The sequence below is a fragment of the Sminthopsis crassicaudata genome, chromosome 5 (assembly GCF_048593235.1).
Source record: "Sminthopsis crassicaudata isolate SCR6 chromosome 5, ASM4859323v1, whole genome shotgun sequence".
Taxonomy (NCBI): Eukaryota; Metazoa; Chordata; class Mammalia; order Dasyuromorphia; family Dasyuridae; genus Sminthopsis; species Sminthopsis crassicaudata.
The window spans coordinates 184,066,073-184,138,161 of record NC_133621.1 but is presented as its reverse complement, the minus strand read 5'-3'; the positions used below and the strand labels follow the sequence as shown (position 1 = coordinate 184,138,161).

At 35.1% G+C, this 72,089-nt stretch overlaps 3 protein-coding genes across 12 annotated transcripts; 1 reads left to right on the top strand and 2 right to left on the bottom strand.

Moving 5' to 3' along the window:
- Positions 1-25,957: 25,957 nt before the first annotated feature.
- Positions 25,958-51,000, bottom strand: WBP11 (WW domain binding protein 11). Of its 5 annotated transcripts, XM_074266697.1 has the most exons (14): positions 49,821-49,980; positions 49,078-49,133; positions 45,734-45,805; positions 42,971-43,080; positions 42,319-42,350; positions 41,291-41,384; positions 40,517-40,713; positions 39,330-39,463; positions 38,342-38,541; positions 33,394-33,585; positions 32,603-32,704; positions 31,835-32,134; positions 31,179-31,361; positions 25,958-27,050 (listed from the first exon to the last, which is right to left on the bottom strand). In XM_074266697.1, exons 4-14 carry the CDS (start codon positions 43,032-43,034, stop codon positions 26,617-26,619), a joined length of 1,932 nt encoding a protein of 643 aa, XP_074122798.1. In that variant the 5' UTR covers positions 43,035-43,080; positions 45,734-45,805; positions 49,078-49,133; positions 49,821-49,980; the 3' UTR covers positions 25,958-26,616. The 5 variants fall into 5 exon arrangements, with proteins under 5 accessions (XP_074122798.1, XP_074122795.1, XP_074122796.1 ...); XM_074266694.1 differs by lacking the exons at positions 45,734-45,805; positions 49,078-49,133 and adding an exon at positions 50,920-51,000 and having other exon boundaries at positions 49,821-50,044; XM_074266695.1 differs by lacking the exon at positions 49,078-49,133 and having other exon boundaries at positions 49,821-50,009.
- Positions 51,001-51,494: 494 nt separating this feature from the next.
- On the top strand, positions 51,495-59,172 carry C5H12orf60 (chromosome 5 C12orf60 homolog). 6 transcript variants are annotated; one of them, XR_012482139.1, is made up of 3 exons: positions 51,495-51,756; positions 52,113-52,387; positions 52,491-53,086. XR_012482139.1 is itself a non-coding variant. In XM_074266699.1 (3 exons), exon 3 carries the CDS (start codon positions 57,616-57,618, stop codon positions 58,879-58,881), a length of 1,266 nt encoding a protein of 421 aa, XP_074122800.1. In that variant the 5' UTR covers positions 51,495-51,756; positions 52,113-52,162; positions 57,592-57,615; the 3' UTR covers positions 58,882-59,172. The 6 variants fall into 6 exon arrangements, 5 of the variants coding, with proteins under 5 accessions (XP_074122800.1, XP_074122804.1, XP_074122803.1 ...); XM_074266699.1 differs by lacking the exon at positions 52,491-53,086 and adding an exon at positions 57,592-59,172 and having other exon boundaries at positions 52,113-52,162; XM_074266703.1 differs by lacking the exon at positions 52,491-53,086 and adding an exon at positions 57,532-59,172 and having other exon boundaries at positions 52,113-52,210.
- Positions 53,121-55,559, bottom strand: SMCO3 (single-pass membrane protein with coiled-coil domains 3). Its single transcript, XM_074266704.1, has 2 exons — positions 55,497-55,559; positions 53,121-53,814 (listed from the first exon to the last, which is right to left on the bottom strand). The coding sequence occupies exon 2, from the start codon at positions 53,796-53,798 to the stop codon at positions 53,121-53,123; it is 678 nt and encodes a 225-aa protein (XP_074122805.1). The 5' UTR covers positions 53,799-53,814; positions 55,497-55,559.
- Positions 59,173-72,089: the final 12,917 nt, after the last annotated feature.

Genomic DNA, 72,089 nt, shown 5'->3' with positions numbered 1-72,089 from the left:
TTTACTTATATGAGATTTTGTCAGGAAGAAAGAAAAAATTGCACCTGAGCACGAATCAGACACACATCCATACTTTAAATATCTACCAGATATCTTGGTTCATTGAATATGTTATCTGCAAGGCTGGATAACCACAGTTCACAACAATTTACAACCTTCCCATATCCACATTCACAATTGAATTTCAGTCATTTTCAAGTTCCATACTTATTGTGTATTTTCATGTATGATAGCACCTCTGGATAGAAGAAGGCTCCTCCACATCTGTGACCCACTACCTATATCCACTTTCCATCCAGTGTTCTCCCTAAGTTGATGCTGTTCCAAGTCTGCCCTGTCATCAGCAACCACCAACTTTGTCAGCATAGCTCTAGCCAAGTGCAGCCAAAAGTCAGGGATACTGCCACTATTTGTTATAGTATTTACATATTTTAGCCATTTACTATGTATAAAATTATACTGCTGTTTTTATTAGGTTCCTATCCTTTTTATGTGTCTCTGATGAAGCTTTTGATTGTTGTACCTCTGAGCCCATTTCCCCCATAAACTCCGTAGTTTTTATTGCATGATTTTTTGCATACTACAGAGTTTTGGGGGAACCAACTATATCATATTATAGCAGAACTGACTGTCTTAGCTGTGTATCCCTCAGAAATTAATTTAATTTCTTATTGCTCCAGGCATCTCTATAAGACTTTAATCAATTGATGAATTGTTGAGCTTCATTAGGAGGGAAGAAGCATTTCTATACCAAGAGTAGTTATTCTGACGGATGAATAATTTAATGAATGAATCATTTATTAAGAGCTTATTAGGTGCAAAGCATTATACCTTGGATGCAAATAAAAAAGTAAGTTTCCAAGGAGTCCCATTCTAGCAGGAGAGACAACACATAAAAGATGCATATTAGATGGAAAAGTCCCATGATTGTTGGAGTTTAGCTTCAAAAGAGATAACTGTCTTTACTTTCAGGTCATTATTGGTTTCTAATACTAAACATTCTTTTCTGAATTTTTCACAAATGTGCTTAAGGTATCTATGGGAATAGTCATTAGTTTGCATCTACACAGAGGTAGAAATGATGAAAACACACATTCCAAAGGAAAAAAAAAGCAGGTAGGTGGTGTAATACTGGGGCTGGAATCATGAAGATCTGAGTTAAAATCTGGCAGCAGACATTTACTAGCTGAGTGACCACAGGCAAGTCAGCCTTTTTACCTCAGTCATCTTCATTTATGAAAGGGGATGAATAGCACCTACTTCCTGAGGTTGATGTGAAAACAAAATCAGATAATTTCTGTAAAGTGCTTTGCAAAAACTGTTGTTATTAAGGAAAAAAATATGCAAGGTGCTGTCCAGACACTGGAAGTACAAAATCATAAACAGAATTTTCCTTGAAGAGTTTTTTTTTTTTTTTTGATGAGGCAATTGGGGTTAAGTGACTTGCCCCGGGTCACACAGCTACCTTGAAGAGGTATTTATTCTAATGAGTGGGATTTCTCTAGTCTGGACATATATGAACACATTTCAAACATCTACTAGCTAACATCTACCAATAAATAAATCTTTACCATTCACTGGAGGTATTTTACATATCCAAGTTATCTAAAAATCATTATCATTATCATCTCCATTTTATTTTTTAGCTGAAAAATTATTTTAATATTATAAACAAATATATTAAATAATATGACAGTTACATATAAACATTTTACATATGATGAACTTAAATAATCAACATGAGTAATAAGAGTAGATAAATATTAAAAAATTACAAAAGCAATCTCAGAGTAAAAATTTAAATATGTAAAAGAGGATCTTAAGAATATAATAAATGCAATAAGAATAGAGAAATTGAAGAGGAATTTTAAGTTAAGACCATAATAAAGTTACAGCCAATATATCATACTTATAGTAAGGCAATTTTGCCGATAACTAGAAAAAGAGGAGAATTATACTTGTGTATATGTGTACTACTGACAAGATGAAGCACGAGTTAAAAGTTTACTAACAAATTTTCTCAGGTTGAACCTCTAATAGTTTAAAAATAAGCAAATTAGTACTTAAGCACTTTCTCTTGTTTGATAGTTGTTCCTTTCTGCTTATATGGTTCTGCTATGACCAAGTCTTTTGAGTTTCTTGATATCAGAGGGAAAAACCCTATAATTTTCCTCCCAAAACTGAAAGTGAATAGTAAATACAGAACAAGAGGAAACTGGGTAAAAACTAAGTCCTGGTCTCTCATTAATTGAATAAAATAATTGCAGTAATCTCACATTCTGCCTCAGTTCCCTCATTTATAAAATGAAAAAAATCTGACTGGGATGATTTCTAAGTTCCTTCCAGTTCAATAATTCTATGATTCTTCCAGATAGTGTGTGTGTGTGTGTGTGTGTGTGTGTGTGTGTGTGTGTGTGTGTGTTGAGGAAGATAAGGGACTTTTGACCCTGAATGAATCCAAATATGTGACCTAAGACAAATGGATGAAAAATATTTATGAGATACTTGGTTATCAATTCTTTAAGCAGCGTTTTGAGATGACATTTCATAAAAAGATGTTAGTTTCCATGACATCCTGTCATCCCCATTTTATAAATGAAGAAATTTAGCAAGCAGAAGTCGTGTGACTTATTCATGATCACACAACTGATATTTTGATTTAAACTCATACATTTCATGCAATGGCTTTTTTCTTACCAGATTTTTACACAATGCACACCCACATATATAAATAATGTAAACATGTTCTAAGCTATATCAATATATCTATACACACATTGTTATAAATATATACATGTACATATATAGTGTATATATGTATGTATATATAGTCACACACAATATATATTATAAGTGTGTATATGTATTATTATATACATGTAATATTTTATATAACACAGTGCTAGGCACTGTCCTAAGCACTTTGCAATTATTGTCTCATTTAATCCTCACAATAACCTTGGAAGGTAGGTGTTATTATTCCCTTTTTACAGATGAAGAATCAGAGGCAAACACAGATAAGTGACTTGCCAAGATTATATAGGTATCTGAGGGCTAATCTGAACTCCAGTCCTAGCATTTACATGTACTTATCACATCTACTGATAGATAAGCTCCTTAAGGGCAGGGACTCTCATTTTTAAATTTTTATATTTGTAGCTCTGACTCTTTAGCAGTGGTTGGCACATAATAAGCAGAACTTGTTACTATGAAATACTGAATTACTATGAAAAAGAATCATTTGTTATCTTATACAAGACAATATATCTTGACAGAAATATTGACTGATGCTTAGCTCTTGATAAAAAAATATACATTATTGTAGAAACTCATTGACAGGTACAAATTGGTAGTAAATATGAGATGGTAAAGATTCTATGAGCTACAAATGAGGGGATATAAGTTCTATATCTAACACTTTCTGTCTATGTGACCTTGGATCATACACACAACCTCCCTGGACTTCAGTTTTCTCATTTGTAACATAAGGGATTTGGAATAGTTGCCTCCTGATGTCTGTCTCAATCTAAGAACCTAAATGTTATGTTTTTTTCTGATTATAGAAATATGAAGACATTGGCTGAATTTGATAATTTGTCTTCTCCCTTAAGAATCCATTTATTATGTGCACCAAAAACTCATTCCACCAGGATTCTCCTCCTATGATATCTTATGGCTGCAATTCATAAATCACTGTTCTCAGAAGAATCAAAATTTTAGAGAACTAAAGGGTAATTATGGAAAACACGAATGCACGTGTAAGTAGGCTTAGAGTAGGCAGAGCTATTAAATACCAACCAGCAGAAATGTAATTGAGAAAAAGTTAACAAAATATATAAAAATACAATAGAATCTAGATAGAATATATGATTTTCTGTGGAGATCCTAATGTATGGTTTAGTTGCTCCCATTTCTATTTGAGAGTTAGTAACATAAAACTACATGATGCACACATAGGAAGTTGGATAAAAATTTTCCTCAAAGATATATATGTAATAGGAGTTAGGCTAGTCATGTCGTTAAAGTTAGGAATAACAGTTGGACAGTCCGAGTGCTATATGGACATTCTTCTGCACACTGATAACTACTCAATGGAGAATTGATGACATAGACAAGAAAGATAGCTAGATTATGATCTACACTGATGCTGGCTGAAGTATTGGGTTCACCAACAAAGATTTAAGGTAGGATATTTTAGGAGCAGCCTGGACAATTGCATTTTCTGAGCCAAGTTAGGTAGACAAATGAAAACTAGGAGTGGAATTGGGAAGAGCTAAGGAAAGACCCAAAAGATATCAAGAAAGGATAGAAAGATAATGTAGAAATCGGAAGTAGTGGCTAAGGGAAAGCAGACCCAGAATCAGAAAATTCAGGGTACATGAATCCAGAGTTCAGTTTCTGGTAAAAAAAAAAAAAATTGTAAGAAGGACCCAAAAGCAAAATGGAGTATCGTGCCAAAGAAATTTAAGGTGACTTGGTAGGGAAAATGAAAAAGTTCCTTCAAAACAACAAAAAAAATAGGGTTAAAGATCATAATTAGGTCTTTAACTAAAAGGTGGAAAAATAGACAGAAGAAATTTAAGGGACTTATTGAAGAGTCAGCAAGCAAGTGGACAAGCAAGCATTCATTAACACTAAGTCTTTGAGTCCTTAGCCACAAAAAGACTGTAAATCATTGTCCTTATTTTTGTTTAGAATCAGGTTGGGGTTAAGACTCAAACTCAAATAATTAAACATATTACCATACTCTATATAGTCCTTGGACTTTAGGAGTAAAATTTTAATGAGGGAGAGGCTACAGAGGAGTAGAAATGAGAGAGAGCATGTGCAAATAAGAGTAGAAAGAGGGTAGAAAGTGAAAAGAGGTGATTATTCTTTCATTTATTTTATACCCATTATTAATAAGCACCACTATGTACAGAGCATAGTACTAGATGTGTTCAAATTCCTGTTCTTATTCAGACAGTACAGGCTTAAGATCCAAACTCAAATAACTAAATGCATCATATGAAAACAATATGAGAAAGTGGCAAAACAAAATTACGTAGTTTCCATTTTATTGGTCATTAGCGGCTCTAAGACTAAGGAATATTTCATGCAGGAGGCAGTATTTGAATTGGAGTTTAAAGGATAGATTGAAAATTGGCATGTGAAGGAAAGTCTTTGGTGTAAGTGAGAGTTATCAGCAGGGACACATCATCTGACAGGAAGAAAAGACTAGACAAACTCTGCTAAAGTCTAGATATTTTATTTCATGAAACATTAATTCATGAAAATTATTATTTTTAATCTCTTGTGCCCTGTTTTATCAGACAGAGGGCAAAAAATACTGGCTTTGGAATCAGAGAGCCTGGATTAAAAATCCCACCTTTGATTTTTCCTAGTTAGCAAGAGGGCATAGGGCATAGAGGGCTGGATATGAATCAGGAAGATCTGTCTTTGAATCCTACCTAAGACCCACCAGGATATGTGTGACCCTGGGCAACACACTGACCCTCTTAGCCTCCAATTCATCATGGATGAAATGGAGTCATCTTCCTGAGTATAACACTTGTGTCAGATACTTATTAGCTGTGTGACCCTCACCAAATCATTTAATCTTTTTTGCCTCAGTTTCCTCATCTGAAAAATGGGGATAATAATAGTATTTATCTCCCAGATTATCATGAGGATCAAATATGATATCTTTAAAGTAATAGAGACACTATGTAAATGTTAACTACCTTATTATTATTGTATTTAGCCATACCAACTCCATCCTACAGTTGTAAAGTTGATTTTTTGAATTCAGGTGAAAGAAAAAGATTCTCTCACACCCTATGTATATATTTTACTTTGGATTTGATTTTATGTAATTGTTGCCATGGATATTTTACAAAGCTTCTCTAAGAATGAAGTATCATAAATAGCTATATATTTGGACTTGAAAGTGGGATGAGAATGAATTATCTCTTTCCTTCATGAATCTTAGTGAATCCAATTTCATTGAATTCCATGAATTAGGGAAAAGTGTTCATTTATTTAAATGTTCTATTTAACAATCTAAGAATAATCTAGTTTGGTCAACATATTTTTTAAAAAAGTACATAGAATTATTTAAGCTGAAGCTATTTGCAAAATAAAATTTCTCCATTCATTTTACTTACCAGCTTCTGTGGACTGCCAAAATAGGGTGGCCATAAGCAGTAGAAAGAGATCATAATATTTAGCTGGCTTGTCTAGCAGCATCATGGACCTTCTGCTCTGTTTAATCGTTGAGTAAAATCTTTTTTAAACTCAGCTAAGTGAGCACCAGGGATTTTGAGGAGCATTTTAACCACCCATGGATTAAAATCTAATCAGAATTACTGAGTGAAAGAACAGTACCTGACCATATGATCTTATCATTGCTTCTAAAATATATTTTTTTAATCTATAAACCATTTGACTGGTGCAACATATTCCATGGAATCCTGCCAAAATTCCCTCAGTAGAATTTAATGAGAAAAATGGTTCTCACTTTTGGATGAGATTTTATTAAGGAATATCACAAGTAACTTACAGTCAGAAATAAAAGAAGAGATGGCACATTGTTAATATTAAAAGAGTAAGAAAAGTGGAGGGCCCAACTAAATTGGACATAAGGAGCTCTATGGGTCACATATTGATTTAAAATGCATATTATCTGCATTCAGAAAAAGAACTATGGAAATTGAATGTAAATCAATGCAGGCTATATTCACTTATTTTTTTCTGGTTTTTTTTTCTCCATTTTTTTTCCCCTTTTACTCTGATTTTTCTCTCCCAATATGATTCATAAAGCAATGTGTATTAAAAATAGACTAATTAAAAAAACCAAAAACATTTAGAAAAAAATACATATTAACATTATGTTCTATTGTGCTTTTGTTTTGTTAAGTATTTCTCCATTACATTGTAATTTGGGCTGTTGGAAAGGTATTTGAGACCAAATGTTTGCAGAGTATCAAAATATCCAGGTCTACAGTTTGGTAAAACAGTTAAATTGTATTTACTTCTTGGGCATTTTAAGATAGCAAAAACTTTTATATTAGAATGAATGTCAGTCACTGGTTTTCTATATTGACTAATGGAAATAGTATTGTTGTAACATTCATTTATAAGTAAAGCTAATGGTTTTTGGTAAATAAATAGAGATTGATAAAGACAAATCCTAAACTAAAAATCCTAAAACCAAAAACTAAAAAAAACAAAACGGGGCTCCATTTTTCCTAGGATTAAGAATTCAGTCTGATATTATGCATAAAAACACATTTAATAAGTAATTTTCAATTTTCTTCTTTTAAGAAGATAGTTCTCTATTAATGATCTTGAATACTTTAATTTTTTTTTCCTCAGAAAGAGAAGGGAAAGAAGATAATCCCATAGAATGGGTTTGGACTATATTTCATGTCACTCTAGAAATGAGAAATTTTCAAATATTGAAGATGATTTTTATCTTAACAATTCTTTAAAATCTTGGTATGATCAAAATGCCAAGAACCTCCTTATTTATTTTTATAGAAGTTATACAAGTCTGATTCTTTCTTATTGATATATACAAACTATGTCTCTTCAATGGAAAATCATTATTACTGTAAATGAAATGTGCTAATGTAACTATGACCCTTTTTACAGTAAAAGTAGAAAGCACATCAAATCACAGTATGTACTAGTTAATTGTCATGAGAGTCAACTATTCCGGGTTCTGTTCTCAGAAAACCACTCCTGTTTTCAGATGTACTTTGAGGAGGCACTGATTAAGAAACATGATTGTAGCAACTTACCTTAGCTTAATCCTGACATTTCATCAACCTCAAAGGTCACAAACTGCCATTTTTATGTCATCTTATACATTTAGGTTTTTTGGTTTTTTTTTTTTTTTGGTAAGTAACAAGTACCACTCTGCAGAAGTTTTCACTTAGTATTTCTGTAAAATAGAATAAGTACAAAGAAAATTAAATCCAAGTCAATTCTGACAGACCAAACATCTCTAAGCTTTCCCAAGACTCTTTTAGTGCTGTGATATAGTGATATACTTAGCAAAGATGTAAGATCCATTTTTTCCTGCTCTACATGCCTACTCTGAAAACTACTGAAAAACTATTTTGGTTTATTGCAGATATGTAAGAGAAAGGAGAATTCCATACCATTGCCCTTGTACTCATGGTGGTTGTTAACTTTTGTGTTTCATCCTGGGTCCAACCCAAGATCCCAAGATATGTCCCACAATGGAATGTTTACTTGTGTAATGCACATCCTTTCATTCTAGATATCAACCTCAGCTTAACACTACTCTATCTATACAATATCATCACTTGGCTACTGTCATTCTAAAAATGAAAATTAAAAAAAATAACCTTTTGAATGGCTTAGAACTGAAGAGGGCCATTAAATAAACATAGATTTTTCTAATAAATCTAAATTAGCAAACTGTACTAAGAATTCTAATCAAGAATAGATACTCTATTAATTGAATGATAGTGTATGTGTATTTGGGAACATGCTTATTTATTTTGTAACTACTGATGAAAAAGCAAAAACATTCATTTAAAATTATTAAGCATTATTCAAACCTTTGCCAGACAGCTGGATAAAATTGGTATTTCTATTACAATTATATATTAATTTTCTTTTTTGGTTTTATTTCTAAATACATGCAAAGACAGTTGTCAACATTCATTTTTGTAAAACTTAAGTGTTCCAAATTTTTCTCCCTCCTTCCCTTCCTTTCTTCCCTCTCTCCAAGACAGCAGACAATCTAATATAAGTTATATATGTGCAATGCTTTAAAAAATATTTCTATAGTGTCATGGTGTGCTTTTTTTTTCAAGCCAAAAGAGAAAAAAAACCATGAGAATGAAAAAAACCAAACAACAACATGAAAGTACTAATCTTCAATTCACATCCAGTCTCCATAGTTCTCTCTCCAGATATGGATGGTATTTTACATCCCAAGTCTATTGGAATTGTCTTGAAATACCACATTGTTGAAAAGCGCCAAATCCATCACAACTGATCATCACATAACCTTGTGTTACTGCGTACAATGTTCTCTTGGTTCTGCTCATTTCACTCAACATCAGTTCATGTAAGTCTTGGCAGGTTTTTCTGAAACCAGCCTGCTCATCATTTCTTATAGAATAGTTAAATTAAAATTCTTAAAGCAATATCTTACCATAGCACTTATGGATCAATACTTTCAAATTGTAGGATTAACTATAATACTAACCCTCATCCCAATATACATTTCTTATTCTTTGATATGGTCTGTATTGCTCCTTGACTTTTAAACATTCTTTTCTCTAAAGTATACTCCTATTCTTGATCCTCTATTGAATGATGGTGATACCAGAATTATTGTTCAGATAAAGCTAACAAAGAAAATTGTGAAGTGGTGAAACTTTAAGGAAACTATTGTAATTTTGCTTGAAATTCATTTGTCTATATCACAATATATAGCCTATGTAGCAGGGATCTTTAAACGTGGGTTCTTGAATTATTTAAACATTTTTATAACTTTATTTTAATATAACTGGTTTCCTTTGCACTCTTATACATTTATTTTAGTATTTAAAAATAATATTCTAAGATTTCACTAACTTACCAAAGGAGTGCATGATTTGGTTTTCTTGGAATGGTTTGCATTTCCTTTTCCAGATCATTTTTTGCAGATGAGGAACTGAGGCAAATAGGGCTAGGTGACTTGTCCAGTGTCCCACGGCTGTTAAGTGTCTAAGTCTATATTTGATTTCGGAAATATGAGTCTTTCTGACTTTAGGCTTGACACTCTATCCACTGCTCCACCTAGCTAAGGCTCCTTTGTACATGTACACACATTTTATCTATAGATGTATATGTATACCCGGGTATACATGTTTGTGAGTATGTAGGTATATATGTATGTGTATTTTAGCTAGGAGGCCTTTCTGGCATTCTTTAAATCAAAAACAGTAGGTGGATATCTCCTCTGTCTATGTCCAAATTCATTTTAGGGCTCAGGAATGGAATAACAAAATTATCACATTCCCTCCAGTTGCTGAGAAGCATACAGAAAACATTTATTTAACTTTTATTTTCATTTTTGCCTAATTTGGAAAAGTATATTCCATAGTATCAGATGGCACCTAGTATAATTTAATCAAGTAATGCATGTGTTCCACCATATATCTTCATCTGTACATGGAAATCTCTTTGTCCTTTCCATCTATATTACCTTTTCATCAAAGACTAATAATCATGTAAAATTACTGAATATACTAATTCAACCTTATACATATCATTTGTTCATACTGTTTTAGAAGAAGTTTTCAGATCAGTTTCATGTATTTGATAAACACAATTTATAATAGGTAATAGAAAATTTATATGTTTGCAAATGATAGCCTTTTTATATCATATCTCTAAAAATGGAAAAGGTTCCATAAAGCATTTTAAAAAGTGGCTTTTAAGGGATCTTAGGCTTATTTTTTAATAACTTCATAACTGAAGAGACTCTACATCAGAGAGGAGAACAGCAACTTTTATGCAAGATAAATATGTCCATTAAGTCTAGAAACTGCAAAACCATACAATTTCAAGTGTTATAATATGCTGTAGGCCAAGTGTGATCAAAAGGTATTGCTATCTTCCAAGCAGTTGAGTGAGACAACATATAGATGTAGAGTTGGGATGTAAGAGGGCAGGGATGGAATTCATTTATAGGAAGCAAGATAAACTAAGCCTGGTGAATTTTTTTTTAAATGGGTTTAAAAGCTTTTTTAAAAGCTTAATTTAACCTTTAAAGGAGCTGATTATCTTGGATAATGCAAAGTCAGACAAAACAATCTGAGAATAATGCCCTTTCTTTTAATCTCCTTTTTGAAGTTTTTTTTTTTTTTTTTTTTATTGTGATCACATCATTAAATTTGGTTCTGTGCTCTTTTCATCAGGATGGATATAGTCTCACCATTCCTTCAAAAGAGTCTTCACTAGTTTCTCATGCAATCATTTAAGAGGATTAGGACAAATTGAGAACAATGACAGTGACTTCCCTGGAGTGATATGAGAAAGTGAAAGTAATTCTTTTGATAACCTTGATCAAAAATGACTTGAGAGTAGGTCAAAGTTCCATCCATTGTTGGAGAGCTCCATAGCCAAAGCAGTCCTATTGCAGAAGTATTTTGTCTATTTGAAGTGGGAGAAAGAGTACTAAGAAGTGCAGAAATGAACCATGATGATAGTAGGAAAACATTATTCACAGCTTGTATTTTACCCCTCACCATCAATTGTCAACTAGAGTATAGAAAAAAGCCACCAATTTGGTATCTGTACTTCTAGACTTTCCCTCCATTTTCAACATAGTTGTTAAATCATTGTTCCTAAGATTCAGATCTCACAATGTCACTGTGTTTTACAAAACTTCACTGGCTTCTTAGACCTCTAGGACAAAAGCACATTCTTCACTGGTATTTAAAAACCAAGCTTCTCCTTAAACCCACATTTCCTAAATAAGAAACTGAAGTCATCAAGAAGAAAAGTTACTTGCTGTAAGTCACACAGGTAGTGAGGAAGTCCAGCATTCAAAACCAAGGTCTTAAACTCGGTATTCAGTTTTTTTCACTGTACTATGTCATAGCTACCTTTGTTGACAAATCACAACTACAAAAGATGCAGGGGGCAGCAATTCATTGAAGGTCATTTTGTATTTTTATCAGTTTTGTGTGTCATTATGGGCAACAATTTATAGATCTCATACCCTAGTTGCATGGACTATTCTTGAAGCCTTTCTAGATTTATAAAACATGACAAAGATTATGATCTACTAGCACGACCTCTTCAGAACTTCATATAATAACATACCTAATAATAAATTAATAATATAATTAATAATGATAGAACTTAATATAAAGAGACATAATTTAGAGTTTAAAACTCTGTCCTGCTTAATATTTTAAAATCAGTGGTTTAGGTAAAGACAAAAAGAGAACATGCTTGAATTTTGTGGATGGTACAAAAGTGTTAGTAATATTTGATGCATTATTAAAATGGGAATCCCAAAAAACTTCAACAGGCCAAAATAAGGGACAGAATCCAACGAGATGAAGGTTAATAGAAATAATTATATTTAGATTAAAAAAAATCAAATGACAAGTAGAATCATAGCAAGGCATTAATATGGTTTGGTTGAATTCAAGTTTCGTATGAGTCAATAGTGTGATATAGGTGAGTAATATGAAGTTAAGTATCATTTATAAATGTATAGTTCAGAACAAGGTAGGTCCCATTGTGCACTGTGTTGCTTATTCCACATTTAGAATTGCATATTTAATCACTAAGCTTCACCTAAGAGGGATATTGACACAGTATCTTTTATATTAAAAAAAAAAGAGTATCCTACCACAAAAATTTTATTCTATTCTAACTCTTTTGAATCTTGTTGATATATCAGGGATGATCTTTGATGGCAAAGGCTAATGACTGGAACAAATTCAATTAAGTGCTGGCTTTGCAGTGGGTCATCAGCTGTTCACAGTGTCCCAGGAACAAAGAACATAGTACAATCAGTGTTAAGCTGGACTAGAACACTGTTGATCATGAAGAACTAATTAACATTTTTCTTTTAAAAAAATAATAGCGATAGATTTGTTAAGGAATCAAACAATCAACAACCTTTATTGTAATTTTTTTTAAAGCACTGAAAGAAATGTAAGGAAATTAATCTTCCTTCCTATAATCAGCATTAGAGCAAAAATCAAGAGAAATAACTTTTATCCTACACTTATGAAAGAAGAAATGGTTGCTTTAACATTTCAATTGGCAAAGCATTTGTTCTGTATCCAGTAGTTTTTTTTTTCCTCCTTCAAGGCTGTCACTGTCAAAATCACTATTTTCCTCTTCTCATAATAGGAAAAAGACATGTTACACGGTGATCTCTGCAGAGGAATGTAGGACAATAGGAGATATCACAAAAAAATTGTAGGCCCATGGATTGTGTTGGGAAATTAATAAAGTATAAAAGAACAATGGATGGGATAAAGTTCTTTTGATACTCCCCCCTCCCCCCAACCCTTCATCTCTCCAAACTGATCCATTAGTGACCAGGCCTAGAATTTGCCTAACTAGGATAAGATCATGAGATCATAAACTTCAGAGCTGAAAAGACTTCAGAGATCACCTAATGATATAATACTCTTCTCAAAATCATTTCACCAGTTAACAAAAAGTAGCTTTTATAAAGGGATATTTACTAAGAAAACCTCTAAAACCAGCATCTACTCTCAGATAGGAGAAAGTATGCTCAGACTTACAATGGTTGCTATAAACATTCCTCCCATCAAATTCACTTTTAGGTGTGAGATAGTTAATGGACAAGTTATTCCCTTGCTTGTTGGACACAGCATCTCAGGAGCTGGGTAGCTTCACTTCTGGGATCAGTCCCTTAGGTCACAACGCAAGGCTGGCTCCTCTGCCATTTAGGAGAAGAGATGAGGTGTCCCCTATTCACAGCTAGGGAAGTGCTCCCTTACTCAGTCTTATAGTGTTTCTCTTTCCTCATTTGAAAGTACCCAAGGAGACTGAACCTTCACCTGTTGCTATCTCCTACACACATTCACTTCCAGCTCACCTAATAAGTAGAGTTTTTATCAGCCTGACAGTAAGTTGACAAGAAACAGAAGATACCATTACATGCTCTGAGTGTGTAGGAAAAAGGCTGCCCTTCTCTCATGCACTCTCAGAAGCAAGCTCTCCATGTTTCCCCAGGGGTTGGTACCAGGTAGATACTAGTCAGTCAGTTAAGTTCTTACTGAATGTCAGGCATATAAGCACTGGTGATACAAAACAAGGCAAAAACACAATCCCTGCCCCAAAGGAGTTTACATCACAATGGGAGAGATGACAAAACCAACTATGTGCAAACAATATATACAATGTAAATGGGAAATGATTTCAGAGGGAAGGTACGACGGGGCATGCTTCAGGGACTGGTAATGTTTTAGAAAGTCCCTTTCTCCATTACATTAGTTTCCTTGAACTCTTCTGGATTTTAATTGCCAAGGAAATATTAGAGGAAAATATTCCTCTTGCACAGAAGTCTTTGTTTTTTAAAGCACAAACCATGAAGAAGAGTAATTTAACCCAAAGGAATGAATCATTAACTGTTTTATTTTCAAAATATTCCTACTTTAAACATTATTTCAAAACCAAATTCTCATTTACACACAAATTAAGGGAACTAAAAAGTAAACATTCAAAAATGGATCTAGAAAGCCCATGTCAATAGTAAATGATGACCTTATTAAAACATGGACTTTGGGGATATAGAGTAGCACTGTGGAATGTCCAGGCAGAGGACCTGGGGTAAAAGCTTATCCCTAATATTTAGTGTCCATATAACCTTGGACAAGATACTTATGCTCCATTAACATCACTCCTTCATCTGTAGGTCTGACTAACATCTGACTCTATGATCCTTTGAAATATGTAAAGTACTCTAGGAACAATTATGCTGGAAAGAACACTAGATGGGGATTTTTCAAACCAACTTGTATGGCTAACTAGCTTACTCAAAACTGAGTAAAACATGTCATTTTTCTGAACCTCAGTTTCCACATTTGCAACATGAGCATCTTAGAGAGCTGGTTTCCAACATTAATTTTTTTTTAACTAATAAAGCTCTAGGATTGGCACCATGATGTTTTCACTCAATAATATGATTTGGGATTAAATTATTATTCTATCATTAACTCTCTGGGTGATCCTGAGCAACAAACTTCATCTTCTTGAGCTTATGTAAAATGGAAATGATAATACTTTCATTACCTACCTTGCTGTGAGGAAATTACTTTACAAACCAGAAAGTACAATAACAATGAAATTATTATTACAGATGTAAGGAATAATGGTAGTGACAGTCCTGATTATGATAATAGCTAAGTATATGCAGAGATAAATAAAAGGGAACAAAATGATGCTACTGAGGTAACACATGCTTTTTTTTTTTTTTTTTTCTTTTTTTGAGGCAATTGGGGTTAAGTGATTTATTTGACCAGGGTCACACAGCTAGGAAGTATTAAATATCTGAGGCAAGATTTGAACTCAGTTCCTCCTACTCCAGGGCTGGTAATCTATCCACTGCGCCACTAACTGCCTCTAGTACACACACTTTTAAGGAATGTCATTTTCATAGATAAAATTTTTTATCAGTTTTGAAACTTAGTAATTTACTTTTATGGATAGTGATTCTTGATGTCAGTAAACAAGTTATAACTACTACTGGAAGGCTAGGTATTGTAGTGGATAGCATTCAGGATTCAGGACAAACCTGAGTCCAAATCTTACCTCAGACACTACCTCTGCGACTTTTCCAAGGTCAACTTTTCTGGGCCTTAATTTCCTCATGTATAAAATGAGAATAATAGCAGCACATATTTCATAGGATTGTTGTGAAGGTTAAGAGAGTTAACAGATGTAAAGCACTGGGAAGAGCTTAAAGCATTATATAAATGCTAACATTATTACTAATATGTTCAGTACAGTTTTCTTAATTTTATCTAAAAATTTGACTAAAAATGCTTTAGTTTTCTAAAAAATTATTTTTCCTCTCTAACCTACCTCAAAAAACAAAAACAACAACAAAAAATCTCTCCAATCCTGAACATTTCTGATTTGACATCTGTAGGAACTACAAAATAATTTAATTAACCTCTGAGTCATTCTTGTATATATGCATGTTGGGACCTTGCTCATATAGTAAATATAAAGAACAAAATAAGCTTTCCCCCCCATAACAAAAGACTCCTAGAAATTAAATAAATTCATCAGCTTATGAAAATCAGTCAAAAGACTGCAGTTAAGTTTTTTGGTTTTTTTTGAAATACTGAAATGGTCAAGTTACAAAGATGTTTCATCTATAAGCATTGTCTTCTGGAGGACAGTTTCTGACCATTTGTTTTTATCTGTCCAAGCAAGGGCAGAGTAATGTTACATGTGGGGAATATAATGTTCTCTGTAAATCAGTGAGAATATTAGTTGGAAAGAAAACAAATTGCTTCTTGGTAGTGGGAAGATTTATAAACATTACCATCTTGGTCATCTTTAATTTGTATCTTAGTAAAACAAAAAAGGAACTGCAAAATTTTAAGCCTGTAAATTAAATAGGACAGGTGGTCCTTGTTTTAAGTCAGCATGTCATAATCTCCTACATCATGCATAGAGTGGACATCCTCCTTTCTTCCATTTCAGAGTTTCCCTAGCCTCATAGAATCAGAATTGCAGAATCTGAGAGATAAAAAAACCATCAGAACCCATATAGTTAAACTCATGCCTGAAAGGAACCCCTCATAGATATGTGTGTTAAGATATTTGTTTGAAGGTCTTCAAGAAGGGGAACCCCCCAATCTTAAGGGGAGCTATTCTACTGTTTGACATTTCTAATCACTCACTAATTCTAGTTCTCCCTTCTGGGGCTAAAAATATAATGGCTCCTCCTGGTATGTTTGTGGAGTTGATTTTTTTTGTACTCAAGTTCAAAGCTTTATGTTTGTCCCTGATGAATTTAGCCCAATGCTTCAGAACATCAAGGCTCTTTTGGATTTGACTCTGTCATCTAGAATGGTAACTATCCCTTCTTCGTGTCACCTGCAAATTGGTTAAGTGTTATAAGCAATGGCTGCAATACCAGTACATCTCAAATCAGGTTCAATTTGGGGAAGAAATGAGGTAGTCAAATCATTAAACATTTAAGAGAGGAAGGAATTTACTTTGCCCAAATACAGCCAGATTTCTAAACAACAGGCCTACAGGATACCATGATTTAGTGATCTTATGAATCTATCAAATCCAAGAGGCCCAGACTCCACATGGCTGGGGCTTTTTATTGGCTTTATACAATGGAAAATGTGTTAGGGAAACCTAGCAACTTGCTTGATGGGCAGGATGGGGAAAGGAAGCAGAAAGGAAGAGGAACTAGAGAGGGTGCTAAGAAACCTGGGATTGAAGAAAAGTGTGTATGTAGGAAGCTGTGGTCAAGAAATCCAGGGCTATAAAGAGGAAGAAAATAGTGGTCTTATAACAATAAGCATAGCCATCTATGCATTTCTCCAAGACATTGAGAAAAATGTTTAACCCTGAATTAAGAACAGCTCCCTAGTGGTGTTCTATTGGAGACCTCCTAACCTATGTCGACAGTGATTTATTGAGTCAAGTTATCCAACCTTTTATATTATCAGCTAAATCATCTCTCTCCATCTTCTCAATAAGAACAGTATGAAATTCTTTATTAAAAGCTTTACTAAAATCATAGTGAACTATAAAATGCTATAATGGTATAGTATTTCATGTGCCCCTCTCACAGGAGTTTTCCCTGATCACTCTGTTAGCAATTTCAGCATTCACAAATTATTGTGAACATATTAATCTATTTACACATTGTATCCCTTCAATGGAAGGGAGATTCCTTGTAGAAAGCTAAGGATTTTAATTTTTTCCCGGGGGGAGGGACCACAATTTCCCAGACATCTTTCCCTTCCAAAAACACTCCTCCAAAAATGCAGGAAAACAAACAAAACAATAATAATGTAAGTTCTCTGATGTCAGAGATTGTTTTCATTTTGTCTAGCATAGTGCTTTACACATAATGAGAATTTAATGAACATCTGGATTAAATTGGTTTGGTTTTCAGAAAAGCCACATAAGATATCACGAGATAGGATCTTTGCTTTCCTCAGTTACTAAATTTTTGTTTTAGTCTTGTCAAATTAAAGCAAATCACTAACAATATTTCCAAATTCCCTAGTTTTAAAAGGGGGAGGATCATATCTCTAACCATCCTCTCAACTATAATATTAATAGTGTGAAGAAAGTTGATAGCAGTTAGACACCATTGCTTAAATTTGACTGCTGGATGCCAACCTTTCAAAATCTTTCTCCTATTCTCTAAGTATGATGTCCCCCCATCCTTACCAAGTCTCTCCTAATCATTCATCTCTGTTAGAGACTTCTTGTGGATGCCATTTAATTTTTCCCTCTGAAGGATGGCACTCTTCCTTTTGCTAATTTGGTCATTACAGGCTATTTTCCAGGCCATCAGTGGTAGCTGGTAATATGTAGCTATAAGATTTAATCTATACTTGGAACCAACAGGCTAAAACCCAAAATCTTTCTGAGGATAGAGTTTCAAGATTTGGGGTCATTCAATCAATAAACATTTATTAAGCATCTATTATGTGCCAGGCACTGAGGATACAAGGAAAAGCAAAAGACAATTCCTTTTCTCAAAAAACACACAGTCTAATGGAATAGATAACATGAAAATAACTATATACAAACAGGCTATTTACAAGATAAATTAGACGAAGTTAACAGAGTGAAGGTATTAGCAATTGGGAGTTATGCTCTCTGCAGTAGAATTTGAATACTTGGCAATTTATTTTGGGAAAAGACCTCAGTGTCCAGTACCTTATCATGCCAGATAATCTTTGAAATCTTCCTAAAATAATTCAAGTGGAAGCAGTTTAGTTTCCTGGCATGGCATTGGTATACTGTCCAGGTGTCATAGTTATGCAACAATGAGATCAGCACAATGGTTCTACAGATCTTTAGTTTGGTGGTCAGTTTAATAACTTTTCTCTCCACACTTTCTCTCCAATTTTAAAATTTGTGATTTATGGTTTATATCAGCATAATGTAGTTTCTCTGTTTATTCCTAGCTTTTTGAATGTTTGTTTTTGCTTTTTTGGATAACATAATTACATCACCTACTTTTAAAAATTCAATTATGCACAGTGATTTTTTTTTTATTCTCTCTGTTTTAAGAAACAGATTACAAAGTTTTGCTTTCCTAGCCAATCTGTCACTTTTCCTTTTATTATTTAACTCCTTCACATGTAAATATAGTACATCCTAGCATATTAGGTTTATATTTTCCTCTATAATAGTTTTTTTCCTTCAAGTTACTTTTCTCCTCTCACCACCAAAATGAGATCTCCCCTTCTCTTTCTTTATCCCCTCTCTATAAGTATACATTCCCTTCTTCTCCTTTTTTACTAATTTTGTTCATTAGTTTTTACAATTTCATTTCCTATCCTGTCTATGCTTGACCCTTACTTTCTGGTTCATGACTCCTATAATTACTTAGAATCTATTTTCCATATTCCTTATGGAATCAAAACTTCTAAAATATCCATTCAAGGTTCTCCTTTCTAGGCATTTTTCCTGTCTTCACCTTGTTGAGCTTGCCCTACAGATTCCTCTTTTCCATTGCGCCTCACTGCCAGGATAATGCCTATTCATGCAGGTGATGGAGATTGCATTCCCCCCTGATAGAACACATCTCTCCCCAAAACTACCACATTCTTGATTATGCAGTCCATCACTAATCTACATGATCCCCCCTCCCCTTACCTTTTTTACTTATATGCCTCAAAATCACCTCCCAGGGTCAATACCTTCCCATTGCCTCAGGCACCTTTTCCCACCCTGCCCACCAAGCAAGTTGCTAGGTTTCTCTAACACAATTTCCATTGTATAGAGCCAATAAAAAGCCCCAGCCAGGGATTTGATAGATGCATAAGATCACTTAAATCATGGTATCCTGTAGGCTGTTGTTTAGATATCTGGCTGTGTTTGGGCAAAGTAAACTTCTTCCTCTCTTAAATGTTTAATGACTCGGCTACCTCATTTCTTCCCCAAATTGAACCTGATTTGAGATGTACTGGTGTTGTAGCCATTGCCTTTAACACAAGGCATGGTAATTGGTTAGTTGTCCCTTTCAAAGAGGACCAAAATGACATCATTATATTAGTGTCAAATTATAGTGCATCTGACCATGGTTAATCAGACCAATATGAGCTATTCTATACCACAGTTTAGATACAAATCGTCCATATGAATATTTTGGGTGGCTTCTCTAAATTTGTACATCTCATGCTTCTTTTGAGCTACTTCAATTCTGCTTTCCTAATAGAAAACAGTATTTCCCTCGATGAGGACATGCCATGCCATGCTAAGTCCTGTGACATTGTCATAAATTAATTCTAAAGTATTCCTGATCATCATGTGAATGCTTTCTTTGGGTACATTGTTGGTAAAACAGCCTTTTAAGTAAGTATAGATTTAGCATTGGAATAATGTAGCCAGTCCATTGGAGTTATGCTCTCTGCTGTAGAATTTGAATCCTTGGCAATTTATTTTGGGAAGACCTCAATGTCCAGTACCTTATCATGCCAGATAATCTTTGAAATCTTCCTAAGATAATGCAAATGGAAGCAATTTAGTTTCCTGGCATGGCACTGGTATACTGTCCAGGTGTCAGTTATACAACAATGAGATCAGTACAATGGTTCTATAGATCTTCAGTTTGGTGGTCAGTATAATACCTTTTCTCTCTCACACTTTCTTTTGGAGGCTCCCAAACACTGAGTTAGCTGTGGTAATGTATGTGTCAATATTATTATTAATTTATACATAATCCTGGAAAACATCCTACCAAAGTAAGTGAATTTATCCACAGTAGTCAAAGCTCCATTTGCTATAATTGATAATTCCACATATGGGTGGCATAGTGTTGGCTGATGGAGTGTGATGTTGTGTTTCTCTAGATCGTAATCGTTTTCTTGGGGCAGGTTTCTTGGGGAGCTTCTGGAGGCAGCCTTAGTTTCAATTCAGTTCAATAATCCGAAAATGCAATGAGGAGTTAAAGTCCAGATCCTCTATTGTGTCCTTCAAAATCCTGAATCTTTTTCTGTGACCTGGTTAGCTTTAGTAGAAGCCTATCTCTCTTCTTGGCTCCTGAGAGCTCTTCTCAGAATGTCTCCAGCCAGCACGAAGGTAGGTGTGGGAATTAATCAGACTCTGCCTCCAAGAGAGTGGGCTTGTGGGTACTCCCTGAGCTTGTGGGAGCTCCTTAAAAGTATGCTCTCTTAAAGGTGTGAATCTCATGGAATTCTAGTAAATACATTACTGAACTAGAGAATTGTTAAGTACCATGCTAAATTAGATAATTATATCCATTCTAGTCCTAACAATGGAGCACCTATTTTTTTTTAATGTTAAGTCAAAAGTAGTCCAAACAACAGAGAATCTATTCATACTTTGTTGCATCTCAGTTTTAGAGATTGCATTGAGTGCACAATCATCTGCAAATGAAAAAAAAATCGTGTACGAACTCTCCATTTTAGCCTTGGTTTGTAGCCCTTTAAAGTTGAATAATTTATCTTAGTGTGTTAGATTCCATGTTCATTCTCATTTAAAGAATCTGACAACAACATTGCTGAAGACATCATGGGAATAAGCATATGGCCCTGTTTCACTCCACTGGGAAGTGTGAGAACATTGTTCATTATCCAAAACCTGGGCAAGCATGCCATTATGACATTGATTGATGAATGAAATTACATTGCTGATGAACTTCTCTAGGCAACCAGATTCTGACATAATTTTCCTTAATCCCTCATGACTGACAGAGGCATTAATCAGATTGACATACAGATCTTTGTTCTGCTTCTCCTAGGCATTTCTTCTAGAACTGTGAGCAGAAAACACCCCATCGACCGTTTTTTAGCTCTTTCTGAAGCCCACTGGTTCTCAGATAGATGACCGTCTTCTATGTGAAAGATCAGCCTATTTGGGAGGACTCTGGCAACAATCTTGTTAGCAATAACAAAGAGAAAGACTTGCCTGTGATTGTTATAGGACAATCCATTTCCTTTATCTTTAGAGATGGACAGTGGAAGCACTGATCTTAAACTCAAGGGGGAATAACTTCTTGCCATATTACCTGCAAAGTTTCAGTCAGTTTTTGTATGAGTAATAGACTCCTCCCCGCCTCCCCAACCCGAACACATCTTCTCAATCTTAGCTGGAATGGAATCCCCACCAGGTACTTTGGAGAGTAGTTTAACAGGATCTTCTTCAGCTGAACGTTTGGCTAGAGAGGTACTGACTTCAAGCTGAGTTAAGGTCAGTGACTAGTGTTGAGAACACTATCAAAGTGTTCAGCCCATTTCTCCAGGACCATGTTTTTATCCTTAGTCCATGTGGCCCCTTCAGTGCTGAATTGATGAGGTATACCCCATGTCTTTAGTCCATAAAGAGCATTCAGGGCATCGTAAAAGTGCTTTGAATTGTAACTATCAGCATAAAACTGAATTTCATCTGCCTAATTACTGAGTCAAGAATCTGTCTCTCTATGCTTTGCTTGTACTTTACTTTTGATGGAGTTAAATGCTGCCTTCTTAGAGGTGCATGAACTATCCTACTGGTAAACCTGTGTTCTAATTTTTCATTTAGCAGCTTCTGGATTTTTCTATCATTTTCATCAAACCGATTTTGATGTTTGTGAGTGTTCTGATTCATATGAGTAAATGCAGTTGCTGCCCTTTACTTTTCTATTCCTGCTCAGAGAAGTGCTTGAATCAGCTGATATTAAGTCTTCTGGGAGTCATCTTGTCTTTGGGTTGCTGCTTTTGTTAAATTCAAATAGCTTGGAGAGGATGTCTACGATCTAGAGAGGATAGGTACTCTGCACTACACATAGTCACATCTTGCCTGTCTCTTTTCCTTATGACATATTAAATGCCAATGTTTGTAGTAAGGATGCGTCCACAAAGTTTTACTGCATTTAGGAAAATGGAATATAGTGTTGGGAGAAGGTCATGAAATGCCTATGTCTTCAATTGTAAGTGACAATTGCTCTTGCAGTTTCCAACTCCATTCCTCCCAAGGACTTCTTGATATGTCTGGTAGTCTGAGCTTAGTCTAGCATTAAAGTCACCCCGAATTATAAGCCTGTCTTTATTTGGAAGATGGAGGATGAGAATCTCTAGGTTTTGCTAATTTTTTTTTTTCTTTGATCTCATTGGGTTGGCCATGGAGGAAGCATAGAAACTGATGATAGTGGCCAGGCATTTTCCTGAAAGTAGCAATCACATTGTCAAGAGCCAGCAGTTCACTCCTTTTGGTGGGCATACAAGTTTGTTGATTAGTTTTGATTACCAAACCTACAACCAGTTTCATAGCTCTCCCTTTCACTATGGCCTTTCCAGAAAAAAAAAACAAAAACAAAAAAAACAAAAACAAAAACAAAAAACAAAAAAACAACTACATATCTAGCTCTGACTTTAGTAAACTGGCCTTCAATCATCAACCTTATTTCACTCGGGGCTATTTAGATGTAATACTTGCTGGATTTTGTGTTGTCCATAAATGTACTCAGATTCTATGATACTGATGGTATGTAGAATCATCTTTGTAGTTTTAGTACATTTTTTTGGTGTTTCAAACACAGGGTGGGATTTCTGCCTGTTGTGGCAAAGAGGCCATGGTGGGGTAATGAGACAATTTTTAAGGCATCTTTTGTAGCCCTTCCTTATACTAAGAGGTAAACAGGGAGACTGCTCAAACACCTAGAAGGCTGCAGAAATCCACTGTTTCCAGTGATAAAATGACCCTATGGCCTGGGCTGTCTGTGAACAGAGTTGTGATTATAACATCTAGAATATATGCACTTGCTGCTTTGTCAGTTGCCTGTTACCACAGGTCTTTGAGACTGGTTAAAAATGGCAAAATGGTATGGGTGATCTCTTTTGACTTGTTTATAAATTAGATTAAGGAAGAATAACTAGTTTTTTCAAGCACCAAATTCCCCAAATAAACCCAGTATGAGGTCCTCATCTCCCTTCACAGAACATATCTTCAACTCCAAAGCATTCATCACAGAACATTCTGTGGCTGCTGATATTTTAAGCCTGTGGCATTTCTGTTGTCTGGAGTATTCAAAAAGTAAATGATTTCTTTATATCTGGTGTTCTTTCTAGGAATATTCCCAATGCTTATTATTGAATGTTTTTTCATTTATAGTGAAGCTCAGATTTGTAAAGGTCATATTAGCCTGCATCCTGAGCTCTTCTCTTTGAAACACATTATTCCATTCCCTCCTGCATTTTCTGGTTTGTATAGAATAGTTGTGTTATTCATATTTCCTTTCCTTTGTATTTGAAGGTCTTTCTGATTGTTTATAGAAATTGTTTCAGAATTGAATTGATACATTGAATGGTTTTATTTAACCACTTTATGACTTGGACATTTTAGCCTTAGATTTTCTTCTAGAAGCAATCTATGAATCAATCCTTTTAATTGGTATTTTATTTTGTATTCATAAATTCTGGGAGATTCTCAGACTATTTTCTACATCATGACTAAGATTTCTTGCTTTGCCATGTTGTTCTGGGAGATCTGTGATCCTTAGGGTGTATCCTCTTTAGAGACAAATATGTTTTGTTTGGGTAGAGAGCTTCCAAAGCTATTGGGTTTTTGTTTTTGCTCCTTATCTTTTGGATTATCCTTCACTTTTGTGTATCTGCATTTCCAATCTATTGTCCCATCTTTTCTTTGGTTTACAAATACTCACCACCACAAAAATCTACCTTTTCTGTTTTCCCTATTATTTTTGCTATAAATTTAGATTCTCATTTCTCTTTTTAACTATTCAGAATAATGTGGGCCCTCTGTCTTATCAAGTGTCTTTGTTTTACAGTATTCAGTCCAGAGATGCTTCACTAAGTTAATTGATCTGGAGATCCTATTTCATTCTGCCATTTTTTCCCTATTCTCTGCTTATGTCCAAAGTCTGAGTTTTCTTTCTCCCAAGATTTTAGGTAAATTCAGTCTTCCTCCCTTATTTTTCCTTATTCCTGTTTGACTCTTTCCCCTCTGATACTAGCTTTCCTGGAGCTGAATCTTGAAAGCATCTCAGTCTTCTTCTAAGCTTGGCAATTCATGGTTCATCAGCCTAGATCTTTGCCCTCAAGGCATTTTTGGGGGGACAAGAGCGTACCCAGAAAAATCTGTGTTCTCTCCCTCAGGCTTAGTGAACTGCCATTATCTACATTGGAATGTTCTGCGTCTTGTTCCTCTTTTTTCTGGCCTAGATCAGTTGGAAGTTTGAGGTTCTGGGAATAGAGAGTTTTGGGGAAAGAGGTGAGGCTTCCTTCAAACCAACATGTTCTTTACCCTTTCCCCCAAGTTTCTCTCCCTTCTTATAGGAATTTTTTGTAGTACTAAATACAATAACTGTTGAAGACTCCAGTCAGCTTCTGCAGCTTGAAGAGCTGCCAAAGCACTTGGCTGATTGCTATAGCTATTATAATTGGGAAAGTTTAGAGACAGGATCTTCATGACAGTGGAGAAAAGGACTAGTGGTGTGGGAATGGCTTTCGTTTCAAGCCTACCCTTGGGTGAACTAGTGGATTTTCACTGCTAATAGCATGGTGTGTGGTAGGGCAAAAGGTGCTGAGGAAGCTCAGAGCAAGGTCAATTCATCATTTTTGTTTTTATTTTAAACTTTACTTTGGATTCCAAGTGTCCATAAAGTTATTTTACCTTTAGCACACCATTTCTGTTTTGGAAATGTCTGAAAAATCTTAAGGGTTAGAGATGTCTAGACCTCATCTTGTTTGTCACATGGCCCAGAGGTTCAGAGTTAAGGGTTTAATTTCCTTTTTAACTTCCTGGTGAGAATGTTTCACATATATTGTATAGTGAATATAATTTTTATTGTTATAAGTGCAAGGCTCATGAATTCAGAATGTAGAAACCACAATAATTTATAAAGAATATACTATAAAGAAAAAATAACTCACTTTTTATAACTGTCAAAAGTCTTCAAGGTTCTACAGAATGGTTATATACTGGGCTTAGAAGACTATTATCTACAGAAAACAAATAATAAACCACACTGAATTATAAAATCACTGAATTGTTCTAAGGCTAATGTGAAAATTTTAAAGTGCAAGACTTTCATTTTCTTGTATTTTCACTTTTTTCCCTAATAATATCCGATTCTTCTTAAATCATTCAACATTCCCCATTACCTCCATTTTTAACCAGAACTGTCTCCCACAAGCTTGAGTTCTAAATTTTCTTTTCTCTTATATTAACTAGCTAATTTTATTTATACATTAACTGAATAATAAAGACAAGATTTATTTTTGTAGAACATTTATTTCTTTCATGAGAGACATTCAAAAAAAATTTTTTTGTCACTGAGAAGTCATCTCAATTTATACACGTGTATAGTTTCCTCCCCCAGGGCATCCTGTTTCATAGTAGCAAAATGAAATTGTGATCCATTTTACTACAAGTAAAATGTTACAAAATATTTACAAGGAAATTAAAAAAAAAAAAAAAAAAAAAAACTAAACAAAACAACCAAAACCAGAAGTAAAAACACAAAAAACACTGGAGGAAATGCATTGGTTTCTGACAACTACTCCAGTGACTTACCTAACCCATTTAAGAAAAGGATTTCAAAAATAAAATTACAGACACTAAAATCCTATCTCATGCCTCCAAAGTAAAAAGGAAATGATGGTGGTGGATATAGTAAAGATGTGAAGGGACACTGCTATTGAAGTTTACCAATCTACTCTGAATAAAAAATCTTTTTCTTCTGTGCAGTGAATTCTGAACAAAGCTAAGTAACATTAAGACAATCCTTGCACTGAAGTTAGGAAATGCTCTGGCAGAGTAAAAGTTAACTTCTCTGCACTCAGGTCCAATGTATAAGCACTCTTTCCTTAATGAACCATGTTTTCTAATAGGAATTTATGGGATTAAAACTTCCCCTGGCATCATAGGCTGTCACAGTAGTCCCTCCATCTCTTTCATGAAAGCTTCATATACATCATCCTTGGTTTGTACTGAAACAGGCGCAGAGGGGCCAGACTTAGGAACTGCTTTGGCAAGGGGCATAGTAGAATCCTCTTCTGATTTTCTTTGGGGAGCAGCAGTAGCTCCTTTGTTTTCTCGTCGAACCCTCAGTGCAGTGGGCACAAATCTGGTAATTTCTGCCTTGGGATTGGTGATTTGTGGCTTGGCACTGATGGTTGCTGTGGCTTTCTTCTCAATAGTGGCTGCACTGGTATCATCTACTTTGGGTCTCTGGATCAAATTAGGCGGGGCACTTAAAACCCCTGGATTCGGCAAGGGAGCTGGTGGGAAAAGCCCAGGTGGAGCAGGTCCAAGTGGAGGCACCAAAGGTGGGCGCATCATACCAGGACGGGGTGGAGGGATACCTATTATGAAGAAAACATGCAAAATGAATATACCATGACTTTAAAAAAAAAAAAAAAAAAAAAAAAGTTTTTTAGATAAGTGACAGAACATAGGATAATTATCGTGGAAAGGTACTTCAATCTAAAGTCTTTACATTGATACACTTGGCCCTATTCAGTGTTCTTACCTTCCAATTAGTCATCCATTATTTGACAATTGGGCCCATTACAAACTTGCTATCTCATCTGGATTTGGCTCTCACAATACTGCATAGCAAGAATAGCTTGGCGACACAGTGAACAGTGCAGGCCCTGGAGCCAGGGAGATTCAGCTTTGTGAATTCAAATCTAGCTTCACACACTTACTAGCAGTGTGACCCTGAGCAAGTTACTTAACCATTTTTTGCCTCAAGTTTCCTTATATGTAAAATGAGTGAGAGAAGGGATGGCAAATTACTTTAGTATCTTTCCAAGAAAACCCCAAATGAGATCATGAAGAGTCAGACACACAATAGAAATGGCTGAACAGTGCACAGCAATATTTTTATCTCCTTCACTATCACAGTCCTCACAAAGACAGTTCCAAACCTATACTTTCCCAAGCCCAAAATATGAGCTCTATGCTTACTCATCTCAGTACTGACCCCCCCCTCAACCCCCTTCCTTACACTGGTGGAGGGGGAAAAAAAAAATCAAAACAACCTCTCTTCTAAACAACACCTCAAAATACTTTTAATGTCACCTTCGTTCTCTCATTTGATTCAGGCTAAGGTAAAGATGATTCTGTTTTTGCAAAAAGGAACTAACAATATTAGTAGTGTCAGAAGATTTGGTTTGAAGTAGGAATTTGTGACTTAACAAGGAGTATGACCTTGGCTAAATCATTTAAGCTTCCTGGACTCATTTTCCTCCTTTGAAAAGTAAAACTAATACTTAAGAGTATTTCTCAAACGGTTTTTTGAAGATCAAATGAGGTGATTTATGCAAAAGGCCTTTGTAAATCTTAAATTACAATATAATTATCAATTATAATTTTCTTTAAAATGAGGCACTGGATTAGAGGTCCCATTCCAGATCTAACTCTGATCTTTGCAAAGGTCAACCCTTCCATTTATACCCTTAAGGGCCTTCCATTACTTTCAATCATGCCCTCTCTTTTACCTCCAATCTTTAATTGATCCATTGCCTACAAATATGACCAGGCCTCTCAGATCTTAACAAGAAGAACAAAAACTTCCTTTGATCTGCAATATAGTAGGCCTTTAATATGTTTTCTCTCAGGCTGGCTATTCTCTTTTTTTCACTATTAAAATCCTAGAAAAGGAGTTTTGATACTATTCATTATTTCTTTTTTTTCTTAAATGCTCTCTTTCTTGACTAATATGATACTGCAGTCTGCTATTTTTCTTCTTATTCTACCATTCCAGTTTCCTTAATACCATCCATTTCCTACCCCTTTAAGCATGATTGTTCTTCAAAGGATCTGTCTTCTCTTCTCGCCTTTCTCTTTGTTTTCTCCATTGGTGATTTCATCTGCTCTCATAGGTTCAACCACTACCTCTCCCTCTTAGACACATTATTTATTAATTACCTATTCAATATCAGACATTTTGTTATCACAAACTTAACAAATATAAAACAGAATTAATTACTTTCTCCTCTAAATTTGTCTTTTTCCCAAACCTCTTACTTAAGTTTTTCTTGATTAATATGTAAAAAATTATTTATTTTTAAATTTTTTTTTAAATTTCAAATTCCCTTCTTGAGAAGGCAATTTGATATATAGATAATCATGCGAATCATTTCTATATTAGTTATATTACTAAAGGAACCCTTCCAAACCAAACCAGAACAAAACCACAGACCAAAAAATCAAGAATAGAGTAAAAAAAAGTATGTTTTGACATGCATTCAGACTCTATCAGTCCCTTCTGATTTTAAGTCCCTCAGAATAGTTCTGGATCATTGTATTGCTGAGAATAACCAAGTCATTCACAGTACAATCATGTTATGTCTATGTATAATGTGGTCCTGGTTTCACTCACTTCACTTGGTTCATGTAAATCTTTTATTAGTAAGGTTTTTCTGAAAGTATCCTGTTCACCGTTTCTTATAGTAAAACAGTATTTCATCACAATTTGTCATTCCCCAATTAATGGGTAACCGTTCAATTTCCAGTTCTTTGTCACTACAAAAAGGGCTGCCATAAATATTGTTGTATATAAAGGTGCTTTCTTTTTTTCCTTTTATCCCTTGGGGACAGACCTCATAGTAGTACTGCTGGGTCAGAAAGTATGCAGTTTCATGGTTCTTTGGTCTATAAAAAGTAGATCTAATTTACCCTCTTCTGTCACATTAGCCAATCTCTTAGGTGAGAGGTGATTTCTCAGAGTAGTTTTAATTTATATTTCTCTAGTCTATATTGAATTACAGCATTTTTCCATTTGACTATAAATAGCTTTGATTTCTTCTTCTGAAGACTGCCTGCTCATATCTTTTGATTTAATAATTGGGGAATGACTAATTTTCTTATAAATTTGACTGTTTGCTATATATTTGATATATACTTCTTATAAGATATTTTTTCTCATTTTCCTGCTTCCTATCTAATCTTAGCTACAGTGGTTTATTTGTGTTAAATCTTTTTAATTTTATGTAATAAAAATTATCCACTTTTTATCTCATAATGTTCTCTATCTCTTTTGGTCATAAAGCCTTCCCTTATTCATAAATATAACAAGTAAAATATTCCATGCATCCCTTATTTGCTTACATTACTTTTTGTCTAAATCATGTACTCATTTTGACTTTATTTCTGTACACGCAGTGTGAACCTCCTATCTCTTTTGAGGTAGAATGCCTACTTTTCCAGTAAACTATGTTCTCAAGCTTATAGAAATTCTGCCTCTTCCCTCTCCTTCACTTCTATAATTCTATATTCAACAACACCTTTAACATCTGTCCCTTTACTACTCATGATCATTGCCTCAGTTTAGGCTTTCAATATACTAGTTAAGACTACTGCAGTAGCATTTAATTAGTGTCCTTGCTTCCTTCTCCATAACCTACTATATTCCATATAACTGACAAAATAACCTTCCCTCAGGCATAGATCTGATTTTAACATTTTCTACAATACACATAATATTCAGTGGCTTCCTACTGTCTTTCTAAATAAGATACAAATGTCTTACCTTAGAATTTAAAGTTCTCCACAATCTGGCTCTAATCTATACTTTCCTGGATTTATCTCCTATTCTTCTTCTTCATGTACTGTCTCTATCCAAACTAGCTTAATAGTTTTTGTCCATATTGGATGACCTATATCACTCCCCTCTGTATAACTTCAGAAGCCATCTCTCATACCTTGAGGGTATTCTCCTTTCCTCTACTTCTCAAGTTCTAATTCAGATGTTAGTTCCTATATATCCAACTGCTTTTCCTATAATCTTCCCCATACTCTGGCAAATTTCCTCTATTTTTTCAAATGAACATAAATGTATTTATTTTTGTATACATTATATCTGTCCTTCTAATTTAAACTCCTAGATGGCTGTTTTTTTTGTTTTTGGTTTGTGTCAAGTACCTGCTGGAAGCTTGTGCTTTGTTGGCATGGCCTTTTTTAAAAATTCAGGAATATCTCTATACTAATATGAGATATTTTACTAGAAACCCAACTAAGCCAGGAATTTTAAATGTAAAGTGAAACTGGCAATTACTCTCTTTTTCAAGTACAAATTCAAATTTGATAGTCACATTCTCTCTTTAGCCCAAATGAACCAGTTCCATTATTTAGAGCGATACTGTTTAAGTCAAGTTCAGAAGCTTCATTCCTATATCTAAAAGATACAATTTCATTCAAAGAGCTTAATTTATTTCCCTAACACTGGATAGAATGCATACGGCATAAAGACGAAGAGTATGATTTTTAAAAATCTGACATCATTATAAAAGAAATAGCATATGCCCTACTGATGGTAGGACAATATCAAGGTAAAATAATTCTCAGATTCAAATTCTAGAAAAATGACATCCTCTCTGACTAATATAAAATGTATGCTAGATAACATCGTTCTTTACTCATACAACATTGAGGAAAAATAATTAAATATCCCTCTAACTTTCTTATAACCCAATCTAGTCCTTTACCTGGAGGTGCTGGGGGAGGTAGCCTCGGTGGTGGTCCTCGTGGAGGAGGACCTGGAGGAAGACCAGGAGGTGGGCCTGGAGGTGGACCAGGAGGTCTGCCTGGTGGAGGACCAGGAGGTAAAAGTCGAGGTAAAGGCCCTCGAAGCCCTGGCATTCCAGGTGGTCTTAAGAATGGAGGAGCTCCTATAAAAGAAAAATTATTAAATCAAAGTAAACTTACTAAATGAAATGTCAGTACAAAAATAAACTATTACTTTAACTTAAGAGTTATCTTGGAAAATTAACTAAAATTTGCACACGAACAGCCATCTGACAAACACTAGCCTTTTGTCTATAACCCTAAAATTCATCATTAAAATAATACCTGCTGATCTCTTTGTGGGTAATAACTAAAAACAAAATAGATGATCACAGTGCTAACAGAATAACGTCTTTTAAGGTCACAATGAAGCATTTTAAAACACTGAGACACAGCAATGGACCACTAGAAATCAGAACCTCTAAGCAAACTTCTCTGACAATCACAGGAGGTTTGGGTTAATTATTTAAGAAACAATCACAAATAAAATGTTTTACAAATTATCAGCTAGAAATATAAAATACTTTATTCTTTAACCAATTCCCTGGGTAAAAGATGTGGATATCAACATGTTTACCTGGAGGTGGACCAGGAGGAAGGCCAGTGGGTGGCCCAGGTGGTCGTAATGGTGGAGCAGGTGGTGGTCCAAGAGGAGGTGGTCCTGGCATGGGAGGTGCTTGTATTTGGGTAGGAGGAACAGATTGTGGAGGTGGTTGCTGTTGTTGGGAAGCAGGAGATGATGATGTCCCATCAGGTAGAGTATCTTCTTTGTGCTGCTGCTGTGTAGTATCTTCTGACTCAGAGTCATCAGAATCATCCTCATCATCATCCTCTGAAAATTCCTCAACTTCTCGCCCTTCTTCAGGAATTTCCTGACCTGAGAAAAATATACAAATAGAAAGATGGTGATGTTAGATAGTTGAAAGAACAATTAATTTACTCTATATATCTCTTAGTATGGCAGTACCACTTAAGACACTGCAATAAATATCAGAAACAATGAGGTAAAATTGAAAGAATATAAGTCTTGGAGTCAAAGAGTTCAATTCTTGGGTTCAATTTCTACCTCATTTATGAGTTAGGTAATTCTGGGCAATTAGGTGAATACTTCTGAATCTTGGGTTCTTCAACTCAAAATGGGAGACCTATGGTTCTGACCTTACAGGGTTTCTATAAGGATAAAATGAAATATGTAGTTTGTAACTATATGGCGTTCTATATATGTCAATTATTATCAATATAATAAGTGTTTTCTGAAAATTGATGCTGATAAAAACAGGTGACATGATCAAATAATTATCATTAATGAAAGGTTTAAGAAAAAAATAGGTCTACTGATCTTTACCTGCCATTCTAAGCATCATAGCTTGAAGAGGTGTCAATTCCTTCATGTTTTTCTTTTTCTTTCTTGATTTTCCAGGAACATCAGCAAATCGTACACTAAGACCTAAAAACAAAATAAACAAACAAACAAACAAACAAAAAAATACACTAAAGTTTAAGCTGTTTGTTTTATCATGGCTATTTCTTCGTTTTTTTTACTTTAGTTGAAGCACATATTTTGCTACAATGTGGCTTTCTAATGATTATTAACTAATCTGATATGATTATTATGTTTATTTCCTTTCATCGTGTTCTCTTATACCTTTCCTTCTCTGTTTTTTAAACTTCAAAGAGTTTGTTTAGTTTGCTTAGGGTTTATTCCTACCTTAGCCCACCCTCTTTCTTTTCTTCCTCTCTTCCATTGTTTCCTTATTGAAGCAAATATATTTTTATACCAAACAGTAAACATGCACATACATTCACTTTTTTAAGCAGTACAGATAATTGAGGTTCAAATGCTGGCTATTCCTTCTTTTCTTGCTAGTAGACTTCTACTTGTGTACCCAATTATGTGAGATAATTTTGCCAATCCTTCCTCTACTTTTCCATCTCCCATCTAAGTAAACTCCTCTAACCTTTTTTTTTTTTTTCATGCTTTTCTTAAGGTCATTAAACCATAATAGAACCACTCCAAGATTCTCTGTATTATTAAAACCCCTTCTATGACTGTCAGTTTAAAAATGTGCTACACCTAAGTATAATAAAATCACCCTTTTCTAATTGTTTAATAAATGCCCAACTGATTGATCACACCTGACTTTTTGTCTTCATTGTTCTCTCTTTCTTCTTCATCACGGTGCATGAACTCCTCTCCTTCACTGTCAGCATCTGACCTGTCAGTGTCACTGTCATCACTGCTGTCATCATGCTTATCTTGATCCATGTCTTCAGGATAACCTTCATCTTCGCTAGTGCTGGAACCATCATCATCATGACCACGATGAGCTGAAAAAGGAGGGAAGCACAAAATAAATATTAAAAAACTAAATTTTCCTCAGTTTACTAAACAAAAATAAAAAGCATACCAATATTTAGGATATAATGCAATCTACATAATTATATTGTTAAAATACTTCTATCAAGTGGCCCATCCCTCATTCATATAGGTAACATGACACTGATTCCCAACTAGTTTTAAATGAAACCTTGGAAGATTTTTTTTTTTAGGATTTAAATAGCAGCAATTCACAAGACAGTAAATTGTAGAGAAAATAGGGCACTAGATGGAATTCAGAAAAGTATTTGGTAAATAATCAATGAAAGAACGTCTTTTCCAACTACGGAGAGCAGCTTATGGGACCTGTCTCCACATCTCATTCCTGCATCCCCACCACATTCAATGAATCTCTAAATCTTCTCACATTACTTTCTGGAGCACTGTGCTCTCTAAAACACTTCATCACTGACAAAGTGCTTTTCATTTTAAACTACTTCCCTGTCTGGCTCCTATTTTTGGTATTCATTAAGACCTGGCTTCTCTCAAAAAGTGCTACATTCCTGATCATCTCTTCTTAATACTTGTGGCACATTTTCCCCTTCCTCCAAGCCTGATCCACTATTATTATGAATTAATCCTTGCTCCCCATTTCTACTTAAAACTCTTTGCTATGCTTACTCAGCAAACTCCTCCTTTAGATTCACTCTATAAATATATTACCAAACATGATAAGGGTGGCAGGTATCTATTGCCCCCCAGGTCATTCCCTGTAATTTATAAAGGAATTCTGTACCGGACTTACAATATTTCTTGTTTGTTCTTGTTCTTCCTTTTATTCCAGGAAACTTCAATATGTGTTAAAACATTCTAGCCTCACATTCCTCAATCTCAAATCCTATGACCTATTCCTTTTCTGCATCATAGCCAAAGAAATGATCCCATTTTCAATCTGTTTTATCAAATTTCTTACTGTGATTATGACCTCCCAGCTATCATTGCATTCTTTCTTATAGCTCATTCCTCAAAAACTTATTCTTTATTCTCCATGTCCAGTATCCTCTATCCCTCAACACCCTCCAAACCTCTTAGCCCTGATCTGGATTACTCTTTTCCCAATTTTGGTTAACCAGTTCAATAGCATACTGATTCTCTTTCAACTTCCTTTTCCTCTTGTCTTATTGCTACTAATACCTTGCCAAAACATAAACACAATTTACTTCCACCATCTATTTTACTGTCTCCTACTCAACTGCTAGAAGAAGTCACAAAATAATGCTGAAGACATGCACTATAAATTTAGATTATAGGGGAAGCTATATGGTACAATAGATAGAACACTGGCCCTGAAGTCAGGAGAATCTGAGTTTAACTACACCCTCAGAAACTTAACACTTTCTAAGTGACCCTGGGCAAGTCACTTAATTTAAATTGCCTCATCCCCCTTCAAAAAAAAAAAAAATTAGATTAGACTCAATTGTACTCACTACAGCAAAACAATAATTTAATTTTCCTTAATTTTCTTTCACACCACTCACAAATGCTATTTTAAATCTTATCAAAATTTGAACTTCAAAATCATCTTCCCTACCCTCTTAGCAGATCTCACTTTAGTGTAAAAATAAAGAGGTAATTCAGTATTAGTTTTCTCTTTCCTCTTTGACTAATCTCAAAAGCCCTTGCCACTATCCTCTCAATATAGTGTTTCAAAACAGTTGAATAAATTCTCAGGAATAAAGTCTTTCAGAGAGACATAGCAACTGAAAGAGTTGTTACTAAGTCCTCTAAAATGTGGTGTAGATTTAAAATTTGGAAAAAAAAAAAAAAAAAAAAAGATCTGTTTTGTGAAAGCTGCTGTTGCTGTGACAAAAAAGTACAGGTCATGAATAAGGAAGACATTACAAGGACTGGAGTGTTAACAATTGATAAAACATCATTTTTACTGTAATTCTTTTTTCATTCAATGGATACTTTATCAAAACCATTGTTAGAAGTTCTGGTGAGCCTATAAGATCTCTAAGTGGTACTGTGGACAGAATGCTGGGCTCATAGTCAAAAAGACTCAAGTTCAAATCCTAACTTAAGATATTTAGAAGCAGTATGACAAGTCACTTAACCTCTTTTAGTCTCAGTTGCTTCATCTGTAAAATTAATGATAGACTCAAAGCCATCTAAGATTCTTTCCAATTCTATATCTATGATTCCATAATCAGGGTGTAAAATATTAAACAATATCATACTGATTCTCTACTTTCAACTTCCTTTTCCTCTTGCTACTAATACCTTGCCCAAAACAAACACAATTTTTCCAATACTTTTGGCATATTTGACTTCTTTTTTTAACTTCTAGTAGGCCTGAAAGACTTTACTCCATGGAGAGAATGATGAACTCTGATAAATATACTATGAATCAGAATTGTTCTGGAAATTACCAAATTAGAAAATCATGAAAGATTAAGAAATCTGTCCAAGAGAAGGGGATAAACTGCTTCAATGACTTGGGAAGTTATTTGATTTAAACCCTAGAGAAAATCTACTGACTACAATCAAGGCTAGATGTTAAAAACTGGATTGTTCAAAGGTAAACTTAATATCCAATGTGATGTGCAGTTTCATGACGAAAAATTAAAGAATATGTTGAAATTTCAAGGCCAAATCATGCAAAAAAACAAGTTGAATGTAGTAAAAGATGGACATGCTGCATAATTTTTTTTACAGATGTTTAAAAAATCATTTTACAGATGATTATTCTCAAGTTTTGTTATTATTTTGTCTAAAGTAATATAGTCTTTTCTCAGTTCCTCATCTTTCCCAAAGTCTATAGCATGACTCTGTTGAAGAACTTTTCCTCCTAAAGACTTTCTCTTAAGTTTTTATGTTCCTTCTTGATTTCTCTTACACGATTTCTTTTTACTCTCCTTTGCTGCATCATCATGTACAATAGGATCCCTAATTATTAGTGTGCCTAGGTTTTATCATGAGTCTCCTTCATTCCACTCTCTCTTGGTGACTTTACAGGTTCAGTTATTATCTCCTTGCACATGACTCCTGAGCTTTATCCTATCATCATGTAACAACACATATCTATTAAGTCAAGGTATCTCACATTAACATTTCAAAAACAGAACACAATACTTCCCCCTTCCCAAACCTACTTCTCTTTCAAACTTTTCATTTTTGTCAAGGGTAGCAACATTCTTGTAGTCACCCAAATTCACAACCTTAGGTTCATCCTTAATTCTTCACACTCTCTTATTACTCCAACAAATTCAGTCAGTTACTAAAGTTTAATTTTATCATTATTACAGCTTCCACATCTATCCCCTTTCTCACCCTAGCTGCCACTCTAGTTCAGGGTCTCTAACCCTTACAACCTCCTAACTGATCTTCCTGCCTCAAAGCTTTCTCAATTCCAATACATCCTCCACATATAGTTACAAAATTATTTCCCCAAAGCCCAAGTATAACCAAGTTACTTTCCTATTCAATAAATGCCACTAGTATTACCTGTAGGATCAAAGATTACTGTTTGATATTTAAAGCCCCTTTTCACAACTTATCTCCAACCTACCATTTTAGGATTATACGTTATTCTCTTTTATCCCACTCTATGACTCAGTCAATATGATGTTCTTACTATTCCTTACACATTATACTCCATTTTCTGTCTCTGCACAGGGTGTCTTAATACATTCTCTTCTTATTTCTGCCTTTTAGAATCTGTAACTCCTTTCAAAATTCAGTTCAAATGCCACTTTCTACATGCAGCTGTTCTTCTTTTCCCCCAACTATTTGTACCTGGCCCCTCATTTCCTTTCCCTAACTTCCAAACTCCCTTGTATTTATGCAGGTTTTCCTTGAGGAAGTTCCTTACGGGAAGAAAGCATTTCATACAGTACGGATGCTTAATAAACTATTGCTCATTGCTTGCTTATTATTATTATTACTGATTATCTAACACAAATAAAATAAACGTTATGATCCATAAATGAATCTATACAGTAATTATTCAGGAAGTACTATGAAATATTTTGAAAATACTTTTGGAAATCCTCTACAATAGGATGTTAATTATTATCACCATATTGCACTTACTAGCAAAGATAAAACAGGAAGAAAATATGAGTTTATTTGATGATAGGTATATTTTTGTACTTATGCAACTTATATTATGCCAAAGATCTTTTTTATTGGGGGGAGAGAGATTAAGTTTCCCAAGGAACTCTCTAAAACTAAAAATTCCAGAGTGGGTACCAATCAATATTGGAGTTTCACCTATAGGAGTTTTTTTCTATGCTAATAAAATTACAGCTTTGGCCTCTCTCCACAATCTATTTAGATGGATGGATATAAATATTTTAAAGATTTAAGTGGCATTTGATTTTAAACTTTAAGGACAGATTCTATTTTATGTTTATGTATCTCAACTGCCTGCTAGTGCTTTATTTGTAAATAGGTACCTAACAAGTACATGTTTCAGCAGAATAGATATAGTGGCAGAGGATGTGGGTCAATCCCAGCCCTGGTACCTCCTAGCTGTGTGTCATTAAATAAGTCATAAGCTACCTGGTCTTACTAATCTATAAAATCAAATAGGCAGACTAAGTTCCCTGCTAGTTCTAAATTTATGAAACTATAGTTCTATAATGTTTTTTCACTCAATTGGACTGAAATGAATCTTCAACAAGGCCATATTTTTAGGAATATTCAATAAATACTCTAATGACAATGAAAAACAACAGACAGAAAATTAACTTGACATCTTACCAAGTTCTGGACTATATAAAATATCCTCCTCTCGTCGACGAGGGGCAAGCTCTAAGGCAAAGCCCACTTTACGGCCATACATTTGCAGAACCTGGGGAGGAGGTGGCCCAGGGGGTGGGCCAGGAGGCTTTCTTCCAGGAGGCAAACGAGGAACACCATGTCCAAGAAGAGGAAGTATAGAAATTGCCCTAGTGGGAGGTCTGGGAAGAGAACATTTTTATTTATATTCTATTCAAATAGTAAGAGATTTCATATTTTAAACGTAATCAAGGGATTCCTTCTTGAAAAAGTGTGCTGTAATAGAAGGGACAATGTACCTAGGCGGCCAGTGTTTATTCCAATTCTGTCACTAACTAGGCTCTGGGATCATGACATGAGCTGTAATTCCCTCACTAGTAAAATTACAGGGTAGGAATAAGTTATCTCTTTGCTCTTTTAGTTCTAGAACCTTAGGGAATTTCAGGCTCATGTCCACATATTGGAAATACTTCAATGGATCTGTGAACTTATTGCAATAATAATAACAGCAATAGGTATTTATATAGTTTTGCAAATCAATTTAAGCCTCATAAAAATCTATTATCTCTATTTTATATATCAGGAAACTGAGACTCAGAGACTTGACTTGCCATAGTCATACAACTGTTATCAAAGACAGAGTCAATCCAAGTAGAGGGCTCTTTTCACTTTGCTATATGGTCTCTCTACCTCATCCCTTCTTTACTGCACATTGTAACTTTTTCATGCCTTTTTACCATATAGGATTCTTGTGCATTGTTTCATCATAAATTCTCCAAGAGAGATAGCCCATAGGCCAAAGGACTTCCTCTAGGTCTTATTATTTCATGTGTATTAGTATATTGCTGAAGATATTATTTCTCATCATCAAATACCAGACATATATTTTCAATTTCCCCTTAACACACTGCATTTGGGAGATTACTTAATGCTTAATAACTACTATTTAACTATAATGGTGCTTATTTACCCATAGGCAGAGGTTTTTTTGAGAATTGAGGGTGGCTGTGCACCAGGCAATGGGATGTCTTGAATTAATATATTAGAAGGAGCATGAGGCATATCTGGCAATGGGATGCTTTCCACTTCAACATGCTGAGCATTCTGGAAAAAAATAAAATAAACCAAACATGTAGATGGTAAATCAATATAGACAAGAAGGGGACACACTAAATACAGGAATATCAATTCTGTTATTTTACAAACTGGACTAATTTCTACTCAAATATAAATATGAAATAGCACTAATTTTTACAATATAAAGTTTTACATTAGTTATACCATAACCTTCTCTTCACCAAATGGCCTAAATGTTCAATTTTTCTTTGAATTCTACCCTTTTTTGGTTGTGATTTGTTCGAAATAAAATAGAAATAATGATGACACACCCTGTACTTGAGTGAATACAATTTAATATTCTGAGTAAATGGGGAAAAGGATACTATTAAATTTTATAATAGCATTAAAATAAGGGAAGAAATAACATAAGAAACAAGTTTAATTTTGTTATCATAAAACACACACTGATTACACTTCAGAATCAGCAAATGTAGAAAAAAACTTTTTGTTATAAGAAGCAGGCCTGGTGGTCCTGAGACTACCATAACAATCTTCTCTTAAGGAAGGTGGTAATCTTATAGAACATATTCTTGGAAAAATACTGACAATTTTCCAAAGGATAGTATGGCTATGTTACCAAAATGATATTTTGCATACCATCAGCTTGTTTTTCTCCTAGGAGGGATTCTTTCATGCCAGAGAACTGTCTCAAAACACCTTAATTCATTGATAAAAAATTCTTTCCTTTATTGTACAGATAAGTCTTATTACACCTACCACCATTCTATCCTCATTGCAAGCTGAAAATTTTTGGTCCAATTTATATGTAACTTTTGGGCAATTTGATGTTGTTTTAAATAGCAGTTACAAAATATCTTTTTAGGGAATTTTCATAGTTAGGTTTTAGCACTTTTTGATAGAAAGCTTTAAGCATTCTATCAAATATAGCCAAATATTTATACCAATGGGAGATACAGTACATAAATGAAATGTCTTCAAGTTCATGTCTTTATCAATTTTTTTTAAAACCAGAAGTAAAATTGGTTTTGAAGTTCCTTTTCTTCATAAAAAACAAAAATAAAACAAAAACCTGATTACCTTTACTGCATCGAAGTATTGGCTAAGCTGGGCCCTCTTTTGCTCATATTCCACCTCTAATTTTCGAAGCTCTTTGTAGATATCTGGGTTTTCTTTTTCGTAGAGTCTGAGAATGCGTTCAAAAGTTTCACGAAGCTTTTTTCGTTTATCTTTTAGCACCTTTTCATTTAGCTGTGGCTGCTGTACTGGGTTGAACTCTGATGGAAGAAAAGATTACTATTATTTTTTAAAACTTTAATTTTTATATAATTTTATTATTTTATTTTTAAAGAGTCATTTTCTTGGATTACATATGATTTATAGAGAGATCAGATTTTAGAAATCATAGATTTCTGAGCAAGGAGCAACCTCATAGATCTTCATTTGCAAATACTTCATTTTACAGAAAAATTAAGATCCAGGGTGTTGTCATATAGGTTATTATTTTAAATCCAGGTCCTCCTATTCAAATCAGCACTTTCTACTGAACCACACTCAAAGGCTAAGACCTCTATGATTGTCATTTTCACCACCACCAAAACAAAAACCTTAGAAATGGTCTCTAACAACCAAGCACCAAGCACATGCTATTCTAGCTTCAGAGAAATGGTATTAAGTTTAACTTTCTTAAGCAAATATAAATATTAATAAATATTTTTCTAAGAATGACTGTTTTATCTCTATAAAGCCTTAGAAATTTCAACAAACTGCCCAAATGACTCAGTAAACCAAAATATTCACACAGAAAACTGGAAGATCTTCAAAAATCTAGCCCTTCTCTCTCCTCTTACATACCCATCTCATCTAATTTCTCCATATCCCGGATAATCTGTTTGGGATCCTTCATCTTTAGTACTGCTGCCCGTACCATCATTCGTTGCTTCTTATTCTAAGAATATTAAAAGATAACAAAGAGTTAAACTAAAAATAATCTTTGATTTCAATTAAATTAAAACTAAATGGTGGTTTTTAAGCTCCTGCTCATCTATTTTAAGGTTAAAAGTTCAGCTTAAAACAATCATATAATTTTTTAAAAGAAAAACATTTTAAAATTCCTATTGGGGCTTTAGTAGATTTCTATACTATGATTTTAATATAAAATTTAAGTGCAGTGGCTTCTTCAGTAGTTTGTGCGTAAATGCTAAGACAACTTAAAAGGATTGACAATCATTTCTGGTCAAAAATTTTTAAAAAAATTCTCATTAAGTGATCTATAATATGAAAACAGCAGGGAATCATTTATTCATTCACTAATATTTATCAGTTGCCTATTATATGAATTAAACGAATTTTGCTTTTCTTAAAAAGCTTAAGAGTAGCAGATTTCAAAGTGATGCTAAAATAAGGAAACAATAGAAAATTTAAATTAAAGAATCCTGTTACAAGGTTTATGGAGCCAAAGAACCTTGTACAAATTATAGCACATTTAAGCCAAAAAATTTTCCTTCAATGTTTTTTGTGACTCTAATTGAGAACAAAAGCTTTTTACACACATGTTCATAATATAAACAAGTTAACTTATGTTTGTCTGTGTGAGCGGGATAGTTTAAAAACAAAGATATGGGTTGGGAAAGGTTTTACACTTATCTGAAAAGCAAAATCAATGTAACTCCTAAAAAAATATTTTTTATTCTTCAAAATAAGGAGAGCAAGCCAATGTGAGATATGTGAAATTTCTTTTAATAGTGACTTATTATAATTTAGATTTGGAAACAGTTGATTCATAAATTTTAATTTTTTTTTTTTAAACAACATTGTTCAGTTCAATAGTGTAAGTAGCTATTTTTTTTTTGGGGGGGGGGGGGAGAGGAGGGGACACATACCTTTTTTAATTCCCTTTTCCGGGCTTCTTTTCCTATAAAAGAAAGAAAGAAAAGAAAAGAACATAATATAAAATCCTGATCATGGGCATTTCCTTCTTTGTGTCAATTTGTACTAATCTACATTTTTAGTGCCTAAAAGCATCTTCCCCCAAGGACCATATTTCAAGTTTTTTTTTTTTTTTTTTCAATAATAAAAATAAGCCACTAAATGATTTTAGGGCTTATTTAGTGCTTTGTGTTTTATGACTATGATTAAAATTCTAAGTCTTTATTAGAAAATCACTGATGCAGCAAACTGAAAAAAATACATGCTTTGTATCATAGTATTATCAAAAGACTCAGTGAATCCACTCTTTCAAAATTCCTAAAATCAAGAGAACATTATATATGTGTGTGTATATGTACATATATACACGAATACATATATTTAGTTTGGAGGTTTAACAGTACAATTAAAGAAAAGTCTTTTGGATAATAATTTTTCCCCACTTTCATGTCAAAAAGTTTAAGTTGGGGAAAGCTAAATACCTTGGCAAATTAGACTTTTCTAGCTTAGCTGTTCTAGCAATAAAATTAAAAAATACAACAGACTCCTTAATATTGTAATTTATAATATGTGTTAATCTTTGCTTCACATATAGTGCATACTTACGAGCTTGGTCAGTAGGATTCATGAACTTCCCACTCTTGGTGGATGATGTAGATCTCCGCCCCATTTTCAAAGGTTATAAGGTTTCGTCAGTTAAGAAGAGGAAAAAAAATCTAAAGAAAAAAAAAGAATTTTGGTAATCCTCTTAAAGTGCTTTACACTTGTAGAATACTTATCTGCCTCCCAATTGTTGACTGTACTTCTGAATGGTAATAAATTTGAAGAACAAAATTGATATCTTTTAAAAATCAATTAAATTTTTAAATGAGCATAAAAAATGAAAAACCTTTTGTTCCAAATTTTCTCCTCCTTTCCTGGATGGTAGGTATTCCAAAACATGTTAAAATATATGTTAAATCCAATATATGTATACAGAGGATATATTTTCTTTATAGACTGGCATATACACAGATATTATGTCTTTTTTTATCTCTATTATTCAAAATAGGTTACTAAAAGTTTATCATCCACCCATCCATCCATCCATATGTCTGACAAGTATTCACTCTCTTAAATGTCCAACAAATTAATTTGTTTGAAGATCACCACTGAAAATACATTACTTTCTGAGGCAGTTCATTCTACTTGAGTATAGATCTCAAGATTACCAAGTCTTTCCTCATGTCAAAAAATTTGCCTCATTTCTTTTACCCATTGCTTTTAGTTCTTTTTCCCTGTGGTACCAAGTTAAACCAGTTATCTTTCCCCCCACATGATAGCATTTTAAGTACTTGTAGACTGGTTATCAAATCTTATCAAATCATTTCTTTTCCAAATTAAAAATCCCTACTTTTTTATTTTCACATGGCTCTACTTATAGAGACTTCTTTATAAGATGTGAACTGATTAAGATAGATTACATTGTTATTAGAATCTCCTTTCTGGGAAAAAAAAGGCCTTTCTTTTAACATAACCTAAGATCACATTAGTCTGTCTGGCTATGAGCTGGCAATGCTGACTCATAATGAACTTGTAATCTGATCTTATTTTAAAAATTAACTTCTTTCTGTACAATGTACAATCTAACAGACACTGTTAATAGTCACTAAATATAAAACTTTTTTTCTCAGATTCTAAATGCAATATTGAATTCAATTCTATGTTTTAATGATGTAAAGAATAAACTATAAAGTTGATAATTCATTAGAATTCATTTAGCATTAAGAATGCTGACAAATATCAAATATAACAAAAAAAATTTTCTTCCTCAGAACTTAAGTTGTGATTTAATACAAAAACTGGACTTTCCACATTAAGAAAACTACCACAAAATATGGCATTATCATCAATTGTATTCAAATTCAATTAAGATTTTAAGGCACCCCTTATTATCAGTATAGTTTTTAAGGGATTGTGCTTTGACCACCACATGCTGGATTCTGATGAATTGTTAGATGATTCAACTATTCAATGCAAAAACTGGAGAACTGGGAAGAGGAATGAATTTATGTCCAAAGAAGAACTAGAGATCATTATTGATCACAAAGTAGAAAACTTTGATTATATCAAATTGAAAAGTTTTTACACAAACAAAACTAATGCAGATAAGATTAGAAGGGAAACAATAAACTGGGAAAACATTTTTTTACAGTCAAATGTTCCGACAAAAGTTTCATTTCCAAAATATAAAGAGAACTGACTCTAATTTATAAGAAATCAAGTCATTCTCCAATTGATAAATGGGCAAAGGATATGAACAGACAATTCTCAGATGAAGAAATTGAAACTATTTCTAGCCATATGAAAAGATGCTCCAAGTCATTATTAATCAGACAAATGCAAATTAAGACAACTCTGAGACACCACTACATACGTATCAGATTGACTAGAATGACAGGGAAAGATAATGCACAATGTTGGAGGGGAAGTGGGAAAACAGGGACACTGATACATTGTTGATGGAATTGTGAATATATCCAGCCATTCTGGAGAGCAATTTGGAACTATGCTCAAAAAGTTATCCAATTGTGCATACCCTTTGACTCAGCAGTGTTACTACTGGACTTATATCCCAAAGAAATTTTAAAGAAGGGAAAGAGACCTGTATGTGCAAGAATGTCTGTAATGGCCAGAAACTGGAAACTATGTGGATGCCCATCAATTGGAGAATGGCTGAATAAATTATGGTTTATGGATGTTATGGAATATTATTGTTCTGTAAGAAATGACCAGCAGGATGATTTTAGAAAGGCCTGGAGAGACTTACATGAACCGATGCTAAGTGAAATGAGCAGGACCAGAAGATCGTTGTATACTTCAACAATACTACTATATGATGATCAATTCTGATGGATGTGGCCCTCTTCAAGAATGAGATGAACCAAATCAGTTTCCAATTGAGCAGTAATGAACTGAACCAGCTATACCCATCGAAAGAACTCTGGGAGATGACTATGAATCACTACTATGAATCCCTCTATTTTTGTCCACCTGCATTTTGGATTTCCTTCACAGGCTAATTGTACACTATTTCAAAGTCCAATTCTTTTTGTACAGCAAAACAACTGTTTGGACATGTATACACATGTTGTATTTAATTTATACTTTAACATATTTAACAAGTATTGGTCAACCTGCCATCTGGTGGGGAGGAGGGAAGGAGGGGAAAAATTAGAACAAAAGGTTTGGCAATTGTCAATGTTATAAAGTTGCCCATGCATATATCTAATAAATAAAAACTATTAATAAAAAATAAATAAATAAAAAACCCCAAAAAACTAAAGTACTGAAGATTGGAAAAGTATAATTGTCCCTGATGAAACTCACTTTTTCATTCAAAGTAACACACCAGAACTATAATCAGCAGAAGTCTTTTTCATCACACTGTTTAACATCCACCTGCAGAAAATATTTTAGATATTTTTACTTCTGGAAGGCTTGGAACTCTGTGATCAAAGAAGCAAAACTTTTCTAGAAATACACAAATTTCCAAATAAAAATAGAACATAGCAACAACCTTGTTATCGTGCTACAAATTACAAAAGGTTAAGAAACTTATGCTAGAGAAGGAGAAAAACATGCTTCAATGACCTGGGAACTCACCTGATTTGGACAATCAGGCTTATAATCAAGGCTAGATTTGGAAATATGAACTTTTTGTCAGTTACAGTTAACATCCAAAGTGTATGCAGAAGTTAACATTACAAGGACCAGATGTGTCAACTGATACAAAATTTTACTACGATTTTACTGTTCCCTTTCCCTTCCTAGTCATTTGAAGTTGAGAATCAAGATAACCAGTTTCTCATCTTAACTTCTAAAGAAATAACTATTTTATTTTTTTTTTCCTTTCAATAAAGAAGAGAAAATGAAAGAATAAGATTGGAGGAAAGTCTAACACTTGAATAAACATAATTTTAACACAAGAATAAACTTGTACCACCTCACAATAATACCTAATTATACCTCTTCTCTATGGTATCTTGGATACATGTGTTACAGGGAGTCAGTAATCTAAAAGCACAAAGGGTAGCATTAGTAGCTATAAGGACTACAAGGTTACTTTTCACCAATATAGTGTGTAGTAGAACTCTCTGTGACTATAAATGAGATACAGTATCTTAACTATTATGGCAAAATTCTAGAATATTAAAGCATAATGTGAATATGAAAGTAAGTGGTAATCACTTTGAGACAGTATTACTACATTAGGAACCATTTGTACCTGGTTTAATAAAATGGGTTTTTGTTTTGTTTGGACATATAACATTTTAGGGAATAATAGTTATACAGTATTTAGACTTCATAAAGCATTCAACAAAGTCTCTTGTAATACCCTTAGGGATTAATGGATCAATCCTGACCTGGAAAGAGACTTCATGTGGAATGTTCTAGGACTCTTTATATTCAATATTTATTAATGGCTTGGTTGAAGGTATAGATTGTATGTATGCTTCCAGCAGAATACTCCAGAACTCTTTTTAGTTAACATTATTAATGGTTTGAATGATGGCATAGATTATTTGCTTGTATCATTTTAATTTGGCACTAAACTAGGATGCATAGCTAATATGTTGAATAACAGAGTTAGGATCTAAAAGGATTTTGATAGGATAGCATGATTGGCCAAATTTTCAATAATTCTTCACTCTCTAGAACCATGATTACTCATCCCACTAATGTTAGTTAATAACCAATCCACACTTCCTATTTAATGTTTAGCCAAGTTTATTAATACTATATATAGAGGATCTGAGGCCTTCTAGGCATTTTAACATTCATCAACAGTAAGCACCACATACAAATTTACTGGTTAGCCTTCATTCTTGTTGAACAATAAGATTATCCTTTTCAGATCATACATTTCCTTGATAACAACTTTTACACCACTTTTTAAGTGCCATTAATGTTACCAGAATGCCAGTATAACATCAAAACTGAAAGCACTGCAGAATTCCCCTCTTCATTAAAAAAAAGAAAAAAGAAAAAATCATTTTAGAATATGTACCTCACCACTAATACACTCTTGAATTCCAACTGAACTCTCTCTTGTAACAAAGAAAAACAATTTGATCATAACTCCCTGAGAAAGACAAGCTACATAACACTGGAAATTTTACATTATTCCTCAATTTTTAACCTGTGAGAATTATTAGGCCTCTTTTGATTATCTGTGCATTTAACCAATGAGACTTCAACACCCTTAAGTCAATGCAATGAGTTATCTGTAAAAGGAAAAATCTTACAGAACCTTGGACTTTGAAGAGATTTCAGATTCTAGTCTAACTTATACTTAAAACAGGGATATCCTTTTTCAGCATCACTGACAAATACCTATCCAGCTTCTGCTTAAGCAAACTCTCCATTCAGTCTTCATTACTATGAAGATTATCTTTAAATCAGGCTTGATGTGTTGCTCTATATATAGCATCTAACCACTATTCCTTCTATCTCTTGAGGCTAAATGTACAAAGATTAATCCCTCCTTCGATGAAGGGTTTCAAATTAGACAATCTGGACAACCTCTCATATTAACTGGTTAATGTACTATATCTATGCATTTTAATGGTCTGTTTTCTATTGCTTTCCCGCCTAAAACTAATAAAAAGATCTAGATGTCTCCCTAACTCCAACTCATGAAGATATAAAAATCTAAGCCAAAATGGAATAAGAATTTGGAATCATAGGTAAGATCCTTCATATTCCAATCCCATGCCTCTTATTTAGAAATCTTGTTCCTGGGTTTTCTTCTTTTCCTATCTCTATATATAGAACAGATGCTTGTTTTTTACATAAATAACTTATTTGAAGAGGCTCTCTGAGGATTAACAGAAGAGGTACAATGGATTGGGAGAAACTGATCACGTTTCTTTTTCATTTTAAAGCTAACAGACACAACACTTATAAACTGCTGCAATGAACAGAGGGTGGGAAAACTGGCTCATCAGTTCATATGAAAAAGTCCTGGTGTTTTTAAAGGACTGCAAGCTCAAAGCCTCAATAACAAAATAAAAGTAGTTAGTGAAATCATAGGCTATATTAAATGAGACGTATTATCTAGAAAAAAGGAAAACAATTGGCCTATTTCCCTTCGCCCTGATTAGATAACAGAGGCCTATGTACCAGCTTTAGGAAAGATACTGACAAATTGGAGTGAAATTGGAGGGAGACCAGACAAAGGGGATCAACACCACATTATACAGTGTGCAGTTGAAGAAATTGAGAAAATTTAGTCTAGAAAAGAAAAAACAGAAATATAATCATGTTCTTCTGTGTACAATGTACTCTGATATGATTTGCTCTCAAGGAAAAGTAAATGAGACTCATTTTGATTAGCACAGTCAGGAACAAAGAGTGGTTGTAGAGAGATAGATTTTGCTTTGATATGCAGAGGAAAAAATTTTTTCTTCAAAATGATTTCAGGATCCCTTCAGCTGCAGGATAAGAAATGGAAAGCGGGGCTCTGGAGCCCTTGGTTCCTATGTCTCAGTTGCCATACCTACGGTTTAAGTGTGAAAGGAAACAAGTTACAGTATCTGACTACTTTGACAGAGGAACTCATATTCGCTTTACCTACAGTTGTACTTTTAATAAGGACTACTGTGGCAGAGTACTCCAATGCTTCTGGAAGACAAAGAAGCTGGGTTCAGATTCCACCTATTCCTGCTTACTATTTGCAGTGATCCCGGGCAGCTCAGGGAACCTCCTTGGGCCTCAGTTTACTCATCTGTAAAACGAGAGGATGAACTAGATTGCTTTGGAAACCCCCTTTACAGCTGAGGTCTATTATTAAAGTAAGAAAGATAAGAACTACAGTCGGTCCCCAATACTTCAAAACCTTTCGTTTCTCACAACTTGCCCCCACCCCCGGTCCTCTGTCTACAACAGACTCAGACACTGGAACAAATATCTGAAATCACAGTTTAGAAAAGCTTATTATTGCCCAAACGACAGTTGCTGGAAGAAACCCGTAATACCTTCAGATCCTCTGAAAAGCTACGGGAGAAGCTAAGAGCGAGAGCTCGGCTCAGTCCCCCGGACACGGGGCGGCTCCCGCTCGGTTAGGAAGGGTAGCAACAGTAGGGGCAACCACGAAAGGCATCCAGGCCCCGGGGAGAACCCACGCGACGAGTAATCCTCCCCCGATTCCAGGTCCACAAGGGGGACCACCAGCACTTTCCCAAACCCAGTGCACCAGCACTGCCGCAAACTAGCCCACGCGAGCCAGCAGCCCGACCCCGTGCGAACCTCGGTCCCACGGCGAGGCTGGGATCAGCCAGACTCCACCGCCTCCTGAGGACAGGGGGTGGATCTCTCCCCCGGATGCTTCAAAAGGACCGCGCAGGCGTCCGGAAGTAGGGGACAGGGGATAAGGAAGCGGGGAATCAGAGCCTCGAGATATCCTCGAACTCACCTTTCGGCTGCTCGCTGGAGGCAGCGAGGGTCGCAGGATCGCGCGCGGCGCCAACTCGCGTGGCCTCCTCGCTCTCTTTGGGCCGGGAGCGGGAGGCTTTTACCTTCGCCTCTCGCTCCGAGGCCTAACCCACCGCCATCTTGAGGCCGCGCGTCGCACCGCCTTATTTTACGTCACTTCTGTTTTCTAAGTGCGTTGCTAACGTCGCAGAGTATTTCCGGCTCCTGAAGCCATAGAGAGAGAGAGAGAGAGAGAGAGAGAAACTATGGGGCTAGAGAAACTTCCGCTTCATAATTGGAATTCGTAGGGCCCACCACACGCTTTCTCAGTGCAGACTGGGTTTCCGGCGTCGCTACGTTACTCTTAGGTCCACCCTCTTCCCCTCCAGGTCTCGAGACCCAAACATAGCTGTAGTCGAGGGCGGGGACGGAAGAAGAGCCTCAGAAAAGAGAATCAGGAATCTGATTGGCTGGAGAGCGAATCCTCTTTGTCCCACCCTCGATTTCTGCGGCATATGTTCCCTGTGGAATGACTGGGTTCTCGGTGCACCCTTAAGTCAGCAATCTGGCTGCATTTTGCAAATTTACCCTTATGCTCGCCCTCACTGAGTCAATGAGTCGATAAGTTGCCATCGCTTTTCTTTTTCTTTTTTTTTTTTATATAATATAAATATAAAATAAATAAATATATTTAATATATTTAAATGCATTTATAATCCAAAAACTAGACATACATTTTAAAATAGATGTTTAAAAGTGGCAAATTTTCCAGATAGTTTTCTTCCTCATTATAGCTTATGTTAGCAGGTATACCCAGATCATGTAGGTAATAAGACTATAAGAAGAGTTTCTCTAACAATCATAACAGTTTATCACCCATGTATATTTGCTTTCCCAGAAGACCTGCTTTGTAACTACTTATGGTAAACAGAGGCCCCAAATCTCTAGATCATAACTATTCTTCGAGATAAATGTTCTCTTGGATCACATTACATAAATATTTGGCCATCGCTTTTTTTTAGTCTCTGGAGACATCCAGAGGAATAACACTGGTCACTGCACGCACACTGCCTCTCACCCGACTAACTAGAATTTCTTACCTGGCTAGGCCAACTTAATAGAATCAAGTTGGAAGGAGCCCTTCTAAATCCCCATAGCTAGATTTTACAAATAAAGAAAAAGGCCCAGAGAGAGACGTGATTGGCTACCAAAAAAAGAAGTCCCTCCTCTCAAAGAGCTCACTGTTTATGGGGGAAATGACATACGAATAAACAAGTCACATACAAATAAATAAAAAGTCATACACAGGAGAAATTGGAGGTAATCAACACAGGAAAGCCATTCAGACTTAGAGGCTCTGGGGAAGGTTTATTGTAGAATATCTGACCGAGCCAACCCTGTGAGAGTGCTGAAGTCAGCTAGACTGGAAGTCCCCCCGCCGGTGTACGCGCCTGACGAAGGCTACGGGCGGGCAATTCCATCGCAGTTCTAGCCGGCATTTGGGGTCCTGCCAAGTCACAAGACCACCCTGCCTCAATTTGCCAAATCTGTCAAGTCTTTTTACCTTAGAATGCTTGGTTATCGAGAAATTGAATGCCAAATAAAATAAAATAAAATAAAATAAAATAAAAAACCCCCAAAACCCAACCCCCCAACAAAAAACCGGTTGCTATGCATAAGCGTCGGAAATGATATACTGTAGTGACATCACAATGTTCACAGAGCGGCAAATACAAAATATGCCTACGTACAATGGGAGAGTGTGACACAAAGGGGGGTGGGGCAGAGGCTCTACTGGCTGTCTATAAAAAGGGAAGAAACACTTCAGTCAGAAGTTTTAAGAGGCCGACATGGAGAGGACTCAAGCTACAAGCATGGGGGCACAACTGATAAAAATGCACAAAAACCAGAAGTTGAGTGTTTACAGGAAATTACAAGTAAGTTTGCCCAAAAGAGTAAGGGAGGGGTGTAATTTATACTCAGCCTTTGGAAACCCAGAAGGGCTTGGGGGGTTTGGATTTTGATCAGAATTACCAATTCTTAATAACACCAACATAGGAGCATTTACATAATGCTTAAGGATTATATATATATATATATTATATATAAAAAATGTAACTTCTGGACACTTCCAGAATACTAGGTAATTCAATTATGAAATGAACCAAGCCATCTTCTCAATTGTATAAAAAAACATTTCTAAGTACTGGTGAAGAAATTATTATTGATGGACTGATTTTTTTTAGATGTATAGATTATTTAATAACTGTAAATTTTTCTGATTTTATTTTAGCCTGAATTTTGAGTACCTTAGAAGAATAATAACCAAGCCTCTAAAACCAGGTAAGTAAAAGTTTGTTTTTGCTTTTTTTAATTTTTAGAGACAGAATTGTATTTAGTCAACAGCACAAGAGAGAGAAAATGAGTATTTTTTTTGGTCTTTAGCTTTTTAATTGAAAACATTTTATTGTGATAAGTTCATGTGAATCAAACATTCAAATTATGTTCTCATGTCAACTGTAAATCTACTTTTTAAGTGTAAGAATTGAAATGAAGACAGTATATTAAGTTAGATACTTAACCAGTAGGAAATGAGTTAGTGGGTTAGATATACAGCATAAGCCTCCATCACATCTATATTGTATTAATGGCTTTCTTTTTTCCCATAAAGATATTTTTAAAATAATATTCTCCATGTACATATATGATACACCTAATTTCATTTAAATGATCATCTTTTCAAGCAAGGAATAACTATTCTTATGTCACCAAGATGACTATATATATAAAATGTACCTCAAAGTATTACCTGTGTATATAATTCTTTTTGTTGCCACTCAATATCACGTCCATTCCTAGCTAGCATTCAAACCTTTACAATCACTTCCAACTTTCAGAGTATAGTACTTAAGCTGATGGTTTATATTCCAAAAACCAAGGCCCAGGACTTAGTGAAATATATATTGAGATCTAAATAATTCCTGAAGCTACTGGCATATTTCTCCATGGCAGTTAGCCAAATCAGTGTGTAGAACACTTCAGATTTGAGATTTTCTCCATTAAGTTCAGCCTGGGCTCAGGCTCAGAGTATTGATCTAGTGAATATAGTTTCAGAATCATGTTTCTAAGCTGGATACTTTGTCTCAGCACTTTAGAATTGTACCTCCTTTTCCTAGTTAGTCATCCTTCTATAATTCTGACACTACTTGAATCTGAAACTATGGGAAATCAATGTAATCTAATAATCTAAACTTAAATGGAAAAAAATAGAAATTGGAATTCCACATAAAATACAGATTGCTTATTTCAACCTGCATTTCAGAGTCTTGGTGACTTCCTTTATGGCATGATGGTATTTTTCTGAGGCAGATTTAAACTCCACCAGGTGTTGCTCATAACTTTTAATTGCTGCTTGAAGCTGGTTTCTCTCCACTGCCCCTAATATAGCTTGGAGAATCATATCTAGTCCAAGTCTGAGAACAGCAACCCCAATACCACCAAGCAGAGATGCACCTATTTGGGCCAACAAAGTGACCAATTTGTTAATGATGACAGTTGTAATATTTGAGCAGATGAGTTTCACAGCTACTGTACTGGCAGTAGAAGTGGCTTCTCCCAGGATGACTGAAATAACCTTCTGCACAATTGCAGTTTTTTCTGTTTCTCTTTCTCTGATGTCCTGAAGTTTTCTGTACAATGTTGGCTCCAATTTTTCTTTTAACACATCATCAACCCTTTGTACTTCCTTTTGGATCTTCTTCATGGCTTTTATGATGATGTCACAGTTTTCCTTAATGGTGCCATTTTTTTTCATTTCTATGGATTCCAGTTTGCAGGCCAAATGCATATTCAGAACTCCACTCAATTCATTGGTGGCATCAAAGCTGTCTGATAAGCAATTAAGCAATTGTTGGTGTAGGTTGTTCAGTTCCTGTCTTCTCTTTGAATTCTCTGGGTAGAAAAAATCACTATATGCCATCTTCCAAGATGGGTCTCTAGAACAAAGAAAAGTTTAATGTTTTCTAACAAGCTTAAAGTATTCAGTGGATTCAGCCTAATCCTTGCTGAGGGCAGTAACTAACTCACTAGACCCTGCTTCGAAAGAGTATCTTCTAAGGAGAGAAAGATGTGTGTCTTTTATTTACATATATCTCAACATCTAGCCATTTTAGAGACATAAAAAGGAATAGATAATGGGAGATAATCTGAAAGAGGAAGGCAATTAGCATCAGTGGAAGGAGTCATTCTATCCACAAAAGGAGATGAACTGTTTTGAAATAAACTAGAGAAACTTGAGATGGAGATGAATAGAGAGCATTCCAATAATGGAGGACACCCAGTGTGAAGATGAGATGGGTCATGGTGAGGGAATAGTGTGGAAGCCTTTGGTTCTCACAATACCACTGGATATTATTATACCCACTCTCTAGTTGAGGAAACTTGAGGCAGACTGTGATTGTGACTTAACCTGGGTTACATAGCCAGCAAGTATTGTGAGGCAAGATTTTGGAACATAGGTCTTCCTGGATCTAGGTCCAGAACTCTATTAATAATGTACCACCTGTCTCCAGGACTGTCTCTACCTTCTGGAAGGATAGAAACTGTTTTTTCTAATCTGATTCTTCCCCACTATTTAGAGAGCACAATGTATGTAAAAGGCAATATTGTGTTAAATGTTGATGAAATAACACAAATAAGGCACAGTCACTGTAAAAAGTTAACTTAGTGGCTAGTGTAAGGAAAGATGGCAGAATCTCAATAGTTTGCACACTGGTTCAATATTATGAATACTATATAATCTTGCTTATTTGGCTTTGGCAATAATGTACGAGGAGAAATACTTGATCATGTCTGCATTGTATAGTAAATTGCACAGTGCTCACCAATTACAAGGAAGAATTCTATATTTTCCCACTCTTGGACAAGTCTGTAAAGGGTATGTATTCATACTAATCTGAAGCTTGAGAGAATTGAGATCATTACGTTTTATTATCCACATCAATTTGGGAACTATAGGCAAATACCTTCAACATTGACTAATGTTTTCATGATTGATTTTTAGAATCTATGTTGCTTTGAAGATAAAAAATTTGTATCTTTAGTCTTCACCATTATTTACAGAATGTATATTGTAAACATTTATGAAATTGGAATAGTAATTTTTACATACCCTAATGTGGTTGTGAAGAAAGCATTCTTCATAAGCCATAAGAGTACTATATAAACATGAACCTTTATTATACAAGAGGATATATATAAGAAATTATCATCTTACCTATCTTAAGGCACTTATAATCAATTTAGACAGTGTATTTTTGGGGACACAAACATAACATACAAATGAATTAAAGAACCTAAGGTTAATAGCACAAAGGAATATTTGTTACTCCTGCAGATTAGTAAACACATCAAATAGAAATATTATCATCCAGGATTATTAATGTATGTTCACACAATAGTTACTTAATCCCTTATACTTTCTCAGTTGCACATTTGCTTTTAAATTCTAACTTTAATTAGTACTCTTAGAAGTACTAATTTTTTACATTTTCTATCTCCAGAAACTTCCCTGGAAAGTGCCACAAGGCCCATCCTTTAATAAATAAGATTCCTGTTCCTTGCCAAATTCCACCTTATAATGTTATAGTGAGATTTCAGCAGCATTAGTATTGCCTACCTGTCTGAACTTCTGAATTCTGTAGTCCCAGTGAATATTGAGAATTATGGGGCCTGTTTATTCATCTGGTTGTTTCTGGAATGTGATGACCCAAGTTTATTCTGTTTGTGGGGCTCTGCTGGGTCCCACTGCCTGCCTTGTAGTAATTTCTTTCTTAATATTAGCCTAGTTATTGTGGTATAATAATCACAAGACAAATAATAAATTGATTTTTGTTTGCTTTAAAGCTATTAGTTACATTCCAAAAAACAATCTCCTGATTAAGCTCACTGGCAAGATACAGAGATTTGAGGAATAACTTATTTATTGTGTTGGGCTGAAATTGGGGCATAATTTCATGTCAGGACTGGTCTGAAAAGACTACTCTTATCTCCAGTACAAATACTTCACTTCTTTGTCATGTACTGCACCTATTTGGTAGAGATTATATTATATTGGGAAGTTATTAATAGATATTAAGCCCCTACTGTGTACCATATACTATATACCATAAAAATTGGAGAATACAGAGACAAAATCAAAATGATCCTTCTCATGCATTCTAGTGGTAGAGACAAAATACATATAAAAGTACTACAGAATATATAAAAAATGAATTCAAGGTAGCATAAAGGCAGAGAAATGCGAGAGGGGATATGATTGAGGCGTAAGGGGACAGTGTATGCAAAGAGAAGTGGGAGGCAAAATGTTCTGGGAAGAACAAGTAGGCCAGTATGATCCTGGACCATAGTGGATATGGATAAAAATAAGGTAAACTACAAAGGTTGGCTCCCAGGTGCTGGCTTTGAAGAATTAACCAAAGTTACTGTAAATTTATCTTCTTACCTTTATAGTCTTTTATTAGTACTTTTATTGCTTTACCAAAACAATATCCTACTTTATCCAGATATTGCCAACCAAAGGCATAGATTGAGAATAAAGATGAGAAGAGAACATTTTTCCCTTTATATTTTTAGTCCCTAATATACCTTTGTCCACAATGGCAGGTGATTAAGAATTATTTCTAACCCCTTTCTATATTCCCCAATCTTGGGCTTCTCTACTTACTCTGTTGACATTTGATTTGGTTGAGGCAGTTTTTTTTTTATATCCACTGACAATGGGTTGCTTCTAGTGGTAATGCATTTGCATTTGGGTAAGGGTTTTTAAGAAGCTTGGCTGACCATTTGCTGGGAAAGTTGTAGGCTAGATGATCTCATTTAACTTAGAGTAGTTTATAATCCTATTTTTGAGTATGCTTCTGCAGCACATGTACATACCTTGTTTCCATGAACAAATTTTGATCAAAGTTGAAAAGTCTTAAAGACTCTAATCTAAACAATATTCCCCTGTCTTCCAAAAGGGTTATTTTGGTCATTCTAATCAATTTATCAATGTAACAGTATTGAATTTACTATCTCTCTTAACACATTAATTTTATGATTTTTTTCTTCATATGTCTAGATTTTTTAGTTTGATCCATTTTCACTTACTAGATTATAAATCCTTTTAGGATAGGATCAATATTTTCTTTGTTGTCCTAACAGATGACCCTAAGATAGTGTTCTCCACATAGTGAATTAATGTTTATTTACTTATATATCACTATTTCCTCTACTTGGTTTTTTTATTTCCAAAGTAGAATTTAATTTTTTTTTTGATAAATTGAAGCCCATTAAGAAGTGATGTTATGAAGTATAGGGGAAGAAATGTTGAATTTGAACTCTGAACAAATCTCTGCTATTTGAATCATTTATCTATTACTTTAGGACCTGTTTCTTGTAGAAGTGGAATGATCTCTTAAGGCTCCTTCTAGCTCTAAAACTATGAATTAAATAATTATTAAATTATTAAAACTACATTATTAAATGTGATGTGACTTATTCCATGCCACTTAATACTTCATGTCAGAGCCAGTAGAACACACATTTCCTGGCCAGTTCAGGATTTAGTGTGATTTTATAACTCTACCAGCTAAACGAGATCCAAGACTATTTAACTGTCATCAGGAATTATAGTAAGGCTGTATAGTTTGAAGTATTTCTTAGTGCCTTAGAGAAATTTTTTTCCTCATACTTTGGTTTTCTCCAATTTGGTTTCCTGATTTGTTTTTCAGTGCTGCCACTTCTTTTGGAAGATCATGTCATGTCAGATGTCAGAAAAGGATAAAGACAGGTTTATTCAGACTGGTAATACTTTCTACAATTGCTTACTAAAACTTAATTGTTCCATAAATAACTTTATTCAATTACTCACCAATTACCTGGGCTGCCAAATACCTTGTATCATTGTGAATGAAAGTGGAACAGTTAAGGATTATTTTGAAGAAGTAGTATGTTCTTTGAGAAGGGTCCAGTGTGATATTGACAGAGCTGAGAGCTGCTCTCAGTATTCGAAGATAAGTATGACCTCAGTGAAGGAGCCCTGTCTGAAGATAGAGCCCTGTCTGAAGATGGACCCCTGTCTGAAGATAGACCCCTGTCTGAAGATAGACCCCTGTATGAAGGTGGACTCCTGTCTGAAGATGGAATCCTGTCTGAAGCTGGACCCCTGTAGCCCTTGTAACCCTTGTAACCCTTGTAACCCCTGTTCCCCCTGTTCCCCTTGTCCCCCCTGTCCTCCCTGTCCCCCCTGTCTGAAGCTGGACCCCTGTAACCCCTGTTCCCCCTGTATAAAGCTGGACCCCTGTAGCCCCTGTGTCCCCTGTATAAAGCTGGACCCCTGTAACCCCTGTAAACCATGTTCCCCCTGTCCTCCCCTCTGTCCTCCCTGTCCTCCCTGTCCTCCTTGTCTGAAGCTGGACCCCTGTCCCCCCTGTCTGAAGCTGGACCCCTGTAACCCCTGTAACCCTTGTAACCCCTGTAACCCTTGTAACCCCTGTAATCCCTGTAACCCCTGTAAACCCTGTTCCCCCTGTCCTCCCCTCTGTCCCCCTCTCTGTCCTCCCTGTCCTCCCTGTTTGAAGATAGATCCCTGTCTGAATCCCTGTCTGAAAAATGCAACAAAAAAATTATGTGAAACAGCTATTTCTGACTGCGCAAGTCTGCCACTTATCCTTATGCTGAAAAATGTCAACTTCTTCGAATGTATGGAATGTGCGCTTTCGCAGCTGATGAAATCTTCAATTATGAGCCTACGTCTGACTGACCTACATAATCCCTGTGATCCACCCTGTTGTCCTTCCAAACCTTCTTCAAGTTGCTGCCCATGCCCAGCTTTAACACCTACAGATATCTTAGAGAAGTTGAGCAACCTGGTGGAATGTCAAACCTCCATGAATCCCTCAATGTCAGCTGCAGATAATCTCCAAGAAATTCTCAAGACTATGGAACCTGTTGCAGACAAACTACAACAAGTCGCTAGGGCTATAGAAAACAATCTGGACTTATTAAAATGTACTAAGTAGCTCTACAATAGTAAGTAGTAGAACTGCAGAGGACATGTTTTGCTTAGTAGAAGAGCAGTTCTCATCCAATGATTTCTCACCATAAAAAGCTAGGAAACCTTTAGGATTGCAAGATTCGCAACTAAGGTGCTTAGATTTCAGGAAATCTAAGCCAGTTATTTTGAAGTATGAAGCTAGGCAGCTGTCAAACAGCAAATCATTTACTTCTCTTCTTGATTGTTTAAAACTCAAATAAATCCCCTTTGGAGTGGCATCTGCATAAAAAAATATAAAAAATTTTCAAAACACTTATATTGCTGTATTTGATGCTTTTTTTTGAGCACTAATGATTCTCTTAAAGCAAAATTAACATTTTTGGTATTCAACTTTTGGGTTATTTCTATTTTAAATCTAAACTGGCAGTTACATAAACTTTTTATCATATATTGGCCAATACTTAGCAAGAAATCTTTAGGGATGATTAAGCTTGGAGCAGTAAAAACACCCCGTTCCCCTCAATCCTACTAGTCTTTTTTGTGTATTGGGTTACACATACCAGTTCTTAACAGGGCCTAATAAGTGTTGTTCTTACAAATTACTGCTCAATTTTTTTTTCCCCCAGAAAATTATCAAAGTTGAGTATGGTAGTGGTGGTTTATTGGAATTGGGCCAGTTGTGAACTTCATCGCAAATATATAAAGACTACCTCTGGAAGACATAAATTTCTCTAGAGGTTTCTAGACAGAAGACTTAGTAATGAAGTAGTAGGAACAATGTTCTAGTATGAATTGGTCTATAGCTTTTTGAGGTCTCTGATTATCAGTCTGTGATTTTATTCCTCACCCCAAAACTTTGTAGTTTGATAAATACTTGGCCCAACCTAGTAGGTTAGTGTATAAAATATACATATTTTTATCACTGGTTATTCTCTTCATTTGAGATCTTGAATGTTGGATTATGTTGCCAAAAAACTTACTGCCCTTTTGGTCAACCTTTTGATGATGGAATCTCTCAGAATTGTAGTATCTGGTTCTTTGACTCTTTAAGATTATATTAAAAATCTTCTTGGAATCTGCCAAGAGTTTACACCTAACTGGCATACTCTTTTGGAACCCAGGTTACCACCATATTAACAATGAAGCATTTGTAGTGTAGTGAAGGTTTCTTTCAATGTCAAAGATAAATAAAAAATTTAAAGTGAGCCTCATGTTAGACCAAGGAAATTCAAGTTGGTAGTATGCCATTATTTTTTAGAAATAAATCCCTTTCAATGGTTACACTACTATATTAAATCTTATAACATAGAACTTATCAAAGTTAATCTAGTACCACCATTTTATACATACAATAATTACATCCTGAAATAGAAGAGGAAATTGCATTCCTATGCCACACATAAATACTAAGAGAAGCTAAGAAAGCAAGGATTGAGATAGCAAGGCTTTAAAAGTCAATTAAGTCTGATTTATAGTGAAATTATAGAGATAATTCAGTGTAGTATAAGAATTATTTTGCTATGAATGCCCCATCAATGTCATTTAGAAAGCTCTGTAGTATTCTGGTTCTTAATGCAGTCAGCATGCTGAAAGAACACTGACTCTGGAGCCAGAGAACTGGGTTCATATCCTGTTTTTGATGAGCTAACTTTAGGCAAATAGGTCTTTCAGTTTAAGGGGAGAGTATTGGGGTAGAGCTTATTGCTATCCCTTTTTTGCCACTTGTGTTGGTTTAAACATGTAAATTGCTACTAAATGTTACCTTTACTAGAATTTCTAATAACTTCTCCCAACTGGTGGATATAAAGATTGTTTCCTATTTAATGTTGTAAAAATTTTTTCTAAATATAATATTTTTGAGATAAGGTCCCAATAGTAAAATTGCTATTGAGAAGGTGATAGGAGTTTTGTGAGTCAAATATATGTGCTACGTTGCTGTAAATCATTTTAACACATTAGAGTTATGATACTTAGTCTCAAAGATTAGGGCCAGTTTCTTAGATTTTTGGATGTGACGTTTATTTGGGATGTTTAATGCAATGATTTCTCCCAATCAAAATCTTTATTCCCCTTAAATATAGCTGTGCCAACTTAATGTTTGCTAAATTTCAATTTTATTTTTTGTATAATTGACTTCCTGTCCCATTAGTTAAGAATTATAATATTCTCAATTTTTGGTTATTTGGTTTTCTTCACTTTAAAAAAAGTGTAAGTTTTATGTTTCACTCTTTATACTTGTGCACAGTGAACCCCAGCAGATAATATTATTTAAGAACTGTGCAAAAAGATAAAAAGCCGTTTGGGATGAGATCACCATCTTGTGTTGTACAGAATACCAAATGATTATATGACTTAAATATAAAAAAATTATAATAAAGTTTGAGGAAAATAGATGGCAAAATAATTATGGTAGGGATCATTAACCAAAAGATAAAAGAAATTACAAAATTATAAAATCAAATTTCTCATACTAAAGTAAGATTTGTCATAAGTAAAATACAGCTAAGATAAAAAGGGAAACTCTTTAATAGGGAGGAAGATCCTTTCATCAAATATTTGATACTTTGCGGCAAATCTTTCTTTTCATTGATATCACATTTGTTCATTTCTCCTCATTCTGTCTTGAAGTAGCAGCTCATTTCCAATTATAAGTATATATCCTATTTTGTAATTCACATCTATATTTTATTTACATTAAAATATCTTAATTGTAATTAGGTATTCTATATTGTCATGAGTGAAATTCAAAAGTATACTGAGGCATGTTTTCTTTTGAGTAAGAACATTTTTTTAACATAGATGCAACCAATCAAGAGAATGGGTCATTGACTTCGTTTTATACAAAAGATCCCAAATAGGGACAGCTCCTCAAAATCTGTAACAAAGTAGATGAAGGAATAATATAATTGGTTATAGCATTGGCAACATTACTGGGGATGAGGACAGGATTGGTTACATCTGAGGACACAGCAGACAATATGATTAGAAGTTGGAAATGAAGGACTGGCTACAACTCCTTTTTCCCTTCTGTGTCTAAGAAATGTTCATTGAGTCTGTTTGCAAGATTAAATATAGTGGACCCAGACATCCTTGAAGGTTAGCATAGTGTTGTACAGATACCAGATCAAATTCTCCCTGGTGTCCACTCACACTCTGCAAAGAACAGATTTCCTTAAGGTAAGGCTGATTAGCAAGAGAGCTGGACTAATAAAGTTCACTCATTACATGTTGTCTGAATTTAGAGACAAAAGAACCATGGCTTAGGCAGTAATAGAAAAAAATCAAGTAACTCTAAGAACAAAAACATATGTAGTCAGTTTCAAAATTATATTGTTTATACATATCCCGATTATCTTGTACAATGTCATCTTTTATGTTTGTCCCCTAGCACCTTATGGGCTAGGAATTACTGCATGTTCTAGACACAAGTTTAATATAGTCATCACCAAAAAGGGCCTATTTTGTATTGGGATACTCTTGGGGATTGACGACCCACAACCATACAAGTATTTTACTATCTGCTGTTGCCATTTTGGGTACTCCTTCCTCCACTGTGACTATAGAAGGATTGGGCAATCAAATGAAGTCAGTGTTCTACATTGTTTAACATATTTTACCAAAAGGACTTACAGTATACACATCAGAGGTTAAAAGGAAGCTGAACCTGGAAGGTAGAAGCCAACAAATCTAAATGAAGCTGCTATGTTAGGGAAGTGATTCTGGATTACAAAGCTGACTTTCCCATATGACCTACCATCAAATATTTTTAGCCTTATAATGGGAAGTCATGTCATTTCTAGCATCTTGTAGTTCTTGTTTCTGTTGCTTTCATACCTTTAGCAAGTCCCTTTAATTCTCTGGGTCTTAAATTCCTTTTAAAATGAGTTTGAATTAAAGATCTTTAAATATTTGGTTCTATAAGATCTATAAGGGAATTAATGTTGGTCAATCATGATATTCAGTCTGACTTCATGATTCCACATGAAGGACTGGCACTGTGCCAGGTCACTCTGGTCCCTGGGGAATTAATATCTAAGACCAATAGATATTCTACTTAACAGAAGAACACCTGAAAGACTGACCCAAATCATTAAACTCAAACTTGGGAAGGCGCATGAATTAATGCCAAATAAAAGGAGTGAATTTAGGGGGAAAATACTCAACCATTAACAAGTGTAAAAGACTACTCAATCATGGTCAGTCAGAGAAAATAAGAGAAAATGTACCCCCTTCTTTAAAGGGAGGTGAAGAAACTTTGGATATAGATTATGGGTATGCTGGCACCTTGCAGTTGATTTATTGATAGGAGATAAGATTAAAGGAAATGAGCAGAGGACCTAGGAACAAAGCCTTGGTGGGGGGGATAACCTGTAGTTAAGAGGCAAAGAATTTTTAAAGACTGAGGAAGAAAGCTGAATTATAGAGAACCAGCAGAAAAGTGATTAGATTTTGCAATTAAAAGACCTTTGGTAACTTTGGAGAGAGAATTCAGTTGAATGATAAGGTTAGAAACCAGGTTGCAGAAAGTTTAGAAAAGAGGGAAAGGAAAGGACATATGGTGATGCTTAGTATACTTTTCTCAAGGAGTTTAGCTAAGAAATATATTAACTGGTAGGCATGCTAGGCATGCTAGTGAAGGTTTTTTTTTTTTTTAATAGACAAAAGGAAGGAGCCAATAGATAGGGTGAAATTGAGGATAAAAGAATAGGAATGTCTGTTTCTAGAGAAGATAGGGGGGAATGTGTGACCAAGAGAGTGAGGGGGTTGGTACCTTCTCAGGAAAAAATGTCACCTCTTCAGCTGAAACAGGAGAAGGGAGCTCTTGACAAAAGATCTTGATTATTTTGATGTGTTAAAGATTCTAAGCAGAAAGGATATATGGAGGGGTTGCACTGGGACATTTGGAATAGCCACTATATTGAGAATGGGATAGAGTCAATTAGGAGTAGGATTGTCTTGTTATAGTGAGGTTTCAGTTGAGATTTCATAACAAATTTGTAGTGACCACAGTCAGTATAGTAGGCGTAATCCAGGGTCAACATTTGGCAAAATACATAAGTGATAGCATAAAGTAGCTGGGCTTGAGATAGAGAAGGGATAACAAGGTAGCCAGTGATGTCCTTGAAAAGAACTGAAAGGTTGAAGGAATAGAAGTCATAAGACAAAGGACATGGTTAGACTAAGTCTTAAGGTAGGGGAAAGATTAGATAAGACAATAGATAAAAGCATTTAATGAATATCAATATTTTCATTCTATAAGCAAGAGTATAAATACAAAATAGCTCATATTTCAAAAATGACTATTCATGAAACCCTGTAGCCTACCTGTAGTTTTTGGCCAACCTCTGAGAACAACTGATTTTAGTCATAGAGTTTAAAACAAGACCTCAGAGACCATCTACTTCAACTCATTTTACATATGCGGAACAGATCATTAAGATTAAGAACGAAGCTTTCTATTGGACTTATCCAATATTTTCAACTCCAAATCCAGTGTACTTTATCCAGTAGTGTCAAACTCAAATAGAAATGGGGATTGCTGAATCATACATGCAGATCCCTGTGGACATGTTGACTTAGAAAACTACATTAGCTTTATCTGCATTCTATTATATTTTTACTTATTTCCCAATTACATTTTAATCTATTTTCATGCTGAGGAGACTTGTTAGCTAGGACATATGGCTATGGGCTGTATTTCTGGTATACCTGCATTAAAACATAACCTATAGGGAAGCTGTCATACTTCTTAATCTTGGTTATACATGTTTTTATATGGCTATAATTATAGCAGGGCTTTTAAAACTTTTTCCACTTGCAACCCTTTGTGAAATTTTTACATGACCCCAGTACATAGGTATACAAAAATTTACTATAACAAATCATAATTTTATGACCCCCCACATTCAGTTATTAGACCCTATATGGGGTCATGAACCACAGTTTAAGAAGTTGGGATTTTTGAGAATTGCATTTTAAAGAAACACTCCATTTCTTTTGTGACCAGGATAAAAAAGAATTATTTACACCAGACTTTGGAGCAAAGGGTCATGTTATATTTTTCTGTCACTACTAGTTATATTAGTGAAATTCAGTTGTTTTTAGCATAACCTAAGCATCATCAAACAATCATTTTGAGGCCTACTAGAAGACCCAACTTTGTAGAGAGCCAGGACTCTGGAGAATTATACTTGAAATGAGGTGTTAACTCAGTGGAATTGATGAGGTAATGGTTCTCTAGTTCACATAAATCTAGTATGATATAATGATATAATCACTCTAGTTTGATATAATAATCACTCTAGATTGGCTTATACTTAGTATATTGTAACGATGTCATTGTAATAGGATATTTAAGGGCTGAGAGAATGGCCCAAAATCAAATTCAGACTGAGACTGGTTGAGACTGCCAGACTGTCAGACTGCTGAAGGAGACTGGGTCAGACTATGACAGACACAGACTATGAAAGAGGCAATAAAGACTTTAGACTCTATTCTTGTCCATCCTTGTGGTGACTGTCCTGCTGAGACCAAGGCCCTTCTGGAGGAAGAAAGCTAGCCTGAACATTATACAACTTGTTCTTTCTTTTTTTGAAATCCTCGTGTGACAGAACTCTAATAATTTTTATTGTGTCCATATAAGAAATAAGCAACCAAGAAATCTTAAACCAAGAAAAGCCTTGCAAGTCAATAAAAGACAACACTAATTTCGTGAATTTTTTTTTCAGAAATGTACTTAACAATCTTTCAATTGTATGAAACATGCAAATCAAATCTTCATCCTTCTGATTCAAATGGCACAGCCCACAGAAGTTGTTATGAGCCAACAGAATTTTGGAATAGTTTTCCTTTCCTTTCCTCTCCCTTTCCCTTTCTTCCTTCTTTGTTTCCTTCTCTTCCTTCCTCTCCTTCTCTCCTTCCTATTTCTTTCTTTCTTTCTTTTTTGCTGTTAAAAAATTGACATCAGTAACACTCCTTTAAGAGTTTATTAGTTTCCCAAGTCTCCAGAGTACTGTGACACTCTTATGCTAGCTGAAATGAACAAAGGAATGAATGAAAATGGGGAGTACTTACTACTTGATAAGTACTTGGATTAGCACTAATACAAATGCAAAAATAAAGATTCTGTCCTCCAGAGTTTATATTCTAGCAAGGGGAGATAGCACTCCCAGAATCAGTTAAGTGCTTGCCTTGGTGGTACTTTGTTGGGCCTGGGATCAGGAAAACCTGAGTTCAAATCAGCCTCAAATACATACTAGATATGTTACAGTGGGTTTGCCTCATTTTTTTTCATCTGCAAAGTTAACTAGAGAAGGGAATGGCAAACTACTGCAGTATTTTTGACAAAAAAACCTCAAATGGGATCACAAAGAATCAAACACAACTAAAATGATTTAATAACAAATATCCCAAGGGTAGAAAAGGAGGAATATTTTCATATAGAAAATTACTGGGCTTTATCAGGGAACCATAGAAAAATAGATAATTAACATACCTTTTCCAGAAGCAGTGATAATTGACTTGATTATGTTTACAGAATCAGAAAATTGAGGAGGAGGGGAATACATGCTACTCGCACTGCACGTGGTGACTGGTGGAGTTCTGGGATGAAGCATATTCTAATTCTAAGCCAGATGTAGCAGAAAACTGAGACAACTCACCAATAAGAATAGTAGGAACTCAGGGTGGGAGTTCTCAGAAAGACAGGATTAAATACCCTAGGACCTGGCTTGGGAGCATTGTAGCTGGTGAGAATTCTGGGGAGTGAAATAAGGTATATCAAGAACCCAGCCTTCACTGTATAGTAGGAAGATTGAGGTAACTACCATTTAAGACAATGGGGCTCCCAGGATGGGCATTCTGGGTATAAAAGGATTAATTTCTCCAGGGCTTGGTTATTACTATAAGAGTGGGAGAAAATCTAGAGAGGAAGACTATATTTTAAATGTGGATTTATAATTAAATTTTTTTGACTAACTTGAAACAAACAAAAATCACTTGGGCTTCCAGTTAAGATGATGACAACAGAGATTTTAATGGAACTTAGTTTTCCCACAAACACTTCAGGACTAGACAAAGAAGTTGGCTAGAAACCTGTGGGTGTTCTAATTAGAAGCACACCCAGGCACACTGAATGGGGCCCTGAAACTAGTAGGACTTTGGAATGTTGAGATATTTGGAACAGCTCTGGGGGAACAAAGCAAGCTCCCATAAGTTACTGTACAGGGAAACAAAGCTTCATCCTTTTTAACCACCCTGAAAAAAACTAGTGTTCCTTTCTGGCCTAAGCAGGAGAAAGGACCAGCCAAAACACCCAGGAAACCTGCACAAGAGGTCTCAGACTAGTATGATCTCTGATATACATTTGGCGCCTGCCAGGACCATCTCAGGGAATGGAGCCACCTCAGGCCTGGGCATTGTACGGAGGAGGAGACAGAGATGGGGATCTTCTGTTAGCTAATGTAAAAAATTTCTGCTGCCTGTCAGCTCCAAGTGAGGAATCCAACAGGTCACAAGGTCTCACAACAGTAATGGTAACTGAAGGGGTTTTGCTTTTTAAAGCTTACTAATGCTCATGAAAAGATGCATAAAGCAGAAGAATCATTTCAGTCTCAAATTTCTTTGAGCCAGTTCATGTGCTTTAGAGCTCAGCTTCTTAAATTGTGATTCATGACCCTATATTGAGTCTCATAACCAACATTTGATTTGTATATCTATTTTATGTACCTATATGTCCAGGGTTAGATAAAGATTTCTTGGGCAAAAAAGGGTTGCTAGAGAAAAAAAGTTTTAAGAAGCCCTTCTCTAAAGGTTCTGTTCAATCAGAGCTCCATTTCACCAACATTCTTCACCTTCCCTTCATTGGAATTTCTGTCAGAGAATTATAGATCAGATCTGGGAACAAGAGCAAAAGTTATCTCTTTTTAAAAACTAATTCATCCCACCAGCTTCCATTTTTACCAACAGGGCTGTATTTTGGCACATTTGTAAATTTACCAACTCTAAAAAGGTCTCTAGGTTCTCAAGGAAACTCAAGCATTGAAACTCCAACTGCCTCCCTTACTGTCCTGAAATGCCATATTAAAAAGTCCCAAGGAGTACATCCATAACAATTCCTAGACAAATCCCAAATTGACAGTTTTCAGAGTGTCTGGAATTTGGGCAACCACTTAGGTGACCATTGAAATAATTCAGAGGTGATAAAAACTTAAACTACACTGATTGTGATGTGATGTAGATAAGAGAAGAGAAAGGACATAACAGATTTTAGGAAGACAGAAGAGAACAGAAAGGACATAACATACTATAAAAACCAGAATGAATAAGATTTGTAAATTGATTAGATATGTGGGGTGAGAAAAAATGAATTAGGACAAAAATATACAATTAGGTAATTTTTCAGAAATTATCTAGTCCAACCATTTTCATTTTACAAATGATGAAACAGGCCCAGGAGGAGGTTGATTGTCCCATGTTACACAGTTGGTAGTAACTGTTAGAAGAAGGATTTGAAACTAGGTTTCAGGTTCTTTGATGTTAATGTCAGAGCTCTTTCCCCTGTTATCAGCCTAATTAATAAATTGATTTTTAATACCCAGAAATTTTGTCTCATGGGATTTGCCATATTACCCAGGAAAAGGTCTCAGTCCCCTTTTGCCATAAGTTACTAGCTCACTTTTTGTCTGAGAAGTGAATGCAGGCCTTCTGCTTCCTTGGAACCATCTCCTAGCACTCTCTTCCCCCTGGAACTGTGCCCCAGAACTATGTATGGGCAAGAGAGTTGTGAACCAGTACCAGCTGTACCAGTTCCAGCAAAGGGTCCACTATAATCTTTGACTACTTGTCAAACAGACTCCCCTGTCTTCTCTGGGCTGAGAGTTGCTGATGCTTGTTATGGGCCAGACCTTGAAACAAGATCTACTAAGTAGAATTGAGGAGACAGTAGTTAAATCTAGTTTAGCATTGCTTTAATCCTACAACAAATAATGGTTTCCTAGTGATATAATGATTGGTGTATACTCAATGTGGGATAGATAAGGAGGAGCTGTCAGAGCCAGAAGGGAAAAGCCCACTAGAAGCTTTTGGAGACTGAAACATATTCATTACATCTTCCACCTTTGTGTTGGCTGGAGGCTGAAGCTGGCAGAGGCAAAGGACTAGCAGCAGGAGCTCTCAGAACTAAGGAGAGAGAGAGGTCTCTAAGAAAGCTAACTGGGCCCAAGGAAGGAGACAAGACTTAGAAAGAGACAATAAAGGATTTGGACTTTAACTCCTGGCTGCATTTGGGGTGATTAACTGAACTGAAAGGAAGGCTGCCTCCGGAAGCCCCCCAAGAAACCTGCTCCCAGAGAACATATTTTAGAGAAGAATATTACAGATGCTGTTGTGGGCTATTGTTGCAGTGCATGTGTGGGTTCCAGAGAGGCCTCCATCTTGAGTGTCAGGGATTTTTCCAGCTGACCTCTTAAAATTTTTTTTGGGCTAGAAAAAGGTTTCACCGTGACCTTTTGTTGGTTCTGTTGCTCTGCCTTATTTGAGAGGTTACTTTAAAGTTATTTGGGGAGGAATGTTAGGAGAGTCCAACTGAGCGACTGTCCTTAAAATGCCATTTTAGGCCCCTTTAATATGTACCTTAAATTTTATTTGGGGATTAATGATGAAATGTGTCTACTTTATTTCCTCTGGCTTCTGACCTTATCAATCTATTGAAACTATTCTCTCCAAAGTCATTCCTGATCTCTTAAATACCAAATCTAATACCTTTTTTCAGTCTTCATTCTCTGACTTCTTTGCAAATTTTGACACTGTTGCTCACTCTCTCTTCCTTGATACTCTCTTCTCTAAATTTTCTGAAGATTACTCTCTCCTGGTTTTCCTCCGACCTATCTGACAGCTCTTCCTCGATTTCCTTTGCTAGATTCTCTTCCAGACCACACCCTCTCAATATAGATGTCCCACAAGATTCTATCCTGGATCCTCTGCTCTTCTCTATTCTTCTCCACTTAGTGATCTCAACCACTCCCAATAACTTAATTACCATATATTTTCTGAATTCTGAAATAATTCTGAAATCTACTTTTCTTGCCCCAATCTCTGAAGATCTCTAATCTCACATCTCCAGCTGCCTTTCAGTTATCTCAAACTGGATGTCCACTACACATTTTAAAGTCAACATGCCCCCAAACAGAGCTCATTATCTTTTCCCTAAAACGTCCCTCCCTCTTTCCTTCCCTATTACTGTAGAAGACAACAGCATCCTCCCAACCCTTAAGACTTACAATTTAGGAGTCATCCGGGATGCCTCACTATATCTGACCCCACACATTAGAGCTGTTGCCTATTTTCTCATCTTTACAATATCTCTTGATTATGACCCCTTCCTCCTCTTACATTATCGCCACTCTAGTGCAGGCCCTCATTGAAAACTCAGAGCCTGCTGGGGGATCTTCCTGACTTATGTCTCTGCCCACTCCAATCCATCTCCATTTGACCACTAAAGTGATTTTCTTAAAACAGAAGTCTAATCATGTCACCTTACTCAATAAGTTCCAATGACTGCCTATTGCTTCCAGGAACAAATATAAAATGTTCAGTTTGACATACAAAGCCCTTCCTAAGCTAGCCCCTTCTAGGTTTTTCAGACTTCTTACATTACTTATTTGTACAGTTTGATCCACTAATGCTGAATTCCTGGCTGTTTCATGAACAAGACACTTCATTTCTCCACTTCGAGCATGTTCTCTAGCGGTCCTTCTCCCCTCCTCATGCCTGGATGTTCTCCTCCTTCTGCTCCTACTACTGGCTTGTCCTAAGTAAAATCTCACCACCTACAGGAAAACTTTCACAACCCCTATTAATTTCAGTGCTTTCCCTCTATTTATTATTTCCTTTTTATTTTGTATATAACTTGCTTTATGTGCTTTATCCTTCATTAGATTGTAAATTCCTTGTGGTCCAAGACTATCTTTTGTGTCTTTTTTGTATTCCCAGCATTTAATATAGTGCCTGACACATAATAGGTACTTAATAAATGTTTATTGACTTGAGCTGAAATTATTTTCCCATTCAAATTATTGGTACTTCTCTTTTTGTACAGAAAGGTCATGATGTTTAGTCATTCAGCTGTGTCCAAATTTTTATGATCCCACAGACCACAGAACTCTAGGCCCTTCACTCCACTATCTCTCAAAGTCTGTCCAAGTTCTTATTGGTTTTTTCCATGACATTCATCTTTTGTCTTCAATCTTTCCCAACATAAAGGTCTTTTCTAATAAGTCCTATCTTTTTCATTATTTAAGCTTCAGTTTCAGTATTTGATCTTCAGCGGATAGTTTAAATTAATTTCTTTTAAGTATTGGCTCATTTTCTTTTCTTGCTCTCCAGGGGACTCTCACAAGTTTTCTCCAACAATACAGTTCAAAACTGTCAATTCTGTAGCACTCAGCTTTCTTAATATATTTCACAGCCATATATTGGTACTGCAGTGGACAGAGATTGACATCAAATTTGTCTATTTGTTAACAGCTTGGATTAGTAAGGAGTTAGGAAGGTATAATTAGATGTCTTTAAAGAAAGGCTATTGAGTTCATTTATTCACATATCTACTTAGTTATTAGAGATAATGAGGTGCTGGCTATAAACTTTATCTTTCAGATAATTCTTAAAGAAAAGTTTAATAGGTCACAATCTCTCATTTTTATCATCTGGGAAATGCGAAGGGTGGCAGCAAATTGGCAAAGTTAACAAATGAAGAAAATAATGGAGGAAATTCTTGAGGAATACAAGCACAATTATATGCCATTTGAGTAATTGTGAATTAGCCCAGTTATCTTGGAAGCAATATGTGATTATACAAAAAAGTTATTAAAATGTTCATATCCTTTGACCCCAAAGTTTTATTGCCTAGTGTGTACCCCATGGAGGTCAGAGATAAAAATGTACTATATTTACCAAAATATTCAAAGCATACTGTTTGTGGTAGCAAAAAATTGAAAATGAAGCAAGAGCTCATTGAATGGGGAATGGCTAAAAAAATTGTGTTTTTATAATGTAATAGACTGAAAGAAATAATACATAAGAATAATTCAGAGAAGCATGGGAAGATTTGTATGAATTGATGCAGAGTCAAGAAAGAGGAACCAGGAAAACAAAATATACTGTAGTACAATGATAACAACAATGTAGGGAAGAAGGACAACAACAAAACCAAAACTGAATGCTGTGATCAAACTT

Coding starts and splice junctions, on each gene's coding strand:
- WBP11 (XM_074266694.1), bottom strand. CDS start 43,034: ATGGGGCGGAGATCTACATCATCCACCAAGAGTGGGAAGTTCATGAAT. Junction 40,714..41,290: donor GGAGAAATTAGATGAGATGG/GTATGTAAGAGG, acceptor TTCTTCCATCAG/AGTTCAACCCAGTACAGCAG. Junction 33,586..38,341: donor TTTATATAGTCCAGAACTTG/GTAAGATGTCAA, acceptor CTCCTTTTTCAG/CTCATCGTGGTCATGATGAT.
- C5H12orf60 (XM_074266699.1), top strand. CDS start 57,616: ATGTCATGTCAGATGTCAGAAAAGGATAAAGACAGGTTTATTCAGACT.
- SMCO3 (XM_074266704.1), bottom strand. CDS start 53,798: ATGGCATATAGTGATTTTTTCTACCCAGAGAATTCAAAGAGAAGACAG.